The sequence below is a fragment of the Aethalodelphis obliquidens genome, unplaced genomic scaffold, assembly GCF_003676395.1.
Source record: "Aethalodelphis obliquidens isolate GAN/ISIS:26980383/991018 unplaced genomic scaffold, ASM367639v1 scaffold2, whole genome shotgun sequence".
NCBI classification, from domain to species: Eukaryota; Metazoa; Chordata; class Mammalia; order Artiodactyla; family Delphinidae; genus Aethalodelphis; species Aethalodelphis obliquidens.
Window position 1 is genome coordinate 8916404 of NW_020837946.1, and position 62321 is coordinate 8978724.

The window sequence follows — 62321 nt, forward strand, 5'->3', positions numbered from 1 at the left end:
AAAACTTGATTGCTCTCTCTCAGTTGAAAGCCCTGGATGTCCTCATCTGTGATCAGGGCAAACCAGAGGTATATTAAATCTTATCAAAAAATGCATACTAATCTTGAGTCATTTCATGCCCTGAATGTGTAATGTAGTCTGCCTCATTGTTTTACTTGCTTAGCAGAGGAAAGGGGAATCACTCTTATGTGGAAGAGAATATTTGGGGGCTCCATGTCTTGCATACACAATGTCTGGCATTCAATCAAAAATTAATAGGCATGTCAAAAGATAGGACTATAAGACCAAACCAAGAAAAAAAAAGATGATGGAAGCAAGTGCACAGATGATCCAGAGATTGGACTTAGCACATAAAATCTGTGATTAACATGGTCAAGAAAATGGATGAAATGATGGAGAAAATAGAAAGTCAGATAATTCTACCAGAGAATTGGAATCTACAAAAAATAATGAAATGGAATATTTAGATCTAAAAATACAATTTTAAAAATGAAACTTGTTGGTAGTATTTAGCAGAAGATTGGATTAAAAAGACAACACTTGTCGATTGGCCAACTAGAAGATAGATACCTCAATAAAAGACAACCAACTAAAGTACAGACATTTAAAAAATGGAAAAATGCAGAAAAGCATGAAAGGAATATGTGAGAGACAGTCAAAAGGTCTAGTATAATCTGCTTTTGAGCCCTTGAGAGAGGAGGAAGCTGGGGGGAGGGCAGAAGAAATATTTGAAGAGTTAACGGCTAAGGATTTTCCAAAACAGATAAAAGGCATCAACTCACAAATTCAAGCAACTGTGAAAACACCAACAGGTTAAATGCAAAACAAAAACAATAAAAAAACAAACAAATCTAGACTCACTACAGTTTAAATGCTAAGAGAAAATCCTAGAAGCAGTCAGAGAAAACTTCAAGAGCCACAATCAAACCTCAAGCCATAAACTTTGAAAAATGGCAGTTAATCAATCAATCAATCACTTAGTCAACGACCATAAGTTTCCGGTGTGGTAGGTCAGGATTCAAAACATCTCAATCTCTCCCAACTCCCACAAGCAGTACAGAGTTCTGTTGAAAAAAACTTGAGTTGGAAAAAGCATTTAAACATGTTATTAATCATAGAAGAGATGAAACCACCATAAGGATTTGCCAGGCAAAAGTAAAGGGGAAGGAGAAACCAGAGAGGTAAGCAAAGCACAGAGACACTTTTGATTTGAGGGCATCTGCTGACCCCAGAGAATCAGGACCTCAGGTTTGACAGCCTTAAGGAGTGAGAGAGACAGAAATAAAGTCTAGAGTCCACACAGGGTGGAGAGTCCAATGGGAGTCCAGACCCTGACCTTGACATATTCATGGTGAGAATAAGTGGAGGGACATCTCTGAATTTACTGAATTGTATTCCCAGTTAAATCACCTGGGTTCCCCCAGGTTCTCTCAGCCCCTGAACATGTGCTAAACAGTTCCCAAATTGGTGCGTCCCGAGGCACCTGGTTGTAGCAAACAGAAATCCTTTCCAAAGCCTAGTACCTTCACTGTGGTCCCAGATTTTACCCATAAATAATTTTTCTAAATATGATGCTAGTACATAGTCAAAGATAACCAGCCATATAAGCAAAATAATCTTTGTGAATAGAGTGTGGAAAGGAAAAAAATAGTAACTTTATAGTGGAAAAGCCTGGCAAACACTACCTAAACCAAATGATCAAGGCCAGCATTCCTGGAGATAAGTCAGGTTGACATATCCCCTGATACGAGGTGATGAGAAGGGCATTTCACCTCTGTGGTTTTCTTTCATAAAACCTATAACCCCATTATAATCATGAGAAGGACATCAAGACAAACCAAAATTGAAAGATTCTACAAAATGCCTGATCAGTACTCTTCAAACTGTCAAGGTTGTGAAAGACAAGGAAAGACTGAGAAACTGTCACAGACCAGAAGAGAAGAGCTGATGGGATGGCTCAATGCAATGTGGTATACTGGATTCAATCCTACAAAAGAAAACGGACATTGGTGGAAAAACTGGGGAAACTGAAAAAAGTCTGGGCTTTAGTTAGCAGTAACCTACTAATATTGGGTTTTATTAGTTTCAACAAATGTACCACAATAATGTAAGAGGATAACAACACAGGAAATGAAACTAGGTGTACAGTATTAGAGACTGCTGTACTATCTTTGCAACTTTTCTGTAAATATAACCTTATTCCAAAATAAAAAGTTTATTTAAAAAAAGAAATCTGTGAGTGAGAACTGGCAGAAACAACAGAAAACAGGGTCACAAACACCTCATATATTGAAAGTATCAGATGCCAAATACAAAACTTCGTTAATCTGTGTAAGTCTTTTTATTAAGAAAGAAAGTCTATAGCAAACATCATTCATAATTGTATAATGGTAAAGGACTTCCCTTTGGGACTGGAATCAAGATAGAGATGATTACTATCACTACTTATACTCGCCATGTACAAAGTCCTAGCCCACACAGTAAGGCAAGAAAAAGAAGTAGGAAGTATAAGAATTAGATTGAAAGTAACAAAATAGTCATTATGTATACATTATATAAATTTATATCTCTATACAAAATATATATCTCCATACAATTTATTAGAATTTTTTAAAGTTTGGCAGTTTCAATTTATTTTTATATCTTAGTAACAAGCAGCTAGAAAGTTGATTTTTAAATTATATAGATATCATAGCACAAAGATCTCAAGTATCTATGAATAAATCTAGCAGAAGTATAAGACTTCTAGACAGAAAAGTTTAAATTTTATTAGAAAATATTTTTAAATTAATATATATATACCATATTAATGAGATGGAAGACAAGATTGTAAAGATGTCAATTCTCTTCAGATTGACCTATAGAGTCAACGCAATCCTAACCAAAATCTCGACAAGATTTTGACAAGCTGATTTGGAGATGCAAAGGGCCAAGACACTTTGGAAGAAGAAAAGAACATGGGAAGATTTACTCTTCAAGAGTTCACGTGAAGTTGTTGTCGCCATGACGGTGTGGAAACACATAAGGAGAGGCTGTCATAGGTCAATGGCAGAGAAGAGAGTGCACAGAAACAGACCCTGCACATATGGCCCCTTGGCTAATGGGAAAGGGAGCACTACAGATCAGTGGGGAAAGGGATGGTTTAACAGATTAAAGGACTCTCAGACAAAAATTCATAAGAATTAAAGTAGAAGCTTTAACCGTAGATCAGACGGGAAGTAATATGGTCTCAGATAAGACAGGAAATGTGGGGGGAAAAACACAAAAACATTCACTCAGCGTAAGGCTGTGGGTGGTGGGAGAGCTGCCCAGGTCATGCTGGAACGAAATGGGCTGTAAAACCAGGGCAGGCATATGAACAAGAAAGTAAAGCAACACTTGAAACCAAACTGCAAATAGAATCAATCTGGAAGGATAACCCAGAGGATGAAGAAAACATCCCCAAAGCACTGAACATCACACAAAAACCTAAATAATAAAGCAAGAACATGAAGATAGGGTGATAAAATAACAATATGTGACTTCAAGTGGAGTTGGAAGAGCTGTAGAAACAAATTAAGATCCCCCCAAATAAACAAATCAACTTAAAAAAAAACCCAAGAAACCAAAAACTACTAAAAATTAAATAATTGTCATGAAGAAAAGTTTGAGACAACCATCACAAGCAGAAAGTAAAAAGCTAAAGAGATGAAAGATTAGGGACAGATAAAAGCTGTGAAGGCTGAAGTTGCTCCAGTGGAAGAATAATTTTGCCCCAAAATTGAAATAGAAAATCGTTTTGGTGATACTAGAGGAGAAACTTACCCTGAAGTAAAGGTAGAATTGAATCTATCACCTTAAAAACACAAGGGCTATATTTAAAGACTGTGCACACAGAATTTATCAATAACACTCTGCATCACTTTATTTATTCATAATAACAAGGGTACATCTATTTTATAAAATCAATACAATAATAAGGCTATACTTTAAAGTTTAAGCTTTAATAAGATAAAGTCACCACAACAAAGTGAAAGGGCAAGGAAAGTATATTTATAAGTTTCAGAATTTTAGCAAATTCTCCCTTACAGTTAAAGAAAGAACAATCACCTCAACTCACTAACACTGGCAATAAATCAACCAGCACTTCATAGAAGAGGCCAATAGACAAAAAAACTGTTCAACCTCTCAATTAATCAGGAGGGTAAAGTTAACAAGATGCAACTCTTGATCCACCACCTCTGCAAAGTTTGGGTGTGGGGAGATGGCTCACCTAAATCTTGTAGGTGAATACATTGGTTCAGCTACTTAGAAAGGCCGTTTGCAGAATCCATAAACAATTAAACATTAGTACCCTTTGCCTCAGCAATTCCACTTTTTTGGTTATTGACACAAGACAAACACTTTTATATGTACAAAAATATAAAGAAATACATCATCATTGTTATCACTGCTTCTTCGTAAAAGTGAACAATTGAAAATGATCTAAATGTCTGTCAATAGGGTGGGGAGGAGGGATGCTTTAAAAACCATGGTGTAGGGGGCTTCCCTGGTGGCGCAGTGGTTAGGAACCCGCCTACCAATGCAAGGGATGTGGGTTTAAGCCCTGGTCTGGGAAGATCCCACATGCTGCGGAGCAACTAAGCCTGTGTGCCACAGCTAGTGAGCCTGCGCTCTAGATCCCATGAGTCACAACTACTGAAGCCTACATGCTGCAACTACTGAAGCCCACACGCCTAGAGCCCATGCTCCGCAACAAGAGAAGCCACTGCAATAAGCCTGCACTCCACAACAAAGACCCAATGCAGCCAAAAATAAAAAAACAAAACAAACAAAAAAAAACGATGGTGTAAGTCAGAATGGCCATCATCAAAAAGTCTATAAATAATAAATGCTGGAGACAGTGTGGAGAAAAGAGAACCCTCCTACACTGCTGGTGGGAATGTAAATTGGTACAGCTACTATGGAGAATAGTACGGAGATTCCTTAAAAAACTAAAAATAGAGCTACTATATGATCCAGCAATCCCTCCTGGGCATATATCTGGAGAAAACCATACTTGGAAAAGATACACGCACCCCAATGTTCATAGCAGCACTATTTACAATAGCCAAGATGTGGAAGCAACCTAAATGTCCATCAACAGATGAACAGAGAAAGAAGATTGGTATATTTATACAATGGAATATTACTCAGCCATAAAAAAGAATGAAATAATGCCATTTGCAGCAACATGGAGGGACCTAGAGGTGAAGTAAGTCAGACAGAGAAAGACAAATCTCATATGATATCACTTATTTGTGGAATCTAAATATGATACAAATGAACTTATTTACAAAACAGAAACAGACTCACAGACATAGGAAACAAACTTATGGTTACCAAAGGGGAAACATGGGGAGAGGGATAAATTAGGAATTTTGGAGTAACATATACACACTAGTATACAAAGTAGACAAACAACAAGGACCTACTGTATAGCACAGGGAACTATACTCAATATTTTGTAAAACCTATATGGGAAAAGAATCTGAAAAAGAATATATATTTTTATATGTATATATGTGTGTGTATGTGTATATATATATATATATATAACTGAATCATTTTGCTCTACACCTGAAACTAACACCATATTGCAAATCAACTATATTTCAATTAAATAAACAAACAATAAAAACGATGGTGTATCCATTCTACGGGATAGTATTGGGTTGGCCAACAAGTTTGTTCGGATTTTTCCGTAACCTCTTACGGAACTTTTTGGCCAACCCAATATATAGCTGCTAAAAAGAATGAGAAGAGCCTATGGCTATTAAAGTCAGTGAAAATGCAAAATGGCATTCACAATATGAATCCGTTTTTTAAAAAAACAGGATTCAAATTTTGTATTTAAGAAAATGAGTTATATATGTAAATGCAAAGAAAAGGATCTGGAAGGTTATGCCTGCGACTCTAACAGGACTGGTATTGGAAGCTGCAAGTGGGTGAGTGGTGAACAGGACTTTTTCCCTCTATATACTTCTGTATCATTTGAAATTTTATGAGCAAGAATGCATAATGTATTTCTTTTGTATTAAAAAAATCAAAAAATTTAAAATATTAAGTAGTGGTATTTCTGACCCATTACTAGAGAAAAAGATAGGATTTCTACTCTTTTTCTTGTAGAGGTGTAACCTATTCCAGAACAGAAAACGAAACCAAACATAAAATTACTCAGCCTGTGCTAGCTCTTTGCAGTTTGAGGTATTTCTCTTCCCTTTAATTTCTTTGCTCGGGATCTCTGGAGGAAGAACCCAGGCCCCCAGCTAGAACTGGGAATAGTGGTCCCGTCCACAGGACAGATACGAGACCGACAGCACCACCCAGGGTTTGAGAATAAATCAGGGGTTTCTCCTGAATTTTTTATTTTCGAAACTACCTTCTTCGAAATGACCTGTGTGAAGGTAGAACTGACCTGAGGGGAACGAGAGTGACCTGGGGCCACAAGGAAATAAATCCTCGCTGCAAAGCCTCAGGAAGGACTGCTGCCTTCAGACAGGCCTGCCGGCTGAGCAGTAGCTGCAAAACAAGTAGTCACCTGTGTTGTGGCTGCAGGACTCAACCAGCAGGCGCCCTGCGGCAGTTTAAAATCCCTTCCTCATTATACATTCCTGCCCTTCATTACACTGCAGGTGACTGTTCCCCTACACCAGGCGTAAAGCAGAGGTTTAGTGCAGAGTCCAAAGGACAGCACTGAAGCAGCAGCGAGGCCAGAGCGAAAGGTGGGAGGAAGGGGGAGAAAGACTGACCTGCTGCTGAGCTCGCTGCCCCCACCAGCCATCTTCCCGCCCAGCCTGGCCTGGGCCTGAGCTTGGCCTCCGACCCCTCCAGGCTCCCCAGCCTCGGTCCGGTCCCGGGAGGCTGCTGGAGCCCTGAGCCCTGAGCCCTGAGCAGGAAGTCTGCTCTTGGGACTCACCCAGAGATGACTCCGCCCAAGCAGGGAAAAGGGAAGTGAAAGTATTTATCAGTGAGCTGTGCTGTGCAGATGCCCTCCCTCTTCTCGTAACTCCACTGTGCTTCCAGCCATCCTGACATGTGATCCCAGGGATGAAAGACAAGGAATGACAGTCGGGGCCTGGAGGGCCAGGGGAGGAGCAGGGCCAGCCCTCAGGGGTCCACCTGTTTGTGCAAAGACAGCAACAACTTCCGCATGACCCCAACTGTCGCCAGTCTCCTGCCTTCTCAGAGCGGTTCAGAGCTTAGTACATGGTCGGGGTAAACTCCATCTGTGCCCCTTCCCCTCTCCGAGATGACCATGGTGGGGAGAGGGAAAGACAGAGACTTCAAATCTTTTCTCCGGGCTGTGGGAGAGCCTGGACCGATGCATTTAGGTCGTAGCGTATGGACACGGACCAGGAGAGAGCCCAAATGCTCAGCTTTATAAAGTGGAGAGAATGTTCTTAGTATTCCTGGAAATCAGCCAGAGATAGGAGAAAAACCTCCAAGGCCCTGGGGCCAGAGGCTGGAGCCAAGTTGGTGACAAGTGTTACATCTTAGGTGCAAGGGTCCAAGGTGCCCCGACTATGGGGTTGCTTCACAACTGCAGCCAGGGGTGAAGAGGAGAAACCTGGGAAGCAGTCATGGGAATGCTGAGGGGCAAAGGCTTCCCTTTGGATGGAGATGGAGGTTGGAACCCAGATAACCTAGAAATGAAAAGGCAGGTGACCCCAGCTGAGAGGGTGACCCTTGGCCCTGAAGTTGTGTCTGTGCACAGGTTTTTCACTCAGATACTGAGCCATCATTCCACGAAGAATGAGAAGTGATCACCTGAGTGAGCACAAAAGCAAAGCATATTTGAAAATGAGGGGGAAGGTTTCTACCTTCCCTCCACTTCTTTCTTTCCCCCAAAGAAGTGAGCGTCATATCTCAGTGGTTAAGACAGATCCCAGGACACTGATGAGGGCATCTCTTCCAGTGGGCAGGGTCTCAGTGGTACCAGGTCCTGCACACGTGTGGATCCCTCTCTCCCTCCCTCACTTTGGGGGTGTAGAAGGACTAGTAAGCCGAGCCTCTGTTGGGCACAACCGTCCTCTGCTCCTGACTCCATGAGGCATGGGGTCCAGACAAGGCTGGCACAGACCACACCTGCCGTTTCTAGTGTCCCCTCTCCCTCTTCTCTCTGCCCCTGGGCAGCTGGTGGCCCGGGCCACTGCCATGCTGGCTGTTGACGTAAATGTGCCCACTTTTCTGTTGTCTGTTTAGGACCTTCACGTTGAGCGCCTGGAATCAGAGGCCACCTAGCAGCAGCTGGACGAGCAAGCCACAGGGTGGACACTCCCGCATGGGGGCTGCTCCTGGCCCCTGGCAGAGACCTTCCTGCGGGTCTGAGAAAGCCGGGCCTGTGCCACACTCTGTGAGAGCCGTGGGAGTTTCTGGAGCATCCCCAGGCCTCTGTGGAGAATGCAGTGTCTTTAAGCCAGGAACTCAGGTTTGGAAAAGGACAGGACCAGATTAAGAAGCAGGTTGATCCTAGGATAAACCATAATGAAAAAAAATATGTATATATAAAAGAGAATATATATCTGTGTATAACTGCATCACTTTGCTGTTCAGCAGAAATTAACACAACATTGTAAATCAACCACACTTCAATTAAAAAAAAAAAAAAGAAGAGGTTGAACTCCTCCTACAAACCCTGCTGGAGAGATTGAAGGAAATAAGGGGGCACCTGGGGCATTTTCCATGGCTGTGAGGACCGCTGGCAATGGGGAGCATCTCTGCTGTCCCGGGAGGATCCCAGCTACTGGGCCCGGAAACCCAGAGGGCAGGGGAGGTCGTGGGGGAGGAGGGACCTGGGGCAGAGGACCCCTAAGGCGACGGGCTTCACGAGCTTCACCAGGAACGGCTTCCCCTCAGACTTCAGCAGTGGGGCTGAGTCTCTAAGCTGGGAGACCCCAGTGGGGACCAGAGGCTTGTCCTTGAGACCAGACAGTAGGACCTGGGATCTGAGCTTAAAGGGCAGAAGGAAGCAGCGTCAGCTGCCAGAGTGGCCACTGAGGCCAGAGGATCAAGACCCTCCGCTCCTCCGTGGGTGTAGAAGTGGAGCGGAGTGGATGCTGGGACCCAAGTGGTTACACTCAGGCCCTGCTCCATTGTCCCCTTCCAGGGGCAGCACATTAGTCAGTGGGACTGGCCTGGACCCCCTGCTCCTCTCTCCTCCTGGGAGACTCTCTGGGTACAAGGGGTGAGTCTGCTTGTTCCTTGTCGGGTCTCCCTGGGCTTGTCCTTCCTGCAGGGCCAGGGCTCTGTCAGCCCTTCCAAGGTCAAGTGCACAGAGACAGGGGCCTGGGGGGTGGGGTGTGACTGATGGGAGCTGTGTAAGACTGTGTGGATAAGCTCAATTCTGAGGGTCTGTTTTAGGGATCTCTTTTTTGCTACATGGTAAGTCACGTCACTAAGCCCCATCCAGCTTTTATCATGAAGAAAACTAGTATTTTGATCCCCATCTGTCTCACCATTTTGCCTGTCAGTTGGTTTTGAATTCAAGTGGGGAGGGTTTATACACAGAATTTGGGGTTCTCCTCTGTGACTTTCACCTTCCTGGGATTTTCCTCTCTCTCCCCAGAAAGCCTGGTTGCCCTGGGCTTCTTCCTGGCTCTGCTGACCAGAAAGAAGGTGGGCTTCCTACCAAAGTTTTGGCCACCCCACGTAAGGCTGCGGCTGCTGTCAAGTAGAGTAATAATAAACAGGAAACATTTTGTCTGGCTGCTTCCCTTGAGTTTTGACTTCCCTCTACCATCAGCCTGCTTTTGTTCACTTTCTAGAAGCCGTAGGCAACTGTTCTTTGCATATTGTCCTCATAGGGACGTCTTCCACCCAGTTTACTTAGGGAGAGCTGGAGAACCCCGTTCTCTCCTCCAGACAGAAGGCCCGGTCCTCTCCAGCCAGATAGCAGGGTGTGTGCTGATGCCCTGGAACCCTCACTGGGAGGTTCAGGCTGAAGGGTGGAGCCCAGGACCTCAGGAGCATCAGTCCTACTGCAGTTCCCAGGGACACAGGCACACTCTCCCCAGGGAAGACCACAGCCAGGCTCCTTTACAGCCAACAGCCCACATATGCGTCCAGGTAAATGGAACCGACAGGGACGATGGGCTTAGTGGCCGTCCTTGCCCTTGGCTGTCCAAGGTGGTGGAGTGGACGCTCTCCCTTCTAACATGATGACAGACTCAGCCTTAATCTCCAAAGCACAGGCAATGGAACTACAGTCAACCTGTTCCATTCGATTCAGGAATGTGCCCCCCAGGCTCTGTGGCCTCTCAGACTGACTGGCCTGGGACCACCCCATTCCTCCCCTTAGACATCAGAGCTCACTGATGGTCCCCGGGTGGGTTCTGCCAGTCAGTTTCATTTTCCTTGGCTGTCCAGCCTCCTCCACCCCTTTCCTAAGAGACATGGATTCCTTTGGGTGAAGACTTCTCCCCTTTGCGTGCAGGAGTAGAAGGAATGTTAACCGAGACACTGGCCCATGAGCAAGCCAGGCCAGCCAGACTCTCTTCGGGGAGTTGGACTCTCACGTGAAGTTTGTTAAGGAGTTAAAACACAGTTGGATAACACTTGTTCAGTGGCAGCTCCGTAACAAGGTGGAGGAGATGTTCCTGGTGTTCAGTTCCTGGAGCAGCTCTGCTTCCTGCCTGGTTCTGGGGCCATTTGCAGGCTCTGAGCCCAGCCTCCTGCCTTTTCGTGAGCCACTGTGCGTCCCATCAATGAAGTCCATCAGAATTTGGGGTTGAGAGAGAGAGAGACAGAGTTCTGTTTCTCCAGAGAGCCCTGATTAATACAGTCATCAATATAGTGGACAAATGTAATGTACTGCAGGGTGGCCAGACAATCTTTGTCCCTTCAGGCTATATTGTGACAGAGAGCAGGAGAATTCACATAGCTCTGGGGCAAGACTGTAAACATGTACTGTTGTCCAGTCCATGTGAACATGAATTGATTCTTATCCTACTTCCTACTGAATTTTTTTTTTTTTTTTTTTGCGGTACGCGGGCCTCTCACCGTTGTGGTCTCTCCCGTTGCAGAGCACAGGCTCCGGACGCGCAGGCTCAGCGGCCATGGCTCACGGGCGCAGCCGCTCCGCAGCATGTGGGATCTTCCCGGACCGGGTCACGAACCCGTGTCCCCTGCATTGGCAGGCGGACTCTCAACCACTGCGCCACCAGGGAAGCCCCTACTGAATGTTTTAAAAGTACATTTCTCCATATTAATAGTTGCATGACATATACCATAGGCCGTGCTAACCTGCTCTAATGGAGATACCACACCAAGCAACAACAGCTGCAACTGGGGCTACTGTTGGTTAAGTTTCTAGTAGTCATCTGGCAGCCATGAACCACTTAGCTTTTGCAGAAGCCAGACTGCTGTTCAAACAAAGATGTAATGAGGATTACAACTCTTGCATCCTTAAATCTTTGCATGTGGCACTAATCTCTGTCATTCCCTCATTCTCCAGGACTGTGATTTTCTTTCAACTTACCATTTTCACCAAGGGAAAGTTCAGTTTCAAGCCCTTCTGCTTGGCCTTTCCTAAGACAGTCATTGTTATTTCACAGGTTAAAGATGCAGGTCAGTCAACTGCTATGTATGTTCTCATTATCCTTACTTTCAGGAACTGGGGTAATGGCTGCTGGGTGATCCCATGGATTGAGTGGACTCACTGTTAGATGGACACTACCTGACATCCATACACTCCACTCTAGCAGGGACCATGATGGTGTTTTGGGACCCCAGGTATTAGCATCAGTTCAGATCCTGTATCAACAACTGTTAAAAGATGTGTGTATTTTCCTTTGTTTGGCATATGGTTACTTGAATAAATGACCTTAGGTCCTTTTGGTGAAGAACTCAGGGAATCACTACTTTTACACTTGCTTATGAGACCTGCCCTCATTTCCATGAGCAGGTCCTAGCTTTGGCTCAGGTCTGGAAACTAGGCAAGGGATCTTGACTTTTTATTGGGGTAGCTGGTCTCAGCCATCCGTTCATCTATTTTTAATCTTTTTTGATGATATATATGAAGCAATATCCTTGTTGGCTGCCCATCTCTCTATAAGTTTAAGGTGTACAGCATAATGATTTGTCTTATGTACATCCTAAAATATTACCACAGGTTTAGTGACCGTGTCCAATTAGCTATCTCCATAGACTGCTTTGGGCCAGGGCTCCAGCCGTCATTCTAACCTTGCTGCACATTACAAAACTTATTTCATCTTGCTCTGACAGTTAAATGCTGCCACCTGGCTTCCATTATTCTAGAATCCTATCATTTCCATTGTCACTAGGGAATCCAGTTCTGTAAAACATTCCTCCATTATGCCAACCTACAGAGGACAGCCCCCACTGAGTATCTCAAGCATGCTGGTGCCCCTCAGCTGTGTGTTCCTTATCACCTTGTTAAGTTAATGTCTCTGAGGCCTCCTGAAGAGCACAGTAACCCGGTGGATGGGTTTTCCAGTTGCAGAGAGTGGAGCCATGCCAACATCCTGAGGCTTTTTTTTTTTTTTTGCAGTACGCGGGCCTCTCACTGTTGTGGCCTCTCCCGTTGCGGAGCACAGGCTCTGGACGTGCAGGCTCAGCGGCCATGGCTCACAGGCCTAGCTGCTCCGCGGCATGTGGGATCTTCCCGGACCAGGGCACGAACCCGTGTCCCCTGCATCGGCAGGCGGACTCTCAACCACTGCGCCACCAGGGAAGCCCCATCCTGAGGCTTTTGGATCTTCTTTTCCACAGTCTGCCCTGGCATCTCTGCTTCCACTTCATCTAGTATGTACCACAGTTTATACCAAGCTTTTTTTAAATTAAATTTTTTAATTAAATGTTTTTCTTCCAGTTTTATTGCAGTATAAGTGACATACAGCACTGTATAAGTTTAAGGCATATATAATGACTTGACTTATATACATCATGAAATGATTACCACAATAAGTTTAGTGACCAGCCATTTTTATTCCAAAATTAAAGGAATAGAAAAAATATATATATATATAAGCATTTAAGAGCCAGCCAGGAGCATACTGGATTCATCCCCTTTGGCCCTCGCCAGGCTAATTAAACTTCTTGACACAGGAGAGTGCTTCTGTGTTGACAATTTTCCCTTTTCCAGTTTCACATTCCCCTTCTTTGTCCAGGACCCACCCCCAGACACAATCTCCTGGTACCTGCTGGTACATGTTGGCCAGTCCTGCAGCTCCACTGGGGTAAATGCTCTCTTCAGCTGGCAGGACAACCCAGGACTTTCTCAGTGGGGTCATGCTGGGAGGACTCTGCAGTCTTCATTCAAGCAAGATTAGGATGGGGTAGGGGAGGGGTCTGTCTTCCAACAAAGGCTAGGGAATTCTTTTGCAGGCCCTGTGTGTTGAAGGAGACCTGGAGTTCAAGGTTCTCACTTGCATCTACCTAGAAAGGCCGATTCTGATTCAGGACTGCACTCCTTCTTTACCAGGGTGCTGCCTTTGGCACAGGAGACCATCCCAGTTTAGGCTGCAGTCTTCTCCTGTGTTCTGCCACTCTTAAACCTGGGACCTGGGTCAGGCCTTCCTTTTGTCTGCCTTCCAGCTGCAGTTGTAAGGGTGTCTTTGCTTTGACTAATAGATTTAAGGCTGTCATTTATTCTTTTCAATATATCAGTGGCACTTAGCAATAGCCACCAAAATCTACAATTCCATTTACCATTTCTCCCTTTGTGAATGCCAATTCCAAAAGCTAGTGAAATCCTCTTTATCTCATCGAGTTTCCCAAAGGTGAAAGTTTGGCAACAGCACTATTAAAGCACACCAGGGACCATCAATATACCACCCATCACCATCTGGCCAGACTGGGATCCGAATCCAGAACCCACCCTTACAGCCTGCTTGCTGGGATCGTTACCTTAAGTTGGGTTCCCTAGAAGCAGAGCCTGAGATAAAGTCTCTTAAGTAAGTGATTTATTGTGAGTTTCTTTGGGAGAAACGAGGGAGGGAAGCAGGATTATAGGAAAAGCTAAGCAAGGATGTGATCACAGCCACAGACTAGCTCCAGCCGGATCTCATGGGGAACACAGGAGCATGAATCATAACACAAGGTTGAGTCCACCTTGGCACTGGAGGCCGGCCCCCAGGCCAAGGAAGGGTAACCCTCTAGGTGAAGCTGGTTCCATTTGGCTGAAGGCAATGCTCTGGGGAGGGGCGGCGCGAGCAGCCAGCCTTCCATGCGGCTGGGGGATGACAAGTCTGCTCCAGAAGGGGTTTTCCAGGACACTAACAGCATCCACTATTCCAGTGAGCTGTCCTCGTTTGTCTCCCGAATAGTGAACACTTCCTTGAAATTCTTCTCAAATTCGGCCTCCAGTCTAAGTCCCATTTGGCCAAAGTCATTGAACTGGAAAAAAATAAAATAAAATGAACACAAAAATCATGATGCTCATTGTCAGTGTCATTGCCACCTTGTAACTGAGAATGATCAGGACTCTGGTCTTAGACACCCTAAGTTATATGAACCAGGTTATGCTAAAAAACTCACGCAGCGAGGAGCAACAAGATAGAAATGGGAACTCATAACCACACCTGGGGACTCGTACTTATTTGGTTGGGTTATTGATTTCAGTGAGAGTTAGAAAAGTAATCTATGCTCTTTGTAACAGTGCAAATAGTACAGATTGCTTTTAAGTTAGATCAATGACCTTCCTTTTTCACTGACACTTCTGTTCCCCTCTGGTGACTCCTGTTAAACTATATGATCCATTCACACGGAGTGGAATCTGGAGATTGGGATTTCGGAAGAGGTCAGATTGCGTGTTTTGGGGGAGAGATAAGAAGCACAGTGTGACTTTAAGATGCAAGTCTCTTCTCCCTGGGTTTGGAGCAGGCAGGACTCTGCTGTTCTCAACGGCAGCTGTAGGAGGGTCTGAGCTCTTCGAGGCCTGGGGTTCTGGTTGCAGGGACACCTTCTGATTCGCTGTTACTACGCCTTGCTGAGCTCCAGTCTTGAACGGAAAAGTCACTGACTTCCGGAACTCTTGCTTTGCAGGTTTCATAGGATGAGGGAAAGTAAAATTTCCCAGGCACCAGAAAATGAGGGCAGAGTGGCTCAATGGACAGAAAATGAAATGGAAGCGGGGAGAACCACTTACCTTGTAAGATGCCCTGTGGTTCTGAAAGATGAGGCGCATGTCCTGCACGAACCCCTCCACATAGGAGTAACCCTGCTCGTTCAGCTTCTTCTTGATCTTGTCCAACCACATGGGTTCCTTTAGGTTTTTAGAAGCCTCTTTAATCTAGTGAAAAACAAAAATCAATGGGAGAATTACTGGCAGAGTTCAATGTGTGCCTCCTGTGGATTCCCATCAAATCCAGTAGAAATACAAAAAGGTAACAGCAGCTCATGCTCTCACTCCCAGGGGATTCTGATCTCAAATCCCATGGGTACCTGTTTCAAGGTGGGGTAACATCATGGCAGCCTGTAATCACAGTTTGTTATTGTTACTTACATAATAGTAGTATGGAATCTTCGCAAAAAAGGTGCTCTCTGAATGACAATAGACCTTCAAGAGGAGGAACTCACATTTCTGCAAAAGAAGGTGGCTGTGAGTGAAAAGCAGCTTGGAGACAATGAGCCCATATACATGCCCAGGCAGAGGCATGACTCACACCAGTATCTGGAAGTTTCCCCAAACATGGATGGCTCTTGGAGACAGACATGCAATGGCTGCAAACAAGTTCTGGTGTGATTTCAGTGTGACTGAGTCATGGCTCACCCTTTGGTTGCCTTTCTCCTGACCCTGCCTATCTGACTTCTCACATGTGAGGGGAAGGGGGAAGAATTGGGGTTCCCACCCGACTCACCAACTGCTCCTCGGGCTGCATCTGCCTTGCCAGGACCTCAGATTCCCCGAGACATCGCTGGCTTCCTGAAAACTCCTTTGCCCTGCAGAAGGTGCAACTCCACAGGTCCCTAAGGGACCAGACATAAGTAAGTGAGGGAAAGGTCCCTGGAAACAGTCATCACTCCTATGTCTGATACTGTCCTCCTTTCAGGAATGTTGATGGACACAGCTGGAAGAGGAAAGGGGCACCTCCAGAGTCTCCAAGAACCCCACGTAGGGTCTGAGCCAATGACCCTCATCCCATCGAAGGAGCAACAAGGGGTCAGGGCATGGAGGTGGTGTCAGGATGAGTAGTGGGCTCTTCTTTCTCTGTCTGTTTCTGGGAGCACAAGGAATCCTACCCACCAGGCCTGAGTGTCCAAACTGGGTCTTAACCCCTGGGGGACCTCAGGCTTTCCTCAGCCCATTAAGAACGTGGCAAAATGAGGGAACCAGCCCATGTTTCCTGCCTTTTCTGAATAAGTGCAGAACACAAATGAGTGGCATTTCCACCCCCATGAACAGGAGTCCATGCTGGAAAACTTCTAGGAAAGGACAGTAGCAGTATGTGGGCAAAGGACCTGGCTACTGACTTAGAGGAGAGCAAAACGCATTAACCTGCCACTGCCAGCATCTTGAAACAGCTCTCTGGATCATACTGCTGGACCCTGTGCTTATGGCCCTGCTGTTTCCCCATCTAGACATAGTAAGAACTCCGTAGGGAGAGTGTGTACGGCAGGAGGAAGGGTCCCTAATAAGAAGGGAGGGGCTGCATCTCACGAACCTCTCAGTTTCCACAGGTGGGATGTGACAGTCCTCATGAAAAGATCTCGAACAAGTATCACAGCAAAACAGCTTTCCTCCATCCCTGCACGTCTCACACACATCTGAGTTTCCCAGCTAGAAGGTAAAACAACATCTATATCCCTGGTGAGACCCCAGAAGGCCAGAACTAGGGGAATCTAGAACTCATTGCCTTTGTGTGAATCTGAATGGACACTTATATGCTTCTCCCTGAGATATTAAAGAACAGCATAGCGTGGCGATTTCAGAAGCAGAAATTGTGGTCCGCAATGAAATTCAGGAGGAAGGGCCTCTGTGTCAGACCAGAAAAGTCTTCCCTATAAGCCAGAGACTCGGGCTTCCCTGGTGGCGCAGTGGTTGAGGATCTGCCTGCCAGTGCAGGGGACATGGGTTCGAGCCCTGGTCTGGGAAGATCCCACATGCCGCGGAGCAACTAGGCCCGTGAGCCACAACTACTGAGCCTGCGCGTCTGGAGCCTGGGATCCGCAACAGTGAGAGGCCTGCGCACCGCGATGAAGAGTGGCCCCCGCTCCCCGCAACTAGAGAAAGCCCTCGCACAGAAACGAAGACCCAACACAGCCAAAAATAAATAAATTAATTAAGAAAAAAAAAAAAAACAGAGACTCGAACACTGAAAGGCTAGCAACAAAACAAGACAATTTTTTAGGAATCTGAATAACTTTATTACCTTGCAGATAAAATAAGTTCCTGAAATAAAGTGTTAAATGCATTTGTCTACACCACAATAACTAAACTGACTCCTTGAAGGGTGATATATTTAGAATTTAATAAGGTGGATTAAACTTAGTGTGGAAAGTAATACAAGATTATTTTAACAATTATTTTGAGTCTTGTTCTGGGCTTTTGCGTGAAACTACTCGTGTTGGGTGAATTGGGATTCTGGCCATTCCTTTTTCTTTTTTTTTTTTTTTGCGGTACGCGGGCCTCTCACTGTTGTGGCCTCTCCCGTTGCGGAGCACAGGCTCCCGACGCGCAGGCTCTGCGGCCATGGCTCACGGGCCCAGCCACTCCGCGGCATGTGGGATCTTCCCGGACCGGGGCACGAACCCATGTCCCCTGCACCGGCAGGTGGACTCTCAACCACTGCGCCACCAGGGAAGCCCCCATTTCTTTTGCTTTTGAAATGGTCATATATGAGGAAGTGCTAGCTCCAAGGACCATTTTGCCAAAAAGCTCCCATTCAATGTTCTGGGGATCCTCAAGGACACCCCCCAATTGGAGACTGAGACTGCTCTGACATGGAGTCACGGGGCCATGTTTTTTCTCATCAGTGTAGGAACTGACAGATTACCATCATCGTTCTCTAGAAAGTGATGACCCCTCTTCCCAGAAGAACAAGGAATAACCAATATAACCAATGTCTAAGAACCTCACATTTGTGTATTTTTTAGCAGATTTATCTAGCTCTTTGTTTCTTAGTCCAGCTGCACATTAGAACTTTCAGGGCAGAGTATATAAAATACTAATGCCCTGGTCCCTACGCCAGAAATTCTGAATCAATTTGTCTGGGTAGGGCAGATCCATTGGCGTTCTTCTTTAATTCATGGAATGGGTAGTTTTGTGTATCAGAATCATCTGGGGAGTTTTAAACAATGCCAATGTCCAAGTCATAGCCTAGACTGATGAACAGAATTTCCTCTAGGGTGGGATCCAGGCAATACTATTTTCCAAAGGTCTTAGTTTCAGCCTAAGTTGAGACTTACCCTGAGCAAAGGGGATATGATAGGCCTGAATTGCTCTGCAATACCAGGTCCCAGGAAAGACTATTAACAGCAATGAGGGCACTCTTGCTGGAACAGGTGCCATCTCCTCCCCATGGACTCTTGGCCGTGGGCTGTGAGACCTGACCCTGTGTGTCTATATCCATCCCAAACAAGCCACACAAACACTGGACTCCAGCACTGTTTAGATGACTAAAGAATCCTTCATTTGTCCAAGGGTCAGAAAGAGTGTGGATAAGATCTAAATATTGTTGGGGGGATCGCTTTGAAGGTAAACTATAAGTAAAACTACTGGACTATCCCTCCTCTTTTGGACGTTGTGTATCAGTATTACTGCATACTAACCCATGTGAGTGCTTCCCCCTGGAGTTGTGCAAAGGTGACTCTGCTTAAAATCTCCATCTTGTTGCAATGAAGGGAATCAAAATATGATTCAACTTAGAGAGTGGAGTCATCCATAATTTTAGCAGACCTTAAAGCATCCAGCCGTATGGTACCAGTTTGAGTAAAAATGCCCTGTGATTTGCTATGTGGTGACCAGCTCAGCACCATGATGGCTCCCTCGAGATTGGATACGGGGCTTCCGTGAAGAACCCACTAGCCCTGAGTGCATTTCTCTGCAGGACTCACAACGGGGTTCACACCTTAACTTGCCAGGTTGGCCTGGCCTGTTCCTTCTGATTGACACTTAAAACCATCTAGCTCTACCTGTACCTTGGAATAGATGTTTGGGATTTTCCTTTCCTTCCTTATTGCCTTCTTTAAATTGCTGTTTTCTCCTCAAATTTCCTCCTTATCCTTCATCTGCAGGCCAGCCGCACCCATTACTACTTCAAGCCCAGGCTCTAGAGACCCCAGTGGTCTCAAGCTCTGCCTCCCAGACTCACTTTCGGGGGAAATGAGGAAATGGGAAGGTTTCCACTGAACAAATGGAAGGGTGCTTTCAGGCTGAGACACCCAACGCCAGAACCATGTACCTGATGTGGGTGACGCATCTGCTGTTCCCTGCTCATCACACATAGCAACATGCTGCACCTGAGTGTGAGTGTGCTTCAGGGAAATGCAGTGATGACTCAGAGAATGTGCCGAGGGAAAAGGCCCGCGTTATCCTGGGGTCACAGGCGGGCGTTAGTACTTACACAAAGGTCATCTAAAGTACTGTCATGAGACTTCGGTACTCTTTTCTGCATAAAAGAGAGAAAGATTAAAGGACAATATTGAATGTGATGTATGCATCCGTCACTTATTTAAACAGCAATCTGTTGAGGGATTCAAGACACGGTTTACCCATTACTTCATACCTGTTTTTATGGATACACATATCTACTTGGAAAATAAAAAGTACCAAAGTACCACTGTTTGGCCCAATGCAAGTTCTATTCCCTGGCTCTCAGATGCAAAGTGGGGTTTTGTGAAGCCATGCAGGGAGTCTGGCCCTGGTTCCCACAGATGGAGTGGGAGAAACTCTGCTGGTTTTCTTGCTTTGAGAGGCCCTTAGGCATTTTTCTCTATATTAGAAAATGTCATCCCAACTGGAGGAGCTGCAGGGAGAGTATCAGGCCGAGGACTCATCGTCAACAGCTCCAGTGACCACAGGGCCCAGAGGCCTGGCATCCATGCAAGTGTCCCAGAGAAGAATGTCACCACCTATCACAGGTCTCCCAGGGCACAGCCCCAAAGATAAAATGTGCCCAAGTTTCCCAGGGTTGCAACTCTTCTTCCAGAAGGTCACCCTCCTCTTCCCTCCCTCTGAATCCCAAAAAGTCAGCTAGCTGACTCTTCAGAGGTAACTGACTACCACCCACCAACTTTACATTGCGTTCCAATATTCAGTAGAATGACCTGACCTCCTTCCCTCTGGGACACAGGCAGCCTCAGCTTTTATCTGCAGCCCAGGGCAGAGTGCTCATGGAAAAGTGTGATCCATGGGACAGTGATCTGAGAGGTGTCCATGTCACTGCCCACGTTTCTGTGTGGCCTGAAGTTCACCACCCATCCCCATTAGTTATTCTTCCATGTTAGACAATGAAGTTGAAACGATCCTTGAGGTCAGAGATATTGCTTCAATCTTCTAATGACCACTGGGCGTTTAGTGTGCACTCAATCATTGTATGTTGGATAAGTGAATAAACGAGTATCATTTCACTTAGGAACAGATCACTTGCTATCTCCTAAGCAAATATTAGCCTACAATAAAAAGATTGTTCTAAAGGTGTGTATCAGATTATTTTACAACACAGCAGCTGTCATCAAAAGGTGTTAGAGACCTTTGTGAGGAGCCAGGAAGCTGTCATGTGGCGCTGAGAGTGACACTGAAGATTCCAGAAGCCAAGGGGCAAGAGACGTTCTGAGAGGCACAGAGGACCCATGGAGGTAGTAATGGGTCCTGAGATCCGCCACTTGGGGAGCTTCTGTTCTCGCTCACAGGGAGATGCAAAATATAGAGGTAACTGCAGGTTGTTGCTAAAAAGTGCTGCACCCACAAATAAGGGTAGAATCTGTTGGTAGGACATTGTCAGCTTGTGTGGGTAATCTAACTGAGTAACTCTTGGCACCTGGGGAATGGTACAGATGCCGGTCTTTAATATACTCACTAAGTAGTGCAAATAATATGATAGTTTCCCTTTAGGAAATCCAGTGGGTGAAATGTCCCAAGGACTTAGAGTTCAAACTGTCCAGAACATCAGATAATGTAAAGGCCTGGACCTCACATTCCCAGTGGAACATGAAGTCCCATTGGCCAGCTACGTCTGACCTGTCTTAGAAATCTGTGAATGTCTTGAATGGCCGTTTCTACATGAAGTGTATAAGAATGGCACCTCTCACCTCCTCCTTCTTCTCAAGTTCTCATTCATACCCAGCCCTGGAAAAACCATCACCATGTCCTGAATCTACACTGCACCATACATATTTGTTTGTTGCCTCCAGAGAAGAAGGAATCACTTTCATAGATAGAAGGGAGGTCTGCACAGCACCCCCTTGAGGAGCTGAAAGAGTGGCATCAGAGTAAACAATTTTCCGGGTCAGCCCCTCCTATACTTAGACTGTGAATAAACTTTTGCTCCATCAGATTTCATTAAAGTTAGGAAATAGTACCATGATTTTAAAAATCTGGGTTTGAGTTGAAGATGACCCTATCACCTTATTATGATATATTTTTATGTATTCCAGCATCATGTCTTCTTTTACAACTTTGACACCCTTACATCTGCATCTATAGCTAAAGCACATCCATGAGGTCTATTGTGATGGTTCCTTATCACCTCCATTTCAAATGGTTTACCATTCAAAGAAGATCTTGCCATATATACAACATAGTGTTCAAAGTAGCAACATTGAAGGTGCATACCGAAAGTTTTTAAAAGGTGGGAGTGGGGTGTTGGAGGAAGTTTAATAATAATTACCCAGTTGAGAAACCACAGAATAATACACAGTGCATGAAAAATCAGTTATGTAATGAGAACTTGTAGAAAGTTATGCAATAATCACCTTTCTCATCCTGCCATATTTCCTTGGAGGGTTATGGAGAAATCTTTTCTGAAAGATAAAAGGATCTAAGTATATGGTTGGCCTGTGAGTCTCGCATTTCGAACCTCCTCCCAAATATTTCTCCTGGGATGTCCCACTGTCAGCCCAAAGCCAAGGTGTCTAAATGAGAAATCATCTCGCTCTCCTCACTTGTACTTCTTCTAGAATATGATCAGTGGTAGCTTAAAAATCATCTTTAGAACTTTTTTTCCTCCTGTGCTTTTTTCCTAACTTTAAGAGGTTTTCCTTCATAATCTCTTTGACACCTCTCACCTCCTCTCCATTTCCACCAGTGTCACTCAAGCTTGAGTCCCTCTACCAGGGCTAGTCAATCAACACACACTTATCCCATGCCTATTTGGTGCCAGACATTCTGGCCAATCTTGGGCACACAAAGATGGACAAACCCAAGAGGGGTCTAGAGAGAAAAAGGGGATGCATGGAAGGATGAGAATAAAACCGTATAAGAAAGGCCTTAGTAATGGGCTCAAGAAGCCTAGGGAAGGGATGGTCAGGGTCAGGTCAGGCAGGGGATAGTCAGGGGAAAATGGCATTGGAGCTGAGCATTGCATGTTGAGTGTAGGTTTCTTCGGCTGAAAGACACTGAAGTCATTTCAAGGCCCCATGGCCACCTAAAACACTATTTTAAATATGTCATTTCACACCTCAGAAGACTTCACTGATTTTGCATTATCTATATTGTGAGTTTAAACATATTAGCCTGGCATTAAATCCCTCCACAAACAGCTCCAGTTGATGGGTTATGCCTTATCACATACAATATGTCTACCTCAACCATGGTTCTGGTTTTCGTGCCATTCTTTGTCTGGAGTAACTTCTTCCTACTTGGTTGATTGTAAACTGTCTTCTTCTTTCAGTGCATAAAGCTGTCTGCATGCACCTGAGTCAGAATGACCTTTCCTTCCTCCAAGCTCCTGCATCCATCCTGACGGAGCCCCTTTTACAACAGTGATGTGCTGCATTGTACTGAGGTTAGGAATGTGGAACACCTCTCCCCAGGTGAGAGGATAAACTCAGAGGCATCTGGGCTTTAGCTATAACTCATCTGGGCTTTAGCCATAACAAATTTGGTGAGCAAATAGTGACCTTATTCTTGGGGCACAGCAAGGAAAGTCACGTCTCCCATCCCTGTCACTGGAATACCTCGATCAGCCAACGTAGGGGCATCCCACCGCAGCGAACACTTATCTTCCAGTTCTTGGATCTTTCGTGGCCTCCTCTGATTTCAAATTCCCTGGGGGTGAACCAGTCTCCATCCTCACTCTGTATACACTTCACCCAAACTCCTGTAAGACCAGGGTAAGTTAATCTTTAGCCCTCTTTGTTTTCAGATGGTGGGCTCCCAACACACTGGATCTGGACCTACCCAATTTGGTCTCAAGATCTAAAACAGGAGAGTCTAGCCTCCCCTTTCAGGCTTCAGAATCCCCAAACCTAGCCTTTAAGTCCCCTCAAAGGATATTTACTGCTTTGTGGCAACATTTCTTTAACCAATGTGCAACAACAACAACAAAATGATAATTACCATCAAAATCAACCTTTTAAAAGTATGTCAAAATCACCTACGAAGGAAAAGGAAGTGATTTTGAAGAGTGAGACCATTTCAATTTGCTAGGGATAGAGAACAAGTCAGAATCTCCTATGGACTTTGGGGAACCTCGGGTTGGGACTAAGATCTCCAATGGGGGCTCTGCGGCTCAGAACGGCACCACAGCAGCATCTGTGCCCTTTATTACACTTTTCATCCAGTTTAATGGCATTATTGAGCAGAGATTTTCCCATCCCTGAAATCATGGATAGCTGATATTAAAAATAATTGTGAAATGTTATCCAATGGAAAATTTAAGTCATGTATAAAAGATAATCATATGCTTAACATCACTAGTCATTAGAGAAATGCAAGTCAAACCCACAATGAGATACCATTTCACACCCACTAAGATGGCCATCATAGAAAAGTCAGACAATAACAAGTGTTGGCAAGGAAGTAGAGAAATGGGAGCCCCCATACACTGTTGGTGGGAATATAAAACAGTACAGCCACTGTGGAAAACATTTTGGTGTTTCCTCAGTAGGTTAAACATGGAATCATCATATGAACCAGCAATTCCACTCCTAGGTATATACCCAAAAGAATTAAAAACATACGTTCACACAAAAACTTGTACATGAATGTTCAAAACAGCATTATTCATAATAGTGAAAGAGTGGAAACAATCCAAACTGATGAAAAAATAAACAAAATATGGTATATACATACCATGGAATATTATATTATTGGGCAATAAGAAGGAATGAAGTACTAATATATACTATTATATGGATGAAGCTTGAAAACATAATCTTAAGTGAGAGAGCCAGTCCCAAGAGGGCACATATTATATGATTCCATTTAAGTGAAATACCTAGAATAGGCCAATTTATGGAGCAGAAAATAAGATTACTGGAGAGAAAATAGCCCAGTTTAGGGCTGGGTGGTGGAGTGGGGTTAGGTGGGAATGGGCATTGATTGCTAATAGACATGGAGTTTCCTTTAGCAAAAAAATATTCTGACAAAAATATTCTAAAATTAGATTGTGGTGATGGCTGTACCATCTTGTGAATATACAAATAAAACTCAACATTGAGTGGTACACTCTCAGTGGTGAATTGTATCTCGGTTAAGCTGTTTAAATACTTTACCTCAATTACGTACATTAATTCCTCGCAGCTACACCATGAAGCAGGTTTTTAATGATTTCTTTTTTAGATAAAGAATTTCAGGGTCAGAAAGGTCCCATTCTCTACTCGGCTGAATCAGTCCCTCTCGGCATAGCTGAGGCTGGGACTCAGGTTGTCTGATTCTGAATTCTGTTCTATCCTTACTACATCAAGCACCTGCCCTGGTGAAAATCATCCAGAGGGAGAGAGGATATGAAGTTGGAGGCTGAGGGCCTCTTCCCTTTTACTTCTGCTTCATTTCTCTTTGGCCTCCCCATGGACACTTTCACGTGGGAGTAAGCACCTAAAATGTATGATTTCTTAAAGTGTGAAAATAGCAACTTAGGGATCCCTTCCTCCTCTCAAGCCAAACCATTGTCCCAATTCCTTCAACTATGTGTAATTCACATGGATAATTCCATTACTTCTCGTGATCCCTTCAGATAGGAATTGCAAATAGACCATAAAACCCACCTTCTTTCAATTTCTTCTTATGTAACATCCCCTTCACCTTACCACAGCTCACAGGAAGTATACGAGAGTGAAAATCCACTTTTTCATATCTGCGTTTTCTTTGCCCTGAAAGAGAAGATTCCTTCATTGTCTCATTTTCAATTGCGCACGTACTGCTTCTCCCATGCTGAGTTTGTTCCTATAAAGGTAGGGAGGAACTTGGAAAGCTTTATTCCATAAATCTCTAGGAAAAGTCTTTCTTCCAAGTGGCATTTTTGAAACATAACTACAGAATGTCTACCTCTACCTCATCCCTCAAATCTCACACAAAACAGAATGTGGTAACAGAGAAATTGGGCTTCAGTAAAACTGTCTTAGCTCCCAGTCCAGTCAGCCCCACTGATTCTTACGTGACAATGAAACATACAGCTGCATCATGTTCTGAAGGGAACCTCCAGTTATACTATTTCACTGCAGTTAGGTAGCTGGAACAAAGTGAGAGACTGTACTTGCATCTCTCTATTTGAGCGCTGGTTAGTGAGCAGAGAGAGAGAGTAATGATGGGGGAACCTAATGGAGGTGACGTCTGTCTTCTCTTTGTGTTCTCTGCTTTGCTTCACTTCTCCCTCACATCGGCTTTCTCCTTAGCTGAAAGAGGAGTTCAGGAAGCTCTAGGATAATCTGCAAGTTGCATGGTGGGGAGGGCTGCTAGAGACCTGATTCCACAGCAGCAGGGGTGAAAGGTCTTCAAACTAGCTCAAGGAGGATGTGTAACTGATGCTGACCCTCCAGCCAACGTTTTAGAGCTATGATGAGAAGAGGGGGAGCTGTCCGTGGTCCAGTTTTGAGGTAGTAGGCTAGTAGAACTGGGATGAACTGAGAAGGATGGTGTGGGCCTAATTCACTCTCTTGCTTTACAGATGAAGAAATTGAAGCAAAAGCTGTCAAGTGACAGGTCCAAGCCCACACAGTCAGAAGAAGAGAATGACAGACTTCTGACTACCATTCCAGGCCACCCATGGTGTGCAATCTCTGACTCTCTGTGCAGCAGGAAAAGGATCTGCTAAATAATATGTGGGTTGTATATGTGCCCTTTATATGAAAGCAGACTATTTCCAGACTATTTCAGTTCAGTGAAGACAGCATCACTGTGGTAGCCCCTGGACCCATTGGGTCTGGTTTAGATCTGTCACCAAGTTACTTGTTTGTGGAATTATCTTCTTTTTCTTTCATACACATTTGGAAAATGGACCAAATCATAGACGTTTTCCAACAGTTAGTAAAGCTACATAAAGCAATTAGGGAAATGGATTTATCAGTAAAAACACAGAGTAAAGCACAGGAAATTAGCTGCATAATCATTGAGAGTGTATTCCCCTTTTCTTCTTTACCTCTTGACTTAACTTTTTTCTGTGGGGCTCTGTCACTATGAGTTAAGTGGAGTCTCCCTCTGCCTCTCCTTTTCCCTGAGAAAATAGAAAAATAGAATCACAGTCACAGACATGCAGTTGCACTGTGTATATTAGTGCTTTACAGAATTTCCATTGAAATGTAACTTCCCATAAGCCTGTCTAACGCACAAAGAAAAATATATAATGCCTAGTCCTTAAGCACGAAGAATTAGATGGCAAATCTTAGACTCATCTTATATTTTACTTTTCATTGTCCCACATTAGTAAAACAAACAAATAATAGAAATCAGCATTTTATTTATGTCTCAAGCAGCCATGTGTTGAGTGCTTAATAGATGGCAATTGTACATCTACTAATGTACAATTAAAGGAAGTGAGTTAAGGGAAACCCTATGGTGGGCTTCACAGGTGAGACACATGTCCTGCACATCACCTAGAATGAAGTTATTTGTACATTTGTGTTGACAGTTTTAGTAATGTGACCAAGAGTTTTGTCCACCTGGGTTTAGACAGAGAAACTAACAAGAAGTCTAATCAAGAGAATGGGTAGAACTGAGTCCTCCAAAACCTTGATTTCAAATAGTAATTAAGGACTGACTCAGTAGATGTTGCAGCAGAGGCTGTTCTGCCATTTACAAGTTAATTGACGGTGGATATGCATCTCAGTATGTTTGCTATCATTCACATGTGTTTTATATTCTAAGGTAGGAAGATAAATTCATTTCCTGTTTTCTGTGTTCAATGCCTACCATCAAATGGCCACCATCTGATGGTGCTGAGTGGGTTAATACAGACCCCAGGAAGAAATATTTTCCAGACTACTCCTTCCTAACTGCTGCAAACTCCAAGCAGATTATGAGCATATATCAGACCAGCAAAGTAAAAAGGCTCTTTCCTTCAGTCAAACCCAAAATGGACGCATTGGTTGGAAAAATAATCCCATCTTCTGGTCTTTAGACTAAGCAGTTACTGAGAGGGTTTTCATTTCCTCAAGATCAAAATGGCCTCATGGGACAAATGTTGATGACTAGACCTTATCAGAAGATCAAACAAGTCACAACTTTGCAAGTTGTCACCCTGTTGTTATTTAACAAGATAATAGACTCTCAGACAAGAGGCCTACAGAGATTTCTAAACTTAAGAAATCTTAAGTTTAAGAAATCTTAAAACTTAAAGAAATGTCTAAACGTAAGAAAGTAGAAGACTTGGATAGTATAGCCGTGGGCTAAGGAGAACCACTAACAAGACAGAATTGCAGTTCTTAAAGAGGCAGGTTAATCTTTTGACTCCCTCTCACTTTCTCCCTCTGTAAGGTGGGTTCACTAGGCAATAGCAGGTCACCCAGCCAGGTATGGCTTTCTGAGGCTCTCCGTACCTCCTCTCTCACCCAAGATGCCAAAGTGGTGGAATACTCTAGAAGACCAGGATATTTCTGGTTCTCTTTCTCATTCCTCTCTCCTCTTCTAAAGGTCCATGCTCACAGCCCAGTGAGAAGAGATCCAGACATCTCTTCCTTGCCTCTCCCATATTCCAGTTTGGTTTGGCACTAAAGCTCTGATTACAACCTTGGACAGGCCAGCAAATGCAGAGTTCTTTCTTGCTCTCTGTCTCTATCTGTTGCTTCTGGTTATATCTTTCCTGGGTGGTAGGTATGTTGGATTTACCTTTCATCAAATCTGTTAGGCCTAATATTTGTAGGGAGAAAGAGGAAATACATTGAAGTCCATTCTAGTCTTTGGAGCTTCTAGTAAAAGGAGGTTTGGTGCTTAAAACCCACTAATTCATAATATAGCGCTATTGTATTTTACTTTCAAAACAGATTGGCTGAGCAAGGCAGGATTTAACTATTTCTGTGTCCCCAGGCTCTAGTGCCCATTTAATAACACTGAAACCCCATAACAAACCCTAATAAATACTACGGCAGTCAGATTACAATGTAAGGTTATTTTAAAAAAAATTGTTATGTTTGGTATTAACCACTAGAAGTAAATATGACAATTTTAAATTTAATACTGTTTTCTCAAAATCTTAGTAGAACTAAGTCCCAGCCGTTGAGAACAATTCACTAAGTGCCAAAAAGGGTGACCAACTGCCCCAGTCTGTTCAGGACTAAGGGGTATCCAGGATGCAGGACTTTCAGTGGCAGAACTTGGAAAGTCCTGGGCAAACCGGGTCGAGTTGGTCACCTTACTTCACAGCCTACGTCCAAAGGCAGTGCACCGAACCACCTATGCGACCGTCCAAAGTATTAGTGGAACAGGTCATGGCGGCCCTAGCTCTTCACTCATATCCAGGCTACATTTCTTTCCAAAAAAGTCAAGTTGGTGCCTCTTCCCTCACTGCGGAGTTAATGAAAGCATCTCGTGGAGGAAAGAGCTAGTGTTTGTGCACTTTCCTTATCCAGTGTCATCTCACAGCTGTCCCTGTCAAGTAAGACACTTCCACACTCTTATCTCTCCTCTCTCATCCACTTCCCCAATCCTGAATGGGCTCAAGCCAGCGGCTCTTGAGTGGGAGTAGAGACAAGAGAATGAGAGAAGATTATGCCACCTCTCCACTGCAGGTGTTCCAGACCAAGCTTGCTCAGGCGGAAGGCAGGGAGGTGCTTTGAATTGGAGAAAATACTTAAGTTTTAATACCAGGCCTGAAAGGACCCCAATAGCTGGAAAAAGACTCTTGTTCCTGTGAAAAGGGAACAGAAAAATGCTATGACCTGCCCAAGATAGGAAAAACTCACCTAGAAGTTAGATTTGAAAGGGGAATGAGAGAATGAACTTACTTTCTGTTTACAATTTATAAAAACTAGCCATTTTAATAAACCAATAATATAAGGTAAAGGAATTTTCATGAAAAACAGATAAAACTCAGAGGAAAAAAAAATTAGGTCCTGGGCAGTTAAGAGCTATGATATAAATGCAAACAATTTACAATCCTGGCTCCAAATGGGTTGCTTTCTAAAGATTTCATGGCTCTCAACTTGACTGGTAAGCTTGACTAGTAAAAAATTAACGAAGATCTGTGTTCCTCAAAACTTTAGCAAAATTTCTATTGACCCCCAGGGCAAAATAGAAGTGGCACAAACAATCTTACTCCTGATTTTGGCAGGGTCCTGCAGATGCCTTTTCACCTTCTTTCCACTCGAGGCCAGTTGGCCAGCAGCGTTGCTGTTGTCTAGGGGTAGGCAGGGGAAAAGATAGAGTTATGCAAACAGCAGCTGACATGTGAAACGAAAAGCAAGCGAGGAATTTTATGAGCGAGTATAATATAGTGGAAATAAAACATCAACTACGAGCCAGAAACCCAGGAAAATCCACTTAAACCTCTGTCCCTGTCTCTTCCTCCATAACATAGACCTACTATTGTTGTTCTATATTATCACAGAACATCAAGTGTTAAAGTTTTTTGAAAGTGCTTTATAAGCTGTGTATTACAAAGTACAATACCATAATTTATGGCTGTCTAATTGTAAAAATACATAAGAAATGTATCAATCTACCTCTGAACATGTGTTGAAAAGAGTTCAATTCAGAAGTATCAAAAAAAAAAAAAAAAAGCAAGTGAGGGAATATGGGTTTGAATTCTGAACCCCCCCCTGCACTATACACCTAGACAAGAAAGAAAGTTATGGCAAGGGATCTCAAGCAGGTGTCCAGAGCATTCTCTACTTACGAGGGACCACTTTTAAAGTACATACAAAATTTCATTATACTTTGGAAAAAAGTAGTTTAGAATTTATGTATGGACACACAGACCTAAATGAAAATGTCATAATGATTAAATACAAATATTTAGTGTTTTGAAAATAAGCATTCTTAAAATGGATGCAACCACTTTTTTCTTTCTTCCTGAACAATATTATACACGTTCACTAATAGCGCAGCCATGTAAATTGGCAAGAATGTAAGATATATAGATTAGTGAAAATTAATAAATTTTAATTGGACTCTAAAATCTTGTATAGATCTAGTGATTCAAAATCGGAAATCATGTGGAAAATGAAGTCTAGCCCTCATTGTCTAGAGAAAAGTTGTTCCTTAAACCACTACTAAAATGAACAAGATTTCAGGGGTCTGATTAGAAGTAATATATACACGTTATTGGAAACTCACAAAATAAAAATTGCATGAAACATCACCATCTGGAGATAGCCACAATTAACTTGTCAGACTTTTCTTTTGCATATTTTACTGTTTAAATGACACTTTTCCATTACAATAGTTGAACATGTTTAATATTTTGAGTATATACACATACCTTTAAAAAACACAAATAAAAATGTAAACATCACCTATATTCCAATGACCAAATTCAACTACTGCATATATTTTTATGGATGTACTGACATTGATTTTCCTATATATCTATATCTATGTCTCCCTCTATATATAGATTGATAAATATGTATAAATAAGGATTTATAGAGATATAAAAACAAATAATGCTTATATATATATTTTCTTTAACACACACATACATGCACACACATACACATACAGTCTGCTTTATTCATTTAGCCTTTAGAACATCTCTCCAAATCAATGTTTCCTGACCTAGGAAAGAAGCCACATATTGAGGATGGCAGTGTCTTGTTAGCATTTAGCTCTGGACTATTACACACGTGAGATATAAACCATTTTGTTGAAGCCACTGTATTTTTGGGCTTCTTTATTAAAGTGTCTTGGCCTATATCCTGACTGACATAGTAGCTAGGAAACTATTATTGTCCTCAAGAGACTGCAGGCTGCAAGAAGACAATAAGCAGTGCCTTATAAACTGAACAGGTGTGACTACTTCACTTTGCTGCTTACCTTTTTGAGGTATTTTTCTCTGATGTTTCATTTTTACTCTTGACCAGGAATGCCCTTTCTTTTTTTCTTAAAAAAAAACATAATAAAGTTAATTACTTAGAGCTGTAAATATAATTCTCAAAGCCTTACATATCAGTAGTTTTCAAGTATTTTTTTCAGACCTTAGTTCACAAGAATGGGGCAAATTTCTTAACTACCAGTGTAGCAGTGTGAGGTTGATTTTGAGCTATATTTTACCCTGCGTAGATTTGGAGACTATAGGAGATGACTTTCTCTTGAACAAATATCAATTTGTTCCCTTTTCAAGTGTTCTTATGTAAATTCAAATGCTCTGAAGTTGGGAGGCATTCTCAACTTTAATATGGAGAACTGCCATTAAATAATCTCTGTATTCTTGCAGTTGTAACACAAATCTTCTCACTTATGTTTAATATAGTGCCTGAAATTCCCAGAGGACTTAAGGAAACAGAGTGGATTTTGTGTTGTGTTTTGCTTTCTTGTGTGTGATATGAAGATGTGTGAATGTGCGAAGACCACTAGTGCTGGGTAAGTAGCTCAGTGCTGACTTACAAGGCAGGAAGGGCCAAAAAGCCTTGCTCTTCAAATGGAAATGCTATATTCAAGAATGCTGGATCTACCATATGATCCAGCAACCCCACTCCTGGGCATATACCTGGAAAAGATGAAGACTCTAATTCAAAAAGATACATGCACCCCAGGGTTCATAGCAGCACTGTTTACAGTAGTCAAGACATGAAAGCAACCTAAGTGTGCATCAGGAGATGAGTAGATAAAGATGTGGTATATCTATACAATGGAATATTACTCATACATGAAAAAGAACAAAATGACATTTGGCAGCAACATGGATGGACCTAGAGATTATCATATTAAGTGAAGTAAGTCAGAGACACACAGGTATCATGTGATATCACTTATATGTGGAATCTAAAAAAATGATACAAATGAACTTATTTACAACACAGAACTAGACTCACAGACATAGAAAACAAACTTATGGTTACCAGAGGGAAAAGGAGTACGGAGGGACAAACTAGGAGTATGGGATTAACAGTTACTACTATATACAAAATAGATAAACAACAAGTTATATTCACTGTATAGCACAGGGAACTATACTCAATATCTTGTAATAACCTATAATAGAAAAGAATCTGAAAAAAATATATAACTGAATCACTTTGCTGTACACCTGAAACTAATACTATATTGTAAATTAATTAATTCAATTTAAAAAGAAAAGAAAAAAAGAGAATGCAGCGACTGCCCCAGTGGCACCTTGGCTTTCTATTCTACTTCACAGCCTGAAGCAAATGTCAGCCTCACTGAGGTCTTCAATTCACCAAGATTCCCCAGAGGCCTGGGTCTGGTGCACTGATGCTTGGCTAAGCTGACAGCCAAAGTCCACTGGGCCACTGTGGCTGTTTGGCCTCAGAGCCAGCTTGGCAGAACCAAAGCCGATGTGGTCACTCCTCTGGTTGGCGGAAGTCAGATGACTGGGCTTTTGCACATAAGCTACATGCTTGGTCGTTCATGTGGAAAACTACAGACTGGCAGAGTAGGGACACTGATCTATGGGGCAGTGATTGTGGAAATGAACCGTGGTGCTGATTGACCAGTCTGGGCCCCTCATGGGAATGCCCAGGTGCCTGGTCTTTACTGACGGAGGCTGACATCATGATTCTGACGCAGGGGTTATGGCTGATCGCCAGGCTCATGACTCCTGCTAGAAGCTGGCCCATTTGTCCCACGTGGGGGGAGCCACACTGCAAGGGGCTTTGCCTCTACCTGCTCCTGCCTGACCAGGCTTCAAGATGCTCTTGGGGTTCTGGGCGGTGCCGCAACATGGTCTATACTTCTGCTTACAGACCAGCTGACTCTGGCCGTACCATCGTGACCCTAGAAAGTCACGGGTATCTTGAGCCTGGCTGCCCGGACCACTACAGTCTGACAGTGATGTGCCCTTTAACAAAAGAGCTCTTCACAATGCACTGACTATCTGGCCCACAACCCTCATCTCCTGTCCATACACCTCTGTAAGGCACCTTTGGTTACTGAAGGCAGCTGCCTCCAGAAAGGGATCAGCTCCTTCCTGGATAATGATCAGGACAAAAGCGGTGAGGGGTTAATAGTATTACACAGGCCAATTCTGAAAATACAGGATTCTGTTTGAACATTCCTGGGAATGATGCCTCATTCTTTCCCCAACCAGCCTGGAAGGCACAGCCTTTGAGGGCCTAAGGGATTCAGATTTAATTCTGGTTATTTTATGAAAGTGTCTTTGCCCCACTTGTATCTGACTATTCTGAATGAAAGGTCTGAGTGGGAATAAGAAATGATTGGGAAAGAAATATGAAGTCCCAGCCACTGGAATGTTATACACATATTTTGCAGCAGTGAAGGAAGAAGAAAACTCCAGGCATCTGAGGAGGGAATCCCATAAGCTCTAGAAGGTACAGGGGATGGAGGTACATTAATAATATCCATCTTTCAGAACTTCTCTGAATCCTTCCTCCAGAAGGAAAATGCTTGGTGCAGCTCTCCCACTACAAAGATGCGGAATCTACTATTCACCAGATACAAGAAAAGGAGCTGGTCCCAGCGTCTGCATATCCCATGCAGAGTCCCTCCAGACATCACCCCCACCCCCATGCTCAGCCATTCTATGGTGGGGGGTGAAGAATGAACACCATCTGGTTGGTGTCATGGACAAAGAGGACAGATCAGATGGACTGTCCTCAGGAAGTGTCTGCCCTCCAAATCAAGGACTAGACGCAATGAACAGAACTGGGAACTTTAAGGCTTACAGTTGGCCAGGGGCCCACCCTGGAGATACTGTCCACCTTCCCCCTGGCTGATGTATGTCCCATTAGGGGACCTCAACCACTGTAAATGTTTCCCTTCCAGGGGCACCATGTGTGCCCTTGGGATTGTACTTCTTGTGTGAAAGCCAGGCATTCACCTGCCTCTCTCATGCAAATGTGGAGAATTACACCTTAGGGGTGGTCATTAGAGACCTAAGGCATTTATGGTTTATGAAATTCATTAAATGCAGCAGGAAATAAATTGAATGGACTTTGCCCTAGCCTACATTGGTTGGATTAATCAGGGTGGCTGGTGGAATGGTATCTTCATGGGGAAATTTGCCAGAATCTGATGTGTGATGTGAATTTGTTGGGTGGGGGGGGAGGGTGGTTCTGTGGCATTTCCACATGGCTGAGAGTATCTTTTCAAGGATGTTTGAAAAGCTAACAGCTTTGGAAGCTAGAGATAGTGTCGCCTTCCAGGTCAGAGGGCAGATTTGTTTCATGACCAATATAAAATAGAGAATGTCTCCCTCCTTAGAAATATTCCAGAATAGTAAAATTTTCTTAAATTCCAGCTAATGCCTCCCTCATGGATAAGTTTTGTGCAGGTTTGCTAGTAACCCCCTTCTAAGACTGGGGGTGTTCCTCAACTTGGGCAGCTTGTGTGTGCCATATTACTAACCCCTATGTGCGTTTAAGGAGACAAAAAAACTGATGCACCTAGCCTATATCTCAGCAATTTCATTTATAGGAATTTATACAAGAGGTATAAAGGCATAGAGCCACAGAAAAGTTTCTACAAGAATGTTCATTGCAACTTTTTCATATTAGCCCAAAACTGGAAACACTTGCGGTGTCAATAAATAGAAGAAAGTATACACAAAATATGGTATAGTCCATACAATGTAACCTATTTTGTAACAAAATGGTACAAACTACTGATATATTCAACAATATGGATAAATCTCAAAAACATTATGCTGAGTGGAATAAACCTTACACCAAAAGAGAACATGCTCTAAAATCATATATAAAGTTTTATACCAAGCCAAATTAAGTTATCATGAAAAAAAATAAGAATAGTGGTTGCCACTGATGAGTGAGGGATAAGGATATACCAGAAAGGGCATAAGTGCTTCCACGATGATGGTCATGTTCTGTATCCTGATAACGATTTGGATTACATGGGAGAATACATTTATTAAAACTCATCAATGGTACACTTAGTATTTGTACATTTCATTACAAACTTTATCTTGCAAACAAGTATTGAACTCTAGTTAATGATGTACATGGCTGAAGTATTTGGGGAGAAGTATACTGACGTCTGCAACTTTGAAATGTTTCAAACTTGAAGATGGGTTAGTGGATATATAGAGAAATGGATAGATGGAAAGAAATCTGATAAAGCAAGAATAGTACAATGTTAATTGTGAAACTATGTTAAAGTATTCTGGTGTTTACTGTAAAATTCTCCCCAGTTTTCTCTAAATTTAAATTTTCCATGATTCAGTGTTGGAGAAAGAGCTTTTAGAGAGAAAGGACAGATTATTTACCAAGAAATGACAATCACAATAAAAGAGGAATTTGCATCAGTCAGTCACAAAACAGATTCTAGAAGACAATGTAGTAAACACTTTATTAATGAAAAATAAAAGTCAACCTAGAAATTTTAACCTTGGGTCTATCAAAAAAAAGACAAATTTGCACATACAACACTTGAAAAATTTACCACTTAGAGACCACTCAATAAAAGAACCAAAGGATTTAATTCAGCTAGACAAAAAGCAAAATCAAAGAAAAGAAACAATGATGAGTACATAAAATGATTTTTAAAAATTTTAATTTAAGTAAATATCAACTGCAAAAATCATAATATTAATAGTTTCAAAATTGTAATTAAAAGAAAATAAAATGTTAAACAATAGCTAAATGGTAGAGATGGATGGTCAACCTGTAGTGAATCCATGCTAAGATCCTTATCATCTTTGGGGATTGGGGCATGGTTCAAAAGATTACAGAAATTTATCTCTAATCGCCAAACCAGCAGGGAAAAAAGGTAGAATACAGAATTCTATCTCAGCCCATTTGAAAGTAGGAAAGGACACAAAAACACAGAAAAATAAAGATGAACAGTGATATAGAATCTATAAGTCCACATATATTAGGAATCAGAATAAATGTAAACAAATAAAATTTAACTATTAAAAGATGAGGATTATCAGAGAAGTTTAGAAAAAGCTAAGTGTTGTTACATGAGGCCTAAAACAAAGCTGCAAAAAAGGGCTTAATGCAAAGGGAGTCAAAACCCTCAAAAACATAAAAGTTCATGGAACACTATCAGCACCCTGAAAAAGAGATTTAAGATCAAAAGCATTAATAGGGATAAAGAGGAACACTGTATAATAATAAAAGGAAAAAAATCCACTAAGTTATACAGTCATGAATAGCCTCAAAGTATTTAAAGTAACACAACAGAGTAGTGAGGAGGCAAATACACAACCATGTGGGAGAACTTACCACATCTAAATAGAAACCTGATAGAAAGAATATAAGCTACTTTAGAAGATTTAGAAGAACCAAACAACAAAGTTGTGCTTGATAAAGACTGTTTATGGGGAGAGGCCAGATCCCAAGAAATAGTTCAATGCACACTATTTTTAAGTGGCACAGAACATTCACAAATACTGACGTAAATTAGGATGCAAAGGAACTTTCAACAAATTTTAAAGAATTGACGAGGTCAGTTTGTTAAAACTCATCCAATCATACCTTAACAGTGATGAGTGCTATTATAGAAAATTATAGCTCAATAAAGCTGACAAGGAAAGTAAAAATGTGCAAGATCTATTTAAAAAACTAAAACTTTGTTGAAGAACGTAAAATGTGATCTGAATAAATGAGTAGTTCATTCTCCATGTAAAACCCTCATTTCTACCCAAATTTATCTCCAAATTGAATGTATTTTCAAAGTTCCAGTGCAGTTGGGGAGCTATTAAGAGGAAATCTTGATTGATTCTAAAATTCATGCACAGTGAGGGAGCCAGAATTACTGAAATTCTGAAACCTCCTTTTCTCTTGCTTCTCATTATATTTTTTTACTTTTTTTCTTTGTTAAAAATAAAGTATAACAAGTAGGAATAGAAAATTTTACTTTAAAGCACTGTAATTAAACCGACTTGATAACACGGTATTGTGAAGCAATTATATTCCAATAAAGTTCTATTTAAAAAAATAAAATAAACTGACCAGCATTTCAGGGTAGAGTCAGACACAGATCTGTGAATACAGGAAAAGGCACAAGAGGGCATTAAAATCATGAAGAAAAAAATGTTGGTGTTCATAGGCACATGAAAAAATGTTCAACATCGCTAATCATCAGGGAAATGAAAATCAAAACCACAATGAGACATCACCTCACATCTGTCAGAATGACTATCATCAAAAAGAATACAAACAGCAAAATTGGAAAGAACGTAGAGAAAAGGGAACCCTCCTACCCTGTTGGTGGGAATGTAAGTTGATGCAGCCACTGTGGAAAAAAGTTTGGGGGTTTCTAAAAAAACTAAAAATAGAATTATCATATGGCCCAGCAATCCCACTCCTGGGCATATAGCCATAGAACACAAAAACACTAATTTGAAAAGATACATGTATTCCAATATTCACAGCAGCATTATTTACGCTGCCAAGATATGGAAGGAACCTAAGTGTCCATCAACAGATGAATGGAAAAAGAAGATGTGGTGTATATATATACTATGGAATACTACTCAGCCATAAAAAGAATGAATTTGCAGCAATATGGATGGATTTGGAGGGAATTATGCTAAGTGAAATAAGTCAGACAGAGAAAGGCAAATACTGTATTATATAACTTATATTTGGAACCTAAAAAAACACAACAAAGTAGTCGAATATAACAAAAAGAAGCAGACACATATATAGAGAACAAACTAGTGGTTACTAGTGGGGAGAAGGAAGAGGGGAGGGGAAATATAGGGATGGGAATTAAGAGGTACAAACTATTAGGTATAAAACAAGCTACAAGAATATATTGTACATCATGGGGAATATAGCAAATATTTTATAATAACTATGAATGGAATATAACCTTTAAAAACTGAATCACTATATTGTACACCTGTAACATATAATATTGTACATCAACTATACTTCAATTTAAAAAAAAGTGTTGGTGTTATTCCTTGTAATTACTATCTCACATCATACACAAAGAAGTGAATCCTATGTGAATAATAGCTTTAAGCATTTAAAAGCACTAAGTACTTCAAATATTCTAGAAGCAAATATAAATATTTTAAAAATCTTGAGATGGAAAATATCTTTGTACATTATAAACAAAACCTAGAAGCCATAAAGGAAAACCTTGATAGATCTTACTACATAAAATTTTCAAATTTCTCTAGAACAAAATATGCTATAAACAAGCCTAAGAGAATAACATCAAATGAGACAAAATAGTAACCACATACATAGGCAAAATTTTATATATATATATATATATATATATATATATATATATATATATATATATTCCGATGCTTCTTCAGCATGGTTAAAAAAAAAAAGATAGCAATACTGGGCAAGGCTTACACGCCAGCCATTTTTATTTATTTATTTATTTTCATCAGCCATTTTTAGAAAAAGGAACACAACCAACCAATAACAAATGAAAAGTGCTTGACCACAACAAAAATGAGAGCAATGCAAATTAAAGCAGAATGAAATGAAACTTTTTACAATTAAGTTTGGCAAAATGTTAAATGTTTATAATGTCTGTGCATGATATACTGCTTTAAACTAAGGGAAATGTAACAGTAAGAATAGATTTATGATATAATGTGTTAGTATATGATATACATGTGTTAATACATGCATAGAAAAATCTAGAAAGATATACATCAATCAAAATTTACAAAGAGCATATATTTTAAAATTTTAAAAACAACAAAATTTTTGAAAAAATATAAGTCTCACTGAGCTAAAATCAAAGAATCCAGAGAGCTCTGTTCCTTTCTGGAAGCCGTAGGGGATAATTCATTTCCCTACCTTTTCCAGCTTCTGAAGGCTGCCCACATTTCTTGGCTCATTGCTCCCTGCCTTCATCTTCAAAGCCAGCCACATTGCATCTCTCTGATCATTATTCTATAGTCACATATCCTCTCTCCATAGAAGGAAAGGTTTTCTGACTTTAAGGACCCCTGTGATTTGATGGGGGCCACCCAGATAATCTAGAAAAACCTCCACATCTCAAAACCCTTAACTTAATCACACCATCAAAGTCTCTTTTGCCAGGTGAAGCAACAGATTACAGGTTCCAGGGACTAGAAAAAGGACATCTCTGTTTCTGTTGGTATAAAGTTTTCAAGAATCTTATCAATCTCTGATGTATGTCATGGGGATCTCCTCCATTAGACAACAGTCTCTTCTACAGATCTTTCCTGTATACTCACATATCTATTTTTCACTTCTGCTGAGATGGTTGAAGGTATCTATGGGTCACAAACTTAACCTCTTCAAAGAACATTTTATATGACTGAATACCCTGAATTTTCACTACTTCTGGGGCATTAGCAAAAAGTTATACAGCCACACTCTGGGTTGTCACTGCAGAGCACATTTTCCTGACAATGACGCTCCTAATATGAGCATCTTTTGCAATCTGAATAGGCTAAGAATTTTCCAAATCATCAAGTTCTTATTCCTTTTGTTTAGCAGTTCTTCCCTTGACTTATCTCTTTCCTCTCACAGTTTACTCTAAGCAGCAACATGAAACCAGCTGCACCTTTATCATAGTACTTAGAAATCTCCTTAGCTATATATCCAGAAAATTCTGCTTTCTGCATAACTGCAGGATAGAATTTCACTGAGCTTTCTGCCACTATATAATAAGGATCCCCTTTCCTTTAATTTCCAAACACATGTTCCTTATTTCCTTCAGTGACACCTTTAAACTAACAGTGGTTTCATGACAATTTACACATTCTCTAATATGATATAGGTTTTCTCTACCATGTTCTTCACTTCCAAGTCCTCACAAGCAGAGTCTTCAGCACCACCTTTCTACTAACAAACTGCTCAAGGCAATCTAGACATTCCCTATCATTCTACTTAAAGTTCTTCTTATAACCCAATTTCCCTCTGGCCATTGCCCAATTCCAAAGCCACTTCCACATTTTCAGGAATGCATTATAGCTGCACCCCACTTCCAATGACCAAAAATTCTGTATTACTCTTTTATTGCTGCCATAACAAATGACCTCAAATTTAGTGACTTAAAACACTTTATTGTCTTACACTTGTGTCGGTTAGAAGTCTGACAAGGGTCTCTCTGGGCTAAAATCAAGGTTTCAGTAGGCCTTCATTCCTGTCTGGAGGCTATAGAGGAAAATCTATTTCTTTTACTTTCCCAGCTTCTAGGAGCCACCCATATTCCTTTTTCCTCCCCTTCATCTGCAAAGCCAGCAATATTGCATCTCTCTGTGACTATCTTCCATAATCGCTTCTCCCTCTCTTCGCAGCCAGACACACTTCTTCATTTTTTAAGGCCCATTTGATGATATTGGATGCACCACAATAATCCAGGATAATCGCCCCTTTCAAGGTCCCTGTCTTAATTATATCTGTAAAATCCCTTTTGCCATGTAAGAGAACAGATTACAGGTTCCAGAGATTAGGATATAGACATCTTTATGGGGCTGTCATATTATTAATATTTATTATTATAAATTATAATAATGAAACTGGCCTTAAAAACTCATTTTAATACCAAAAGCAAGTAAAATTGTATACACTCTTACTTCTTTTCCTCTTGGGTTTTCCCAAAGTAGAGTTGTTTCCAAGATCCACAGTATCTAGAAAAAACAGGTGGTGAGGAAACAAAAATGAATAAATAAAAGTTATAAATCTTAGGATGATTCATACTGCAAAAGGCTTGAATTTATAAAGATGTTTGGGTTATCATCTGTCTCTTCCTTCTAAAGGAACTAAACCTACTGAATTGAGAAGTGAGAGTCCAGGATGAGTCCTGGGTCTTCCTTTATTTCTTAATGGGACTTTGAAAAACGTTCTTCAATACCTATGTACTTCAGTTTACTCAGGGATATCTGTCTAGTTCTTAAGACTTAATAGGATCACTATATAAACAAGTGACATGCTGGAGAACATCTATCAAAAATATGTGCTGGGTTAAGAATAGTTGATCTGAAGTCTCTTCTCCTGACAATTAAGTGACAGGACTAGTTATCTTTTGAGAACTTTCTAAGGTTGTGACAAAATGACACTATTATATACTAGTGGACATACACTTGACTTTCTTGGGTGACAGGGATAGAAAACATTGTAAATCACAAGGCTTTATTAGTAATATACTGATGTAATAAACAATATACTGCCATTTTTAAAAGTGTATTTCTACTACATCATCCATATATAATCAACATGGGTCATCCCTTAGACACAATTTTATAATGATCTCTTGCTTCCCTGCTATTCCCAAAAGGATCAGGTCAAGCAAATGCAGAGATCAGGATACTGGGATGGATTGGATCACCTGCCACCACCCAACCTGCGTCTGTGTTACCAGTGGAGCCACCCCCATCTCACCACACTCAGGTGTCCTTACCCATCATGTCACTAGCTTCTTTACCTTCAGTACTTCCTTCTGGACCTCCTGGCACATCTTTTGAGAAACATATAACACAGGAACACTTCTCATTTCCAAATGTTGGTGGCTCTGCTCCTGGGGCAAAATTGTGAATTATGAAGAGTTTTCATTTCCCTAGTGATCCTCTTTTCTGAACCCTTGTTGATCCCACTTTTTCTACCTCTTGCTCTGAAATCTTTCATTTATCCTCCCTACACCTGACTCTTCCTTTAAGTCTCCATTTTCCCCTTTCTCATCCTTTTCTCTTTACCAGAACTTAGTTTCTGCTTTTTTTCTTAATGCATAGTTACCTTGTCCATTATAAGATGGTGGGCTAGAAGTTAGCTCCTCAGAATCTCCTTCTGTATTCATCTGAAGAGCTTCTAGTTTGCCAGATACTAAAGAGACACAGGAAAATTACCATCCACAGATCCTGAGACAGTGATTAGGGAAGAGTTCCTGGGGCTCTCATAATGCACACTAATATTCTGAACTATAATGAACTGCTTTCTAGCTCCAGTGCTGGAAACCCCATGCCAAACAACTAGCAAGACAGGAACACAACCCCACTGACTAGCAGAGGGGCTGCCTAAAATCTTACTAAGTTCACAGACATCCCAAAACACACCACCAGACACGGCTCTGCCCACCAGAAAGACAAGATGCAGCCCCACCCACTAGAACACAGGCACAAGTCCCCTCCACCAGGAAGCCTACACAGACCCCTGAACCAACCTTACCCACTGGGGACGGACACCAAAAACAATGGGAACTACGAACCTGCAGCCTGCGAAAAGGAGACCCCAAGCACAGTAAGTTAAACAAAATGAGAAGACAGAGAAACACACAGCAGATGAAGGAGCAAGGTGAAAACCCACCAGACCAAAAAAATGAAGAGGAAATAGGCAATCTACCTGAAAAAGAATTCATAGTAATGAATGATCCAAAATCTTGGAACTAAAGATGATCCAAAATCTTGGAAAAGATGATCCAAAACCTTGGAAATAGAATGGAGGAAATACAAGATACACTTAACAAGGACCAAGAAGAACTAAAGAGCAAACAAACAATGATGAACAACAAAATAAATGAAATTTAAAATTCTCTAGAAGCAATCAATAGAATAACTGAGGCAGAAGAATGGATAAGTGACCTGGAAGATAAAACAGTGGAAATAACTACCACAGAGCGGAAAAAAGACAAAAGAATGAAAAGAACTGAGGACAGTCTCAGAGACCTCTGGGACAACGTTAAACCTGCCAACATTCGAATTATAGGGGTCTCAGAAGAAGAAGAGAAAAAGAAAGGGACTGAGAAAGTATTTGAAGAGATTATAGTTGAAAACTTCCCTAACATGGGAAAGGAAAGAGTCAATCAAGTCCAGGAAGCACAGAGAGTCCCATACAGCATAAATCCAAGGAGAAACATGCCAAGACACATATTAATCAAACAATCAAAAATTAAATACAAAGAAAAAATATTTAAAGCAGAAAGGGAAAAACAACAAATAACATACAAGGGAATCCCCATAAGGTTGACAGCTGATCTTTCAGCAGAAACTCTGCAAGCCAGAAGGGAGTGGCAGGACATATTTAAAGTGATGAAGGAGAAAAACCTACAACCAAGATTACTCTACTCAGCAAGGGTCTCATTCAGATTCAATGGAGAAATTAAAACCTTTACAGACAAGCAAAAGCTAAGAGAATTCAGCACCACCAAACCAGCTTTACAACAAATGCTAAAGGAACTTCTCTAGGCAGGAAACACAAGAGAAGGAAAAGACCTACAAAAACAAACCCAAAACAATGAAGAAAATGGTAATAGGAACATACATATCGATAATTACCTTAAATGTAAATGGATTAAATGCTCCAACCAAAAGACATAGACTGGCTGAATGGATACAAAAACAAGACCCATATATATGCTGTCTACAAGAGGCCCACTTCAGACCTAGGGACCCATACAGACTGAAAGTGAGGGGATGGAAAAAGATATTCCATGCAAATGGAAATCAAAAGAAAGCTGGTGTAGCAATTCTCATATCAGACAAAATAGACTTTAAGATAAAGACTATTACAAGAGACAAAGAAGGACACTATATAATGATCAAGGGATCAATCCAAGAAGAAGATATAACAATTGTAAATATTTACACACCCAACATAGGAGCACTGCAATAGATAAGGAAAATGCTAACAGCCATAAAAGGGGAAATCAACAGTAACACAATAATAGCAGGGGACTTTAACAGCCCACTTTCACCAATGGACAGATCATCCAAAGTGAAAATAAATAAGGAAACACAAGCTTTACATGACACATTAAACAAGATGGACTTAATTGATATTTATAGGAAATTTCATCCAAAAACAACAGAATACACTTACTTCTCAAGTGCTCGTGGGACATTCGCCAGGATAGATCATATCCTGGGACACAAGTCAAGCCTTGGTAAATTTTAGAAAATTGAAATCGTATCAAGTATCTTTTATGACCACAGCGCTATGAGACTAGATATCAATTACAGGAAAAAAACTGTAAAAAAACCAGACACATGGAGGCTAAACAATATACTACTAAATGACCAAGAGATCACTGAAGAAATCAAAGAGGAAATCGAAAAATACCTAGAAACAAATGACAATGAAAACACGATGATCCAAAACCTATGGGATGCAGCAAAAGCACTTCTAAGAGGGAAGTTTATAGCAGTACTATCCTACCCCAAGAAATAAGGAAAATCTCAAATAAACAACCTAACCATACACCTAAAGCAATTAGAGAAAGAAGAACAAAAAAACACCCAAAGTTAGCAGAAGGAAAGAAATCATAAAAATCAGATCAGAAATAAATGAAAAAGAAATGAAGGAAACAATAGCAAAGATCAATAAAACTAAAAGATGGCTCTTTGAGAAGATAAACACAATTGATAAACCATTAGCCAGACTCATCTAGAAAAAAAGGGAGAAGACTCAAATCAACAGAATTAGAAATGAAAAAGGAGAAGTAACAACTGACACTGCAGAAATACAAAGGATCATGAGAGATTACTACAAGCAACTATATGCCAATAAAATGGAAAACCTGGAAGAAATGGACAAATTTTTAGAAAAGCACTACCTTCTGAGACTGAACAAGGAAGAAATAGAAAATATAAACAGACGAATCACAAGTACTGAAATTGAAATTGTGATTAAAAATCTTCCAACAAACAAAAGCCCAGGACCAGATGGCTTCACAGGCAAGTTCTATCAAACATTTAGAGAAGAGCTAACACCCATCCTTCTCAAACTCTCCCAAAATATAGCAGAGGGAGGAATACTCCCAAACTCATTGCACGAGGCCACCACCACCCTGATACCAAAACCAGACAAAGATGTCACAAGGATAGAAAACTAGAGGCCAATATTACTGATGAACATAGATGCAAAAATCCTCAACAAAATACTAGCAAACAGAATCCAACAGCATATTAAAAGGATTATACATCATGATCAAGTGGGGTTTATCCCAGGAATGCAAGGATTCTTCAATATATGCAAATCAATCAATGTGATACACCATATTAACAAATTGAAGGATAAAAACCACATGATAATCTTAATAGATGCAGAAAAAGCTTTTGAAAAAATTCAACATCCATTTATGATAAAAAACTGACCAGAAAGTAGGCATAGAGGGAACTTACCTCAACATAATAAAGGCCATATATGACAAACCCACAGCCAACATCGTTCTCAATGGTGAAAAACTGAAGCCATCTCCTCTAAGATCAGGAACAAGACAAGGGTGCCCACTATCACCATTACTATTCAACATAGTTTTGGAAGTTTTAGCCACAGTAATCACAGAAGAAAAAGAAATAAAAGGAATCTAAATCGGAAAAGAAGAAGTAAAACTCTCACTGTTTGCAGATGACATGATACTATACATAGAGAATCCTAAAGATGCTATCAGAAAACTACTAGAGCTAATCAATGTATTTGGTAAAGTTGTAGGATACAAAATTAATGCACAGAAATCTCTTGCATTCCTATACGCTAATGATGAAAAACCTGAAAGAGAAATTGAGGAAACACTCCCATTTACCACTGTGACAAAAAGAAGAAAATACATAGGAATAAATCTACCTAAGGAGACGAAAGACCTGTATGCAGAAAACTATAAGACACTGATGAAAGAAATTAAAGATGATACAAATAGATAGAGAGGTATACCACGTTCTTGGATTGAAAGAATCAATATTGTGAAAATGACAATACAACCCAAAGCAATCTACAGATTCAATGCAATCCCTATCAAAGTACCAATGGCATTTTTCACAGAACTAGAACAAAAAATTTCACAATTTGTATGGAAACACAAAAGACCTCGAATAGGCAATCTTGAGAAAGAAAAACGAGCTGGAGGAATCAGGCTCCCTGACTTCAGACTATACTACAAAGCCACAATAATCAAGACAGTATGGTACTGGCACAAAAACAGAAATCCAGATCAATGGAACAGGATAGAAAGCCCAGAGATAAACCCATGCACATATGGTCACCTTATTTTTGATAAAGGAGGCAAGAATATACAATGGAGAGAAGACAGCCTCTTCAATAAGTGGTGCTGGGAAAACTGGACAGCTACATGTAAAAGAATGAAATTAGAACACTTCCTAATACCATATACAAAAATAAACTCAAAATGGATTAAAGACCTAAATGTAAGGCCAGACGCTATAAAACCTTTAGAGGAAAACATAGGAAGAACACTCTTTGACATAAATCACAGGGTGATCCTTTTTGACCCACCTCCTAGAGAAATGGAAATAAAGACAAAAATAAATACATGGGACCTAATGAAACTCACAAGGAAACTACAAATAAGAAGAAAGACAGCCCTCAGAATAGGAGAAATTATTTGCAAATGAAGCAAATGACAAAGGATTTATCTCCAAAGTATACAAGCAGTTCATGCAGCTCAGTATTAAAAAAACAAACAACCCAATCCAAAAATGGGCAGAAGAACTAAATAGATATTTCTCCAAAGAAGATATACGGATTGCCAACAAACACATGAAAGGATGCTCAACATCACTAATCATTAGAGAAATGCAAATCAAAACCACAATGAGGTATCACCTCACACTGGTGAGAATGGCCATAATTTTAAAAATCTACAAACAATAAACACTGGAGAGAGTGTGGAGAAAAGGGAACCCTCTTGCACTGTTGGTGGGAATGTAAATTGATACAGCTACTATGGAGGTTTCTAACAAAACTAAAAATAGAACTACCATACGACCCAGAAATTCTACTACTGGGCATATACCCTGAGAAAACCATAATTCAAAAAGAGACATGTACCACAATGTTCATTTCAGCACTATTTACAATAGCCAGGACATGGAAGCAACGTAAGTGTCCATTGACAGATGAATGGATAAAGAAGTTGTGGCACGTATATACAGTGGAATATTAGCTATAAAAAGAAACAAAATTGAGTTATTTGTAGTGAGGTGGATGGACCTAGAGACTGTCACACAGAATGAAGTAAGTAAGAAAGAGAAAAACAAATACCGTATGCTAACACATATATATGGAATCTAAAAAAAAAAAAAAAATGGTTCTGATGAACCTAGCGGCAGGACAGTAATAAAGATGCAGACGCAGAGAATGGACTTGAGGACACAGGGAGGAGGACAGGTAATATGAGACAAAGTGATAGAGTTTCATTGACATATATACACTACCAAATGTAAAATAGATAGGTAGTGGGAAGCAGCCACATAGCATAGGGAGATCAGCTCGGTGCTCTTTGACCACCTAGAGGAGTGGGATAGGGAGGGTGGGAGAGAGATGCAAGAGGGATGGTATATGGGGATATATGTATACATATAGCTGATTCACTTTGTTATACAGCAGAAACTAACACAACATTGTAAAGCAATTATACTCCAATAAAGATGTAAAAAAGAAAAGAAAAGAAAAGAAAAACCAAAAAGAAAAAAAAACAATGAACTGCCTTCTGGGAAAAAGAATATCTGCTCCAATAATCACACCTGAGATCCGACAGAGCCATGTTTTTCCCATCTTTTGAACCTCATTCTGCTTTCTCTACTTTCATTTTTCTACTTTTATCCCTAAGAATAAAATAAAAAGATCTTATCCTTCTAGGAAAAACTGACTGTCCTTTGAAAGTTGCAAAATGTAATTGACAGAACCAGTTTTAAATTCATCCCAATTGGCCAATGACTGCTTGCATCACTAACCACATCTAAAGTCAGCTAATCAGTTGCAGCCTTACACTTATGAAAATCAGCCAGATACACTTCAGAAAGCCTATGTGTATGGCTAAATGCTAACCGATTTATAAACACTCCTGTTTCTGAAAGTCTGCAGTCCCTGAACTACATGCGTCCCAAAAGTGTAAGTAAAAACACAACATTGTAAATCAACTATACTCCAATAAAAATTAATTAAAAATAAGTAAAATCAGCAGTTTCCTTTATTAAAAAAAACTGTGTACAGTGCTTCCTCCCACCATGTGTCTTGCTTAGCAAGCTACAAATCCAGCTTTAGCTTCAAATATTGCACGGTGGCCACTCTTCCTTCACAAATGGTGTTCCCACCAAGATCGTCTTGAGGACTCTTGCTTAGGGGTGTCTTGTGGGACCCTTGGACCAACAGATGTTGGTCCAAAACCCCAGCTTCTTGTGCACAACTCAGATTGTCTTCCTGATCCACTGCCAAGTGAATCCATCTCAAGAACAACTTGAGCTCTGACTTGTTTCATTGAAGTTTTATTTCTGAATTTATTTTATTATTTAAAGATGTGTATGCAATTACATACAAAGTAAGCAGACATTTTGGTTTGGCGGGACAGCATTTAGCAAATGTTCTATTAATGTGCTTATTCTTCCACTACTCCATTTATTCTCACTTTTCTTTTGTCTATTTTTTTAAAAGTCTTGTCTCGTGTGTTTGTCTGTTCCTGATTTTCCTGTGCTTCTTCATTATTAGAAGATGGTGATCCAAATAGATAGAGGCATAGATTTGATAAATCCCCAATCCAAGCTAGCCCCAAAGACTAATTAATGGATGGGGGTCCATTAGAAAGTCGATAATTTGTGCAAATATAGTTTGTCACATTTTGTCTTGGGTCCCTCACCAAAACTTTCATGAGGATACTTGACATCATATTAATTTTTGAAAGAAAATCCTTTTGTTCAGTACATAACTGTTATCATGTAATTGATCATATGTCTTCTTTTTAGTTTCTGCTTGATTGATGAGCACAATACTCCATTTTCAGGACACCATTCATACTTAGGACTCTATGTCATGGGCTTGTCTTTGCCAAAGTCACAATCTCCCACTGGCAGAACTTTCACTTCCTCTCTGTACTCTCAGTGTGATTCTAACTTTCATTTAATAAATGGTAAATTTTCACAAAAGATGTCTTTAGATTTCAGTGGGGAACTTTTGGAATGTCAAAAGTAAATGACTCATTTGATAATATTTCTCTAAAAGGACTGAAAAAAATGACCAAGAGTAGTTCCCTGTGCCAACCAATAACTGCTATATTCAGACCATTATGTAACAAACTGTCCTTTCTTTTCTCCAAGAAACTCCTAAAAATTTAATAGGTAAGGCTCTATTCTGCAAATGAAACTACATATTAAGTGTACTAAGAAGGGCTAACCTTAGAATTCCTGGAAAATTCTCCTACACATGATCACTTTATAGTTAATCTGAACATCAGTATGCCTATACTATGCATATTCAAGATATGCAGGAAATAAACAAAATAGGTATACCTCACTTCCCTGTAGTGCCTAAGCCAATTACTATAGTCTTTTCTAAAGTCAAATTCTTTTCTTTAACACACTTACGCTCAGCTTTCTTTGGTGCTGTAATTTGTTTGGTAGCCTATATTATTTGCTTGGGAAAATCAATGTCTCATCTGGATAGTTATTTTCTGGAGATTTACTCAAGCTTCATTGTCATAGGTAGAATTCTAAAATGACCTCCCAAGATTTGTTCCTAAACCCCAGGGACCGTGAATATCATAAGACATTACCCCCATTTTTAGGTTACGTTGTATGGCAGAGTTGATGTTTAAGAAAAGGAGATTGTCAACGCAAGCAATAACAAATGTTGGTGAGAATGCGGAGCAAAGGGAACCCTTGAGCACTGTTGGTGGGATGTAAATTGGTGCAGCCACTGTGGAAAACAGCATGGAGTTTCCTCAAAAAACTAAAAATAGAACTACCTTATGTTCCAGCAATTCCACTCCTGGATATGTAATCCAAAGGAAACAAAATCTGCACCCTAATGTTCACTGCAGCATTATTTAAACAATAGCCAAAGACATGGGAACAACCTAAGTGTTCATCAATAGATAAATAGATAAAGAAAATGTCGTGTGTGTGTGTGTGTGTGTGTGTGTGTGTGTGTGTGTGTTATAGAGTAATATTCTTACTCAAGGAAGGAGAATCCTAGGATTTAGTTTCTAATGTCCACTTCCAGAAGAGATAGTTTAGATACTTCCTTACTAAATCCTGACTTAATATTGTTTGGTGATAAGTTTTATCTCTAAAATAAAAATAAAATTAAATGAGACAAAAGAAAATAAAGTAAAATGAAATACCAGGCTGGTTATGCAATGACTGTTCCAGACTCCCTTGCAGAGTTCATTCCCTTACAGAAAGCAAAATTGTCTCAAGTAACTGAACATAGAGCCTTCTCTAGGACATGTCAAATTGTTAAACTGAAAGCCATTATGCATTTGGAGTAGATCATAACTTCTGAATGCTGTGGAAACAAACAGATTTTCAATCTCTTCAGGTGCCCATATAAAAACAAATATCAAGTGGATTATTTAATGTCTTTTTACTACCCAAAGATCCCCAGAACATGCAGATAATTCCATGAAGTAGAACTGCTTCCACTCAAGATCAATCAGAATAAAGTTTTCCTGGATGCCTAGATTGTCACACTGATTGTCACATTCTCCTTCATATTTTTATCCTTTATCCTTACAACTTTAGTTTTTCTATTTACTGGTTTAGTGTCTGAAGCCTCTGACTTCCCTATAATGTTACTACTAATAATAACATTCCAAGACTGACTTCACTTAGGACGATCACCACCCTAACTTTATAATTCAGTTCTTCTAAAATATTTCTAGTAGAGCCAATTTGAAGAATTTTTGTATATGTCATCGTCCCAAGTCAACTCCTGGAAAAAAATAATGGCTTTACTTGTAATTATGCTTCTAAAATAAATTTTAATTGAGGATAAATTGCATTAAGAAATATCAGGCTGACAGCTACTGATGGGCATTCAGGGCAAGGATGCTACAAATTATTTATATAAAGACCATGACTCCACCTAATCATCAAAATCAGCTTAAACCCAACTGTACTTCATCTTTGAGTGTTGTCCATGGAATAAGAAACAACTAAAACCCCCAAAGAACCTCAAACATTTGAAGTCATGAGTTATTCCTATAATAAGATCAAAAGTTCAAACACTTGGGCAAAGAAACAGTTTATGATGATTTAAAGTATATTACACCAACTTAACCAATAAATCAACTCTCTGTAGATAATACACAAATGAAAGATTATGTTTCTATGCTGGAAGAGGTGAATATAAATATTCTTGGGAGATAATAAATAGCTAGAGAATAATGTACTAACAGTTCCACTAAAGTTAATCAAATTTTTGTACAACTTCTGTGTTCTTTCTCCTATGTGGAATTCTATCTACTACAACTGAATATATGGATACCTACAATCAAACAACATGATCTCCTAATTATGGAGCTGCTTAAGGTTTCTTGTCCCTTGCAAGGTACAAGGGCCAAAGAGCCAAGGTAAATGTGAAGAATGATATTTGAGAATTAACTGGAGCTTTATTGTGGAGTATTCCTAGAGTAAAATGCATCAGGAAACACCATCCTCCTGACACCCTGCAGCCCAGACAGTCCTTATCTCTCTCACCTGCTCCACTTTTTGGTAGTGAGCTCAAGGACTCCTGGGGTTCTTCTTCATCACACACTTCTGAACAGGTACTGCTTCCTTCTGATAAATAGAATGAAATCTCTTGGAACCCCAGTGTATGACCAATGGAAACCGTAGTAGGAAAACCCTCCCAGAGACAACCAGGAAGACCAGAGCGGCTCAAGTATCTCCAAGATGGGAATGTCCTTGTCCTTAGACCCTCCTGCCTTTGAGCTCACCTGACCTAGAGGTTAACATGGCTCCCGTCATTATCATCAGAGGCTGAAAACAGTCTACCCATCTCACTCCCTTCTTATACACTAATTTTCTCTGTCTTTTTCATCCTTTCCAGTTGGCTCTACATATTTCTTCTGTATGGGTATGTGAAGGGGAGCAGGGTAGGAAGAGAGAAGAAAGATGGAGATTTTCCTCTCTGCAGACAGAAAACAAAGATTCAATTTGGGAGTTGAAATCACAATTACCTTCTCCATCACATAGTGGTTGACTAGGCAGCTTCTCTGGTTCTTCTTTGTTGGTCATTTGGGAAGCTTCAGGATCACAGGACACTAAAGAGAAACAAGAAAATGAGCTGAGCCAGGATGCTCAGACCACAAGTGAGACGAGGAAGAAGAAATTGGCAAGGGTCGCATGATGAATGGAAGGCACAGAAAGACAGGAAGGATAACTGATCTAATCTTTGGACAACAAAGGTCACCAGGTTTAAGTGGGAAAGTAATATGATCTGATTTCCATCTTGCAAATAAAAATTGTGCTAAAGTGGAGAAAATGGGCAAGATGGGAGCAAGAGAAAATGGGACATTCAAGTTCCATTTACTGAGAGAGCAAACCCTGTAAGAAAAGGACATTCCAGTTTCATGGAAGAAGATGTTGGTTTCAATTTTGGAAGTGTCAGTTCCTGAAAGACATCCAAATGGAGAGGGCCCTGGGATAAATGTCTTCAGGTAAATACATAGATGGATGACCTTGGAAGATGGGTCTGCCTAGCAGGCATGTGCTTGAGACACATTCTGTTACCTGAGAGTAGCTGAGGCTGCCAGGGAGGGAATTATTACTCTATGTTATGGACACCACTCTCTCAATGGGGCAAACCTAACTTGGAAACTCACTACTGGGATGGAAGATGCTCCTGTCTGATATGCATACTTCAGCATTCCAGGATCCTAACTTCTCTCCTCTCTTCCCTGTACAGCTGTTTTCACTCTTTATTGATCTGATAAAACTCTTTCTCGACATAGTTTCTCTGCACTTCCTTGCACATTGTTTTTTGGTATTTATTTGCCTCTCTATATAGTTTCTCTAATTTTTATCTTTGTATTTCATTTCTTATTGAGGTAATTTCCTTTCTACCTTGTCTTCCATTTTCTCCTTTTCTCTTTTTCTCTGGGTCTTCTCTTTCTAGATGCCTGTAAAATTTCCTTATTTTATATATTTTCCTCATGCTCACAGATCCCTTCTCTCAAACTGACAAAAGTCCTTCCATTTTCACATGGACCACAGTGCTGGAGAGCCTTCCCTTATTAGCTCTATTCTAAGTCTCCCACATGACCTTTCTAAATTGCAAGCTTATCAGTCATTCACAAAACGTACTTCCTTGTTCCTTGTACTTCCGAAGTAAGCTGAAAATGATCTCCTTGCCTCAACTGCCATAACCTGTTGACATTTGGATTTTATATGCATTTAATAAAGTCACCCAGGTACTTCTGCTTTGGGACCCCAGCCTACCTTTGGCACATCCTGTTTCCCTATGTTCTCCATGCAGGGGTGCTCTCCCCACTCAGCTCAGCTCACCTTTCTCCTTAGTCTCTCTCACAGTTTTGGAAAAAACAAAACAGAAAATCGACACAATTCCATGTGTATGTATGTGAATATGAAGAAGAGAATGGCAAGATGAGAGAAGGGGGGATTTTTTTTCCTATTTATTGAGGAGTTTAAATCATAATTACCTTCTCCCTCTACTGGTAGTAGGCAGAGCACTTCCTTGGGTTCTCCTTCGTGAGTCATTTGGGGAGTTTTGGGATAACAGGTCACTGCAGACAAGACAAGATGGACCATGGAGGGCGATCAGAAACAGATCTCGATTGGCTCATGCCAAACATGATGGAAAAACCATATGTCTGCTCCAAGCACTGCTTCTGAGAGCCACACCATCTCCTTCTGCTTCTTTGCCATCTGCACCTCTTCTCTCTCCTTCTCAGCATCCTACCCACAGTTCACCTCCACACAGCTCTGTTTCCTAGCTGTGCATCTCTTTGATTGTCTGTGTTTCTCTCCTCATCTCTTGTCTTCAGGTCTTGGGGTTTGTTTGTTTTTCAGTCATAGTGTATCCCTTTTCTCCTGTTATCCTTTCTAGTTTTCTTATTCTAGATCTCTTCAAGCCTAAGTGGTTGGGTCCACTTCTATACTTCCTGTCTCTCAGTGGTTTCCTTTCCCTCCCCACCAACATTAATTTTTCCTTAACTAAATCTTCTCTTGGACCCTGGTTCTCTCCCCTGGGAACCTGCAGAACTCCTTGGGTTTCCTCTTCCTTTTCTGACCACATGACCCCACGCTGACTGTCAGCTGGCTTCACACAACTGTCACCCTCAGTGACACACCCAGGATGCTGGTGCCCACTCTTCCTTTTCTACCTTGCCCTTGCAAAAATAACCTCCATGCCCTTCTGTTTCATTTCCCCAACCATAAAATAGAAGTTACAACAGTTTGCATACCTGTGTCTTAGGGTTTCATGAAGGTAAGAGGGGGCTTGCACAATCCAATAATCTGATGGAGACTGCACACATTGTCTCCCAACCCAGTTCTCTTTCTCATTCTCACCCTTTCCACACATCTCTGCTTCTTCTATTTCTATCTCGGTATCTTGCTATTGGAATCTCTTGGTACTTCTTTGTCCTGATTTGTTTCTTTTCCCATGTCTGTTCCCACCTGCCTTTTCTCCCTCTTCCTTTTCTGATGCTGAGCTTTCTGTCTTCTCCCCGTCTCTCATGCTGTTTTTTTCTAGAACTAGGAATTAGAAAAGGTATCTCTGAGGTGGTCTATAACTTCCATGTGATTTCATCAGATTAGTGAGCAGAATGGAGAGTGGAGTGGACCAAGAAAATTGTTCCAAGCACAGGGCTAAGTGTGTGCAAAGGCTCAGATGAGAAAAAGTAATCAAAATTAAAATCACTGCAAAGTTTTAAACAAACTTTAGAAGTCGTTGCAGGAGAGGCAGACATGAGGCTGGAGCCATGGGAAGGAAAATAGGGAAGGATTTCAACCTTTTGACAACAAAAAGTTATCGATTTAAGGTAGGAAAGTGAGATAAGCCAACCTGCATTTTCAAAGGGTCATCTAGTTGAGTTGGAGAGAATGGATATGGTGGGAGGATGACTGGGGGAAGGTATGAGATCATATAGAGTCTGTTGCCCTGGCTCTAGTTCCAGAGAGAAGAGACATCTGACTAGGGCTTCCGTGTCAGGTGTGGCAACAAATGGATTAGTAAGAGACAAGTTAAAGGTATAGTTAAGTAAACTGGGTGATTGATGGGGTGTGTGAGTTGAGGGAGGGAAAAGAGTCATTGGTGACCCCTAGGTGTCTACCTAAAGAATGTAACAATAGCGTTCCATACTGAGATAGGGAACACGGGGAAAGAGGCAGATCTGGCATCAAGAAAGATGGTACATGCAACTATGGAAGTGACTTGTATTGAAGTTCCCGAAAACCATCCAAATGGAGATGTCTCTCAGATCCCTGTACAAATATAGTCAGGCACTTAGATGAATGAGCTTACAAGGCAAGTTGGGGCCAGAGTTAGGAATTTGGGGATCATTAAGTTATAGATAGAGTATACAAGAATGGCTGAGGGGAGGCCCATTGCCTCTGAGTGTATTACAGGTGCCACTTTGATAATTGGAGGAACCATAATCTGAAAACTCATGGCTAACATGTTCAACTCCTAGCGTTAGAAGTTGCTTCCATGCAGCAACTCTTCTTTCAGTCCCTACAATGTCCCAAACCATCTTCTCCATCCTTGTACATGGTGTTCCCTCTCTACAGATGTTTTACTCTTCTCCTTTATCTTTTTCTCTATGTATAACTGTTATACTTTCCTCCAGTCTTTCTATTTCTTAGCACTTTCCCTTTCTGGGTCTTTCTCTAATGTCACATTCTCTACCTTTTAAACTCTGTACCTTGTTTGATTATTGAGTTGAGCTCCTTTCTTCTATGGTGCTCATTTCCCTGCTTCTATCTGTTCTCTTTAGTTCTTAACTTCCTGTTTGTAATGTTTCAACTTAAAATTTAAATCTAAAAATTAAAATTTCAGCCTTTCTGTATATTTTTTCCATCTCACATATTCCTTCCGCAAATCATCAAAGTTCTCATCTTTTGCCACTGACAAACGAGTAGGGATCCTTCCTTCCCCTTGGCAGGCTCATTTCAAATGTCTTTGACATGAGTTTTCTATTTTGCGATTATACCCACTATGCCCATGTTCCTGACACAACCTCGAGGAAAGCAGGTTGAAAATTATCTCCCCTCCCTGACACCACATTCTAACCTGGTTCTATTTCGATTCCACGTCTATTTATTTTTTTAAATTTTTATTAGAGTATAGTTGATTTACAATGTTGTATTAGTTTCTGCTGTACAGCACAGTGAATCAGTTATTCATATACATATATCCACTCTTTTAGATTCTTTTCCCATATAGGTCATTACAGAGTATTAAGTAGAGTTCCCTGTGCTACACAGTAGGTCATCGTTAGTTCTCTATTTTATTATATTTTTAATTTTTTAAATTAATTTTTAATATCTTTATTGGAGTATAATTACTTGACAATGGTGTGTTAGTTTCTGCTGTATAACAAAGTGAATCAGCTATACATATACATATATCCCCATATCTCCTCCCTCTTGTGTCTTCCACCCACCCTCCCTATCTCACCCCTTTAAATTAATTTTTATTGGAGTATAGTTGAGGTATAATGTTGTGTTAGTTTCTGCTGTACAGCAAAGTGAATCAGTTATATATATATATATATACCCACTCTTTTTTAGACTCTTTTTCCATATAGGTCATTACAGAGTGCTGAGTAGGGTTCCCTGTGCTACACAGTAGGTTCTTATTAGTTATTTATTTAATATATAGTAGTGAGTATATGTCAATCCCAATCTCCTAAATCAGCAGTTCCCAACCTTTTTGGCACCAGGGACCAGTTTTGTGGAAGACAATTTTTCCACGGACGTGGTGTGGGGGGTGGGGGATGGTTTAGGCGGTGATACAAGTGATGGGGAGCTGCAGATGAAGCTTCACTGGCTCGCCCACTGCTCACCTCCTGCTGTGCGACCCAGTTCCTAACAGGCCATGGACCGGTACTGGTCTGCATCCCAGGGGTTGGGGACTCCTGTCCCAAATTATCCTTACCCCCACTTTCCCCCTTGGTAACCATCAGTTTGTTTTCTACATCTGTGACTCTGTTTTATAAATAAGTTCATTTGTACCATTTTTTTGGATCCCACATATAAATGATATCATATGATATTTGTCTTTCTCTGTCGGACTTACTTCACTCAGTATGACAATCTCTAGGTCCATCTATGTTGCTGCAAATGGCATTATTTCGTTCTTTTTATGGTTGAGTAATATTCCATTGTATATATGTACCATCTTCTTTATCCATTCATCTATCAATGGACATTTAGGTTGCTTCCATGTCCTGGCTATTGTAAACAGTGCTGCAATGAACACTGTAGTTCATGTATCTCTTCGAATTATGGTTTTCTCCAGATATATGCCCAGGAGTGGGATTGCTGGATCATATGGTAGCTCTAGTTTTAGTTCTTTTAAGGAAACTCCATACTGTTCTCCAAAGTGGCTGTACCAATTTACATTCCCACCAACAGTGTAGGAGGGTCCCCTTCTCTCCACACCCTCTCCAGTATTTATTGTTTGTAGGCTTTTTGATGATGGCCATTCTAACCGGTGTGGGGTGATACCTCATTGTAGTTTTGATTTGCATTTCTCTAATAATGAGTGATGTTGAACATCTCTTCATGTGCTTTTTGGTCATCTGTATGTCTTCTTTAGATCTTGGAGAAATGTCTATTTAGATCTTCTGCCCATTTTTTGATTGGGTTGTTCGTTTTTTTGATATTGAGCTGCATGAGCTGTTTGTATATTTTGGAGATTAATCCCTTGTCAGTTACTTGGTTGCAAATATTTTCTCCCATTCTGAGGACTGACTTTTTGTTTTATGGTTTCCTTTGCTGTGCAAAAGCTTTTAAGTTTAATTAGGTCCCATTTGTTTATTTTTGTTTTTATTTTCATTTCTCTAGGAGGTGGGTCAAAAAGGATCTTGCTGTGATGTATGTCATAGAGTGTTCTGCCTAAGTTTTACTCTAAGAGTTTTATAGTATCTGGCCTTACATTAGGTCTTTAATCCATCCTTGTTTTTTCTTTTAACTCACTTCCTGTTTTTCTCTCCTATACATAGTATTTCATTAAACCTATGCAACCCTGGGATATAAGTTTAAAATGATCTCTCTCCTCCAAACCCCAATCTGGTTGTATATGGATTCCATATACTTTTAAATAAAATGGAAACTACTTAGGCAACTGCATGTGGTGGCCCCAATCTACATTTTTTTTATTCTGTGCCCTTAAATTCTCTACCCAGAAGCTCCTCCATTAAGGTCCTTAGCCCCTCTTTCCCCCTTGCCTCCCATATACCTGAAGAAAGCAACCAGAGCCTAAGGAAAAGTGTGTGTTTGTGTTTGGGGGAATGAAGGGAAATGTCCCTTGCATACAGACATGCAAACAAATTAATGAGATAATTGGTCACTTAAATCAATATTAGCTCCCCCGTTACCTGCTTGCAGTTTGGGAATCTCTTCAGAATTGCCTTCGTTTGTCCCTTGAAGAGCTTTGGGCTCACAGGAAACTAAAGAAAAACAGAAAAGACCAACCAGACATGGTGATGAGGTACAGACCTCAGGGTGCTCATGCTGAATTCTGGTGTTCAATGGTCAGGTGAACTTCTCCTTGGGAAAAAGATACTGTTGCTCCACACACCTCACTTTAGACCCACCAGAGCCTTGCTCTGCCTTTTTTCCTTCCCGTTATCCCTCAATCACCTTTCTCCTCATTTTTCTGTCCCCACACATGGTTGTTTTTGTGCCATGAAGGATCACACACCTCCTTTACTCTGAGCTTCCCTCCCAGTCGTCTTCTTCTTCTTTGCCCTTTAGTGTTCTTTGACAGTTTTCCTACTCATGAGTCAGTTTTCTTTTTTTTTTTTTAATTGGGGTATAGTTACTTTACACTGTTGTGTTAGTTTCTGCTGTACAACAAAGTGAATCAGCTATATGTATAGTGATATACATGTATATGTATACTGATATATATCCCCTCCCTCTTGGACCTCCCTCCCTCCCACCCCATCCCACCCATGTAGGTCATAATAGAGCACCAAGCTGAGCTCCCTGTGCAATACGGCAGCTTCATATTAGCTATCTATTTTACACATGGTAGTGTATATATGTCAATCCTAATCTCCCAATTCATCCCACCTCTCCTCTCCCCTGTGTCCACATGTCCATTCTCTACGTCTGCATCTCTATTCCTGTCCTGCAAATAGGTTCACCTGTATTTTTCTAGATTCCACATATATGCGTTAATATACGATATTTGTTTTTCTCTTTCTGACTTACTTCACTCTGTATGACAAACTCTAGGTCCAACCGCATCTCTACAAATGACCCAATTTCGTTCCTTTTTATGGCTGAGTAATATTCCATCATATATATGTACCTAAGTCTTGGCTGCCCTGACCCTCTGCAGCCCCACACAATAGTCACCATAGTAAGTCATCGAGGATGCTGGTACCCTCGCTTGTTTAACTGCTTTGACTGCTAAAAGACCCTTACACACTTCAGTGATTCTATTTCTTTACCTATAAAACAGGAATAAGTAACATTTTATCTGTTACATCCATAACTTTGTGGAGAGAAGAATGACATCTTGTTTGCCAAAATTCTTTGAAAAATCAGTCGCATAATAAATAATAGTTGACAAAAATTGTACTTTAGATTTGGGAGCAATTGATCTGAAGGACCATGTTTCTTTTGGGGGTTTTCCAAGGTTAGGCACAAAATAATAGCATTATAGCCAAATAGAATAATACTTAGTTTTTATTCTTTAGAGAAGATAAAGGGCAGGTCGGTATAAATTCAAGTCTTTACTATTAATAGCTATGAGAGACAACACTTTTCTCCAGCATATTGCTACTAGAATGCACTTAGGAATATTTATGTTATTTGTTATGTTACTTATGTTATTATGGACTCATGGGATTCCAAGACACACTAGATCTTTTGACTGTGGAGTGTGCTCAGGGTAAAAAGCATCAATAAACACCAGCTCTGAATTCAGCCACTTGACACCCTCGGCTGGCAATCCCTCCCCATCCTTACCCAGCTCACATCTTGGTGGGAAGTTCCAGGCTCCCTGGGGCTCTTCTCCATCACAGGCCTCCCAACAGGCATTGTTGTTCCCTGCAGTAAAGAATGAAATCCCACAGACATCTCAATTTATGACCAAGGAGGAATCACAGCAAGAAAATAACTAGAAAATCAAGAAATCCTGAGAAACTGGAAGGACCCACTCCCCAAAATAACCTGACCTGAAGGTTAACTTTGCACCAGCAGCTTTCACTAGGGGCTGAGGAATTCATCCATTGTGGAAAAATCTCCCTTTCCGTTTTTTTTTTTTTTTTTAACATCTTTATTGGAGTATAATTGCTTTACAATGGTGTGTTAGTTTCTGCTTTATAACAAAGTGATTCAGTTATACATATACATATGTCCCCATATCTCTTCACTCTTGCATCTTCCACCCTCACACCCTCCCTATCCCACCCCTCTAAGTCGTCACAAAGCACCGAGCTGATCTCCCTGCGCTATGCGGCTGCTTCCCACTAGCTTTCTATTTTACATTTAGTAGTGTATATATATCCATGTCACTCTCTCACTTTGTCCAAGCTTACCCTTCCTCCTCCCCGTATCCTCAAGTCCATTCCCTAGTAGGTCTGCATCTTTATTCACATCTTGTCCCTAGGTTCTTCTGACCAACTTTTTTTTCTTTTTTTTTTTAGATTCCATATATATGTGTTAGCATACGGTTTGTTTTTCTCTTTCTGACTTACTTCACTCTGTATGACAGTCTCTAGGTCCATCCACCTCACTACAAATAACTCAGTTTTATTCCATTTTATGGCTGAGTAATATTCCATTGTATATATGTGCCACATCTTTATCCATTCATCTGTTGATGGACACTTAGGATGCTTACATGTCCTGGCTATTGTAAATAGAGCTGAAATGAACATTTTGGTACATGACTCTTCTTGAATGATGCTTTTCTCAGGGTATATGCCCAGTAGTGGGATTGCTGGGTCATATGGTAGTTCTATTGTTAGTTTTTTAAGGAACCTCCATACTGTTCTCCATAGTGGCTGTATCAATTTACATTCCCACCAACAGTGTAAGAGGGTTCCCTTTTCTCCACACCCTCTCCAGCATTTATTGTTTGCAGATTTTTTTTTTTTTTTGCACTACGTGGGCCTCTCACTATTGTGGCCTCTCCCGTTGCGGAGCACAGGCTCCGGACGTGCAGGGTCAGTGGCCATGGCTCACGGGCCCAGCCGCTCTGCGGCATGTGGGATCTTCCCAGACCGGGGCACGAACCCGTGTCCCCTGCGTCGGCCGGCGGACTCTCGACCACTGTGCCACCAGGGAATCCCTGTTTGTAGATTTTTTGATGATGGCCATTCTGACAGGTGTGAGATTATATCTCATTGTAGTTTTGATTTGCATTTCTCTAATGATTAATGATGTTGACCATCCTTTCATGTGTTTGTTGGCAATCTGTATATCTTCTTTGGAGAAATGTCTATTTAGGTCTTCTGCCCATTTTTGGATTGGGTTGCTTGTTTTTTTAATATTGAGCTGCATGAATTGCTTGTATGTTTTGGAGATTAATCCTTTGTCAGTTGCTTCATTTGCAAATATTTTCTCCCATTCTGAGGGTTGTCTTTTCATCTTGTTTATGATTTCCTTTGCTGGGCAAAAGCTTTTAAGTTTCATTAGGTCCATTTGTTTATTTTTGTTTTATTTCCATTTCTCTAGGAGGCGGATCAAAAAAGATCTTGCTGTGATTTATGTCATAGAGTGTTCTGCCTATGTTTTCCTCTAAGAGTTTGATGGTGTCTGGCCTTACATTTAGGTCTTTAATCCATTTTGAGTTTATTTTTGTGCATGGTGTTAGGGAGTGTTCTAATTTCATTCTTTTACATGTAGCTGTCCAGTTTTCCTAGCACTACTTATTGAAGAGGCTGTCTTTTCTCCACTGTATATTCTTGCCTTCTTTATCAAAGATAAGGTGACCATATGTGCATGGGTTTATCTCTGGGCTTTCTATCCTGTTCCATTGATCTATCTTTC

General features: G+C 40.8%; 2 protein-coding genes across 6 annotated transcripts in view; both read right to left on the reverse strand.

The window, feature by feature from the left end:
- The window catches only part of SP100 (SP100 nuclear body protein), an 85189-nt gene extending 78273 nt beyond the window's left edge, over window positions 1-6916 (reverse strand). For 2 of the 5 annotated variants that reach the window (XM_027118839.1, XM_027118829.1), the window contains exon 1: window positions 6771-6915. In XM_027118839.1, the coding sequence (XP_026974640.1) occupies window positions 6771-6802 (32 nt within the window). In that variant the 5' untranslated portion in view covers window positions 6803-6915. Of the gene's footprint in view, window positions 1-6770 lie in introns of all 5 variants that reach the window. The other 3 variants (XM_027118844.1, XM_027118857.1, XM_027118849.1) reach the window with 3 other exon arrangements.
- Window positions 6917-12944: 6028 nt separating this feature from the next.
- SP140 (SP140 nuclear body protein) lies at window positions 12945-60347 on the reverse strand. The gene is given in 20 exon segments (XM_027118948.1): window positions 12945-14301; window positions 14304-14376; window positions 15128-15271; window positions 15485-15562; window positions 15840-15948; window positions 16644-16759; window positions 19545-19589; window positions 21895-21942; window positions 23098-23240; window positions 25129-25233; window positions 26499-26573; window positions 29610-29690; window positions 31328-31393; window positions 40980-41033; window positions 41804-41920; window positions 42136-42222; window positions 51822-51902; window positions 52304-52387; window positions 58691-58762; window positions 60303-60347. Coding segments are annotated over 18 exon segments (1713 nt in total). The 5' UTR covers window positions 52362-52387; window positions 58691-58762; window positions 60303-60347; the 3' UTR covers window positions 12945-14068.
- Between the last annotated feature and the right edge of the window lie 1974 nt (window positions 60348-62321).